Source organism: Paroedura picta, chromosome 4 (assembly GCF_049243985.1).
Source record: "Paroedura picta isolate Pp20150507F chromosome 4, Ppicta_v3.0, whole genome shotgun sequence".
Classification (NCBI taxonomy): Eukaryota; Metazoa; Chordata; class Lepidosauria; order Squamata; family Gekkonidae; genus Paroedura; species Paroedura picta.
Window position 1 is genome coordinate 139,046,030 of NC_135372.1, and position 71,761 is coordinate 139,117,790.

Consider the following 71,761-nt stretch of genomic DNA (forward strand, 5'->3'; position numbering starts at 1 on the left):
GGCCATTGTGTGTGGGGGGGGACAGGTCATCGTGACCATATATAGTCATATCACCCAATAAATTTTTAACACATTAAAAACAATTTTTTAAAAATGAATTAACTCCTACTAATTCAGGAAAACCTTCCAGGATCGTCAAGAAGCCTCAGGGTTGAGAAGGTCTGCTCTAGGAGTTTCCCCTTGTTTCTGTGGTAAAGGCCATCGACATTAAGGAAGGCTGCCTAGAGTATCACCCTTCCCACCTCCTCGAGGCCCATCATTGGCCATTTGGGGAAGGGAAGAAATGGGTCGACGTCAGCATATATGGTCGTTGTTGTTAGGTGCTAAGTCGTGTCCGACCCATCACGATCCCATGGACAATGATCCTCCAGACCTTCCTGTCCTCTACCATTCCCCGGAGTCCATTTAAGTTTGCACCAACTGCTTCAGTGACTCCATCCAGCCGCCTCATTCTCTGTCGTCCCCTTCTTCTTTTGCCCTCGATCGCTCCCAGCATTAGGCTCTTCTCCAGGGAGTCCTTCCTTCTCATGAGGTGGCCAAAGTATTTGAGTTTCATCTTCAGGATCTGGCCTTCTAAGGAGCAGTCCGGGCTGATCTCCTCTAGGGCAGAGTCTGCACTTACTTTGTTTATTCCATTACCAATCCTGTTGAATTCAGATCGCTTTGAACTCGGGTCTTCCTCTTCCCCTCTCTCCCCATTGAAAGAGAAAAGTCTTCTGCACCTGGTTAGGGTAGTTCAGAAGGGGGGGGAGCCAAGTCTCTTTCTTTCTTTTCTTGAAGGGGGGGGTGGGTGGGAGAGGATCGAAAAAGGCAGAGAAGGGAGAAAAAATCCAGGACCGACAGAAGTTGAGAGAAAATAGGGGCTTCTCCTTTAAGGCAAGCTTGTCACATAACCAGGTGTGACCTATCAGAGGTTCTCTACCACGGAGCTTTCTTTCCCAGTCCGGATTTGAAAAATATTGAGCATTATAAGCACTCTAAGATATCGCAGAATAAAGGTAGGGTCACTCCGGATCAATCCTTCTTGCTGCAGAAGGAAAATTTAAATCGTCCCAAATCCAAACGGAAATCGAATTCTGTGTAGAGGGCAGGGACTGAATCGATCTGGGATTGGAATAAAAGCTCCGTGCAGTTTACACGTAGGACTGACCGATTTGTTCGCCTTGCAGTCCAAGAGACTCGCAAGAGTATCACCCGATAAATATTTAACAAATTTTGTATGTCTGTATGTCTGTATGTCTGTATGTATGTCTGTATGTCTGTCTGTCTGTCTGTCTGTCTGTCTGTCTGTCTGTCTGTCTGTCTGTCTGTCTGTATGTATGTATGTATGTATGTATGTATGTATGTATGACAGAATGGCTGCAGACCCCGAAGCCAGGACTCTCTTAACCAGCCCTAATGAGGAGAGCAGGTGGAGAGATCATCACTGAAGGCCCTTCATCCCCTCTCGCCAGAGAGGTGAGGCCTTATTTGCTTTTCAATGAAGTCCTGGCTCGCCCCAGACCGTTGCGTTATCGATAGATCCCAGGAGCGAGCTTTCGCCACAAGCCTGCTTGAATCTAATTCCGGAGAGAGAAGGTTTTGTCCTAGCCCTCTTGCCTGTGACTGATGTGTTCCGCGTAGACTTTGTTTCCCCCACCCAATCTTATTAAGAACCTATTACACAACCAACGGGGCCTTCGGAGTGTGTAAGGTTAGGGGAGTGCCAAGCTTTATTGCTGATGGAGGGGGCACAGCCAAAGGACGGGAGACAGAGATAGAAGGAGGAGAACCAAATGGACATCAATCAGACCGAAGGTCAGCGAGAAGAGTCCAAAGCCCGGGCCAAGAGTGATTCATTTTGCTGTCTTCTTTGGGAGAAGACACAGATCACAAGAGGGAGTCTTACGATAGCTTGGGATATTTGGAGGGGGGGGGGAGAGCCTGGGGATGGGGGTGCTTGGGGAGGGACTTCAGCAAGCATAAGGCCATATAGTCCAGCCCTCAGAGGAGCCATATCCTTCAGAGGAGCTGATCATAGAATCATAGAATCATAGAGTTGGAAGGGATCCCTTGGGTCATCTAGTCCAACCCCCTGCACGATGCGGGACACTCACAACCCTCTCGCTCGTCCACTGTCACCTGCCACCCCCTGATCCTTCACAGAATCAGCCTCTCTGTCAGATGTCTCTCCAGCCTTTGTTTAAAAATTTCCAAAGACAATAGCTTGGAGATCAGTTAGATCAGGCTTTCTCAACCAGGGTTTTGTGAAACCCTGGGGATTCTTGAAAGCATTAGGAAGGGTTTCCGGAATGGGTGGGAGTTGGCCATGCTGGCAGGGGCTCATGGGAATGGAAGCCCATGAACATCTGGGGAGCCACAGTGACCACCCCTGCTAGATGATCGTGCCTCAATCCCAGCCACACGGCATTATTTTGTTCTGTTAAGAGGCTGAGAGGTTGGATTGCATATTTTTACCTGTGTAAAATTGTACCTTTGGAGATTGTGGATGTTCCATACTGAGCAGGCTTCTCAGTCTCTAGCTGTGGACTAGAAATGTCCCAGAATTACAACTGGTCTTCAGATAACAAGGATCAATTCCCCTGGAGAAAATGGCCATTATGGAAGATGAAGGGTTGGTTTTCATACCCCACTTTTCACTGCCGAAAGGAGTCTCAGAGTAGTTTACTTCTCTTCTTCTCCCCACAGCAGATACCCTGACAATTTCCACAGAAGCAATATTGCTTGGATTTGCATTTTTAAAGGTCTGGCCTTTCTGTTTGTGTCTGCATTAAAACCCGCCTTTCCGGCACAGGCCTGAATCGGCCTCTCACTTACCACGCAGGTAAGAATTTCCCGGTTACAGTGATTTCATCTTGAGGGTGGAGTCCAATTAGTGCTGCCCCATGGAGAAATGCTTGCATTTGGGTTTTTCCCCATGGCCGCTGTTTTGAGTTGTTGTGCACACCCCTTTCCTGGATGCTATCCTTCTTTGAAATTCTATGGCCTTTGTCTTAAGCATCGCAGGGCTTCCTTTGAGGCTGTGGTACTCTACGTTCTCTTCTAAAATAAACTACTGAGTCTTTTTGCCCAAAGCTCTGAGTTTGCCTATTTGGGGAAGTTTTACCACGGTACAGCAACAGTATGTCTAGCAGGAGATGTTGGAGGTTTCATCTGGGGCTGGTGGTGTCAGAAAGTGCTCTCAAACCATTGCCAATTTATGGCAATCCCATAGGGTTGCCAAGGCAAACGTATCCAGATGTTTGTCAAAGGCTTTTGTGGCTGGAATTAAAAGTTTATTTTAGTTTTTCTGGGATTTGTGGCCTTGAAGTCTTTATCCCAATCATTTCATCTGCATTTGTGGATGGCATCTTCAGGGATCTATTTCCTCTCGTTTCCGCATTAGGAGATATACCTTGTTTTAGCCTCGCTTTGGATTCCGATTGTGTGCTGAGAGTTGACACTCCCCTTTCCGCATTTGGACTTTCCTTTCCCCGTGTTCTAGGCTGTAATTGGCCATATGTTTTCCGCCTTGGGGCTGGAAGGAGGTACCCTCCCATGATGCTTTGCTCCCTTCCCGTTCCCCCATTCCACTTGTTTCAGGCTGGCTATGCTCCTGAGATGCCCAGCAGATGGAAGAAAGGAGCACTAGGGCACCTTTCCCATCAGAGGGGGAGAAACACGAAGGTCCTCGTAACATTCAGCTCTTTCTTAGTGATCAGCTCATGATCCAAATGTTGCTGAGAACCTCCTGAGCAAGCCCACCAGTATAATGAAGGTCGGAATCAAAGGATCTGCACGCAATTGTAGGGGATTGGTTAATGGCTGGATTTAAAGTGATTGGATCCCTAGAGCAGTGGTCCCCAACCCGCGGCCCGCGGCCCGATGCTGGGCCCCAAAGACCTTGGCGCCGGGCCGCGGCTCCCTCTCCCCGCCCCCCCCGCAGTAAAAAACTTCCCAGGCCGCAAGCTTGCGGCCCGGGAAGCATCTTACTGCGGGAGGGGGGAGAGGGAACCAGGGCCGTGCATGCGCACATGCGCCATGCGCTGCCGAAATCGTGCATACGTGGCACTTTCGCGCATGTACGCATGCGCGAAAGTGCCGCACATGCGCGATTTCGATCACACATGGCGCATGTGCGCATGCGTGGCCCGGCCGTGCATGCGCAGTGGGTGCACAGCATGCGCGGGTGGCCAGTTGCCCTGCCGGTCCCCAGCCTCAAAAAGGTTGGGGACCACTGCCCTAGAGGGTCTAGCTGCGAGCTGCAGCAAATCCTATTTGCATCTACTATTTGAGGCTTGGAATTACGATCCGGCTCGGACCTCAAGCTGGGTCCTCGGCAGGCCCCCCCTCCACAAATCACACCATGTTCCTGACAAAGAGCATGGAATCCGTGTTCCCTCTGCTCAGCCATCCCATGGCCACTTCCCGTTCCCTCCCCCCAACAGAAGAGCCGCACCAAGTCTGTTATAGGCGATTATGAAACAGCACTCAATTATTGCCTCCGCTTTCAAGAAATTGATATGCGCAGCTGCACGGCCCGGCTTCCAGTTGTTAAAGACAGAGACTGTGGCACGCGGGAGAACAAGGGAAAAGATCTGCTGCGTAAGTAGTATTTCTCAGAAAACCAGAGTAATTGCGGCTGTTTGCGATGATTTATTGAGGTAACAAAGGTTAATAACAGTGTCACTCAGCCTCGTTTTCATGTCATTATGATGTACCAGCCACGGAGCACAACCACAGCTGGGGGAAAGGGGGCTCCTTCTCTGCCGCTTTATCTGAGTTGACTTGGGAAGGAAAGAGGGGCTTCCTTTGCCTGCTTTCCAAATGCCTGCAGGACTTTTGTTTTGGGGGAAAAGAAACCCCTCCACCAGTGGGGGGAAGAAACCCCTCCACCCTAGGACTGCAGCAATGTGCACAGGTGCCATGTACCTGTGGGACTCCCAGGGGGTTTTCTCAACTAAAAGGAAAGCATCTCTAGGTCGTGTGTGTGTGTGTGTTTGTCTGTGTGTGTAAACATTCATCTTAGGGCTCAGGAATTCCTCTGCAAGGCCAACAACAGGGCGTAGAGGCTGAGGTCTACACAAGAACATCAGAAGAATCCTTCTGGATCAGACCAGTGGTCCACCCAGTCCAGCATCCCATCTCATCCAGCATCCCATCCTCTGGAGGGCCAACAACAGGATAGAGAGGCTGAGGACTTCATAAGGACATCGGAAGAGCCCTGCTGGACCTACCAGTGGTCCATCTAGCCCGGCATCCGGCCTACCATGAAAAGAGCCCTGCTAATTCAGACTGATAGTTCATCTAGTCCAGCAGCTTGTCTCACAGATTGGCCAACCAGTTCTTCTGCACCCTCAGAGGAACTGGCTGGCCACTGTGGGAGACAGGAGGCTGGACCTAGTGGATCACTATTCTGATCCAGCACGGTTCTTCTGGTGTTCTTATGAAGGCCTTGGTTTTTATGCCCTGCTGTTGGCCCGCTAGAGGAGCTGGTTGGCAAGTACATGAGACAGGATGCTGGATTAGATCGACCACTGCTCTTGACGTTCTTTAAAAGGAGCATCAGGAAGGGGGGAAAGGTCACTTGGAGAGTGGATACTCCCTTAGTAGTACACGGGCGTCAGCTGTCCCCATAGTAACTGGAAGGTGGATTGTGGGAGACACAGAGGCAAGGTTTGCAAGGGAAGCTGGGAGTCCTAGCCCACCCAGTGCGCAATCTCTGCAAAGGTCAGGTGGTGGCAGCAATTCAGCACAGAGAGAAAAGCCCCTCTAGGTGTCTGGAAAATCACATGGGTGGCACTGCCAAGCAGAGGGTGGAATGGTGGAACAGTGGTGACAGGTTAGAGCAGGTCTGGGCCACTACAAACTAAACCACCCCCTCACACCCCAACAAAAAGAGTCCAGATACACAGCAGACAAGGGTGTGGATCAGGGGGTTTGGGGATATACCTGTCGTGCTCCTTTCCCTTCGTGCTGCATTGTGTTCCACAGATTAGATTGAGAAGAAGAGTTGTTTTTTTTTTATACCCCACTTTTCACTACCCAAAGGAGTCGCTAAGGAGTCACAAACACCTTCCCCTTCCTTCCCCCAAAGCAGAAGCCCTATGAGGGAGGTGGGACTGAGAGAGCTCTAAGAGAACTGCTCTGCAAGAACAGCTTGAAGAGACAAAATTGAGAGGCTGCAGAGGAGAGTGACGGAGATGATCTGAGAACCAAGCCCTGTGAGGAAAGGCTGAGGGACTTGGGAAAGTTCAGCCTGGAGAAGAGGAGGTTGAGAGGGGACAGGATTGCACTCTTGAAGTATCTGAATGGTGGTCACTTGGAGGAGGGAAGGGAGCAGTTCCTGTTGGCAGCAAAGGAGAGGACCCAGGGGAATGGGTATAAACCATGTGTAGAATGATATCAGCTAAATATGAGGGGGGGGGATTCCCATTCAAAGTAATTCAGCAGTAGAACGGACTCCCTAAGGAGGTGGTGACCTCCCCCCTCACTGCCAGTCTTCATTAAGTGGCTGGACAGATACTCATCACAAATGTTTTACGGCAGGTGTGGCCAAACTGTTGGTCCCCAGTTGTCTATGGACTACAATTACCATGATCCCCTGCCAGCATGGCCAATTGGCAGGGGCTCATGGTAATTGTCATCTCCTATCTTGGAGGCACCATTACTGGGTGGTCCCTGTTATATCCGGGGGGTCAGGAGGGACGCAGGCACTGGAAGTGATTTGAGCACTTTATGAGGACCCCAGCATGGTACAAGAAGAAAGCACGACTGAACCAAGAAACCCACAACTAAGCCCAAATGATACACACAAGCCTCACAATAGATCTTGTCAGCAGTGCATGCTATTGGTCAGTTTCACTTTAAGGTGATTGGCTCCAGCACATGGGATCTAGCTACGCCTTGATCAATTACAGTGCAGGCTTCTGATCCTGCCTTGGACCTCTAGCTTGCTCCTGGGCAGACACACATATGCGTGCACGCACGCACACACACACACACACACACACACACACACACACACACACACACACAAGCTCACATGGTCCAGGGGATAAATTAATTACTTATGCCCCATCTCCACTGCCTCCTTGTCATCTTGGATTTTTAAATTTCAATCCCAGTGCAAGGCGTCCCTCCTCTGAGCCCAAGGGGGACACCTCCCCTCCCCCACAGCCCGTCACGTGGACGGCCTTCCTGTTTTCCCTCCCAAGGTTAGGCTCTATTTATGTGTTTTAACCGTTTGCCCCCAAAGCGAGGAATTCATTAGCATACATTTCACATACATGAGGAACCAAGGGGGTGGGGGAGGGAGTAGGAGGCCCAGATGCTCCCGAAAATGCTGCCTGGATGGGGGAGGGGAAGAATCAACCCTGCTTGCAAGGACTGGGCCAGTCGCTTGCCGAAAAAATAATTTTCGGTGCTCTTGATTCTTTTGTTTCTTTCACACTGTTCCGCATCTTTTCTATGTTGAGTGTCATTTTTTTTTAAGGTTGATTCTACCTACACGACTGGAATGAAACCAGGCATCTGTTTTAATGGCATTCATTTTGTTGGAGAAAAATAATAAAAATAATAACGATAAATTGTTATTTGTGGCCTGCCCCTCCAAACACTCAGCGAGGGTAACATCAATAAAACGAACATACCATTTAAAACAATCGACCTACAAATCAGCTCCTCTAAAATACCCAGACAGGGGAATCTTCTAGAAGGGAGCCGACCTTCTAATTATCCTTGGCCTCCGAGCCATGAGGCCAACTGTTTGGTGGATGTTATTGTGGGCCTTGACCATCAACCTTGTGGAACAGTTCCGTTTTGCAGGCCCTGATTGAGATCCTGCAGGAAGTAGGACTCATTCTGCACTTGGAGGATAATGCACTTCCAGTGTCCTTTTGCAGCTGGCTTTTCCTGTGCAGAACAGGGAAATCTACTTCTAAGGTGCATTGAAGGTGCATTAACCCTTGGGTGCAGAATGGGCCCTGATCTCCCTTGGGAGCTTATTCTACCAGGCTGGGGGCAAGGCCAGAAAAGCCTTGAGACCCTGAGCAGATCCTCATCTGTGGATCGTAACCCTCTTGGGAGATTATAAGGAAAAAGGCAGTTTAATCTTGAGCAGGGAGAAACCTGGCCCAGGTTCTCCTGGTTCAAGATGAAACCACCGCCGTCACTTCCTCCAACTGGGATTTTTGAAAGGAAGCAGCAGCCTTGAAATTGAGTTACACCCCTCCTAGCGACATAGGATCCATATGCTAATTTGCTGCTTCGAGAAAGCAATTCTTTCCCGATACATTTTGCATCCTGAAGAGTTCGATTTAAGTCCAGTAACACCACGGATAAGCCAAAGATATTTGGGGTCTGAGCTGACAAAGGAAGCTGGAATTCTCCAAAGCTCACGCATCCGAAAACTTGTTGGTTTCAAAAGTCGTACTGGACTCAGATCTACCTCTTCTACAGGAGACCAACGTGGTTAACCTCCTGAAACTATTCTGCATCCTCACTCCCTTCCTTGCAACATCCCTCCCACCTTTTGACTAGGATATAAGGACATAAGGATCTTCATGCTTGCCTGCATCTGATGAAGACAGTTTGAGCCTTCAAAGCATATACCCTGGGAATCTTGTTGGTCCGTAAAGTGCTACTGGGCTTGAATCTTGCTCTTCCACTGCAAACCAATATGGCCTCCTGTAAGAAATTATCCTGGATGATGAGAGCCAGGTTGGTGTAGTGATTAAAGAGTGGTGGCCACTAATCTAGAGAAATGAGTTCGATTCCACCCCCTCCTCCTCCACATGCAGCTTTGTGACCTTGGGCTAGTGACAGTTCTTTCAGGGTTCCCTCAGCCCCAGCTACCTCACAGGGTGTCTGTGGTGGGGAGAGGAAGGGAAGGCATGTGAAGCACTCTGAGACTCTGAGTAGTGAAAAGAAGGATACAAAATCCCAGCTCTTCTCTTCTTCTCTCTCTGATCTTGAGAGTGGCAGATAGCTTAAAAATGGAAGTGTGGTAATGTAGTGGCTGGCCTACAGTCTGAGAAAGCCCGTCTTGACATGAAGCTTCACATTAAGCTAGTCACAGTTTCGTCGGCTAGCTTACTTTACAGAGTCACTGTGAGGATGAAAAGAGGAACAGAGTTTCATGAATGCTGATCTCCCTTGAGAAAGTGCGGGATAGATATGCATTAGACTGGGGGTCCCCAATGTGGTGTTCGAGGGCACCGTGGCACCTGCAAACACCTTTCCTGGCATTCATCAAGCATTTTTAGAAAGCAGGCAGGGCCTACGGTGGCTTTTGCACAGCAAGGATTCCGATTGGCCACTGGAGAACTGATTAGCTGTGCTGATTTTTCCAAAACGTCACTTTGGCAGCAGCTTCCACCAGAGCAAAAGGATCTTCACTGTACGCTTGAAGGGAAGCAGCCATTTTGTGACTGGCTCCAACTCCCATGGCAGCCATTTTGTGGTTGCAAACATCACATTATGTCAGTATTCCAGAGGTGCCCATAGGCTTGCACTACACTAAAAGGTGTTGCGGTTAAGAGCGGCAGCTTCAAATCTCATGAATCAGGCTTGATTCCCCGCTCCTCCACATGTAACCAGCTGGGTGACCTTGGATTAATCACAATTCTCAGAATTCTTTCTGCCCCATCTATCTCACAGGGTGTCTGTTGTGGGGAGAGGAAAGGGAAGGCGACTGGAAGCTGCTTTGAGACTGCTTCTGGTAGAGGAAAGCGGCATCTAAGAACCAACTCTTCTTCTTCTTCAGTACTATCAGGGCTCTCTCAGCGTTACCCCCTTCATAGGGTCTGTGCTGTGGAGAGAGGAAGGGAAGGCAATTTGAGACTCCTTCAGGTACAGAAATGCGGGGTATAAAACCCAGTTCTTCTTCTTCTTCTTCTTCTTCTTCTTCTTCTTCTTCTTCTTCTTCTTCTTCTTCTTCTTCTTCTTCTTCTTCTTCTTCTTCTTCTTCTCCTTCTCCTTCTCCTTCTCCTTCTCCTTCTCCTTCTCCTTCTTCTTGACAGTGTATGGTTCTGTCCCCCTCGCCTTTGATAAGTAACTGTTATCAATGTACATATATTGCTTCCAAAACTTATTTGACCGGAGGCCATTGTAGGACGGGCGAGATGCAAAGAAAATTGTCGCTTTCACACACACGCACTTTTCACCCGACAGATGATTTCTAATTTTTCGGCTGACGGTCATGTCCACCGGCACCAGCTTCCCTCCCTCAGTTCATTTAGCTTGACTACATAAGCTGATTAAGGAGGAGAACTGCTAAACCAGGGCTAGTCAAACTGCAGCCCTCCAGATGTCCATGGACTACAATTCCCATGAGCCCCTGCCAGCGTTCGCTGGCAGGGGCTCATGGGAATTGTAGTCCATGGACATCTGGAGGGCCGCAGTTTGACTGCCCCTGTGCTAAACCATCAGGGGCGGGATTTGGGAGTATGTGGCTGGGTTGGGCATCCATGGGAGAATGAGAAGGAGAGTGGAAAGCTCGAGATTCTGCCCCAGTTAATCTCGCAATTGTCACACGGCCTGCAGAGCACGGAGGGACTCCCCAGGATGGCAGAAGAAATCCCAAGATGACTCTATGTGGGGCAGGGTCAATGCAACCTTGACACACATATTTTGAAGTTCTGGAGGCCTCACTTCAAGAAGGACGTAGATACAATTGAAAGGGTACAGAGGAGAGCGATGAGGATGATCTGGGGCCAAGGGACCAAGCCTTATGAAGATAGGTTGAGGGACTTGGGAATGTTCAGCCTGGAGAAAAGGAGGTTGAGAGGGGACATGATAGCTCTCTTTAAGTATTTGAAAGGTTGTCACTTGGAGGAGGGCAGGATGCTGTTTCTGCTGGCTGCAGAGGAGAGGACACACAGTAATGGGTTTAAACTACAAGCACAACGATATAGGCTAGATATCAGGAAATAAATTTTCACAGTCAGAGTAGTTCAGCAGTGGAATAGGCTGCCTAAGGAGGTGGTGAGCTCTCCCTTCATTAGCACACTTAGCATCAAAGCAGCTGACATTCGCCTTCCCTTCCTCTCGTCACAATAGACACTTCGTGAGGCAGGTGGGGCCGAGAGAGCCCTGCTCTGTGAGAACATCACTCTCAGGGCTGTGAGAAGCCCAAGGTCACCCAGCTGGCTGCATGTGGGGGAGCGGGGAATCAAACACGGCTCTCCAGGTTAGAGGCCACCACTCTTAACTACTGGGCCATGCTGAAGTGTCATAATGTAGACATGGAATTACTGTTCCAATAAAAACCAGGACTTGAATTAGCTTTCTGGAAATCTGACAGTGCTGGGAGACCTGCACTGTTCACCCATCGCCCTGCTGCGGTCAGCAGGACAGTGGGGAGAAAATGGGAGGGCAGGGGGAGAGCCATTGTGACATGGTGCAAAAGCATCAAAGGATGCCGTTGCGTCAGTGTCACACTCTAGGATTCTTCCCCTCCTGACCCACTGATTCGGGGGATTTCCAGGAAGTGACATCATCACACTGATTATGTCTGCCCATCGCCATGTTCCTGCTCCCAACCTGCCTGCCTGTGGAGAGATTCAACCTGGCAACCCTACCTGGGACTCCTAAACTTCAATGAAGCTGATCTCAGCCTAGCACTCTGATATAAAAAGACCTGTAACCAGGCCAAACTATGCAACCTTTTCCTTATCCCTACAGTGAAATTAACAATTGCCCACGTGAATCGTCCCCGGATTTGATCTACCACCAGCGAAGGAGCCTCCTTGACAAACCTCAGATCAAAGCCGTCCAGTCCCTTCATTAGCACACTTAGCATCAAAGATTTTCCTGCCACCAAATTAACCATTTCTTCCAGGATGTTCGACAAAAGAAGGGATCCTAATGAGGTTAGTTAAAGAGGTTGCCCTGTTTCATTAGCTCAGCTGGGTTAGGGCTGCCAGTGAGGAGCGATGAAGAAGATTGCTTTTTTTAATTACTCTGTTAATTGATATAAAACAAAAAGGACACAGATTAGTTGCATGCAATTAGCAAATTAATTATTGGCAATTACAGACGTAATAACGGGGTAGCTTCGTGTTGAATTCTGTGGCCCACATTCCTCATATTTATGAGCTGGCTAATTTTTATATTTATACTTATAAGAAAAAAAAAACCCTCTCCTTACAGTTTGTTTGAACTCTATTTTTTTTGTGTTGTTGTATCATTTCAGCCGGCAAAATGCAATCCTTCGTCACTTGTAAACTGTCATTTCCTCATATCAACACATCTCTTTGGGGGGGGATAAAAATTAGAATCACAGATCTCAGTTACATTTTGCATAAGTCATTGAAATAAAAGAAGAGTGTTTCACCTCAACGAAACCGATTATAATCTTAGTGTCAATCTACACCAGATTCTATGGAACCTGGGTGTAGTCTGCACACGGCATTTTACCCAGTCCCAGTTTGAATGAATCTGTGCTGTCTACGCTGAATTTGATTTCCACTTTGATTTGGGGCGCTTTAAAGTTTCCCTCTGCAACAAGCACGATTGATTTGGAGTGACCCTACCTTTCCCCCGTGATATCCTGGAGTAGATATAAGCCTCGATATTTCAAAAACCGCCAAGAGTAAATGTGCAGCTCTCTGCTTTTTTGCAAATTAACTTCCTGCTTTGTGCCTCCAATGCTGTGGCAAAGCAGTCTTCGCTGAGTGGCCAAGGCATCAATTCAAAGTCTTCCTGGTTCCCATTTGAAAGGCTTCCTTTAAAGTGACTGTGCTCCAGAAGCCCTAACTTCTCTCAGCAGAGATTTGCCTCTTGGTTTCCCCCGCCCTCCTCTGCTGTCTCCAATCCTCTCCTGCTGTGCTTGGCTTTCCCCACCTCCTGTTCTGAGCTTCCTCAATCCCAAATCCAGTGATTTGGTCGGGGTGGGGCATGGAGTCTGCACAAAGCAGGGTTCGCGAAAGAGACGGACTTCAGGATGTTACAAAGTCATGGGGTCCCCCTTCCAATGGAATGATTTTTTTTTCTCCAGGAGAACTGATCTCCATCATCAAAAGAACAGCCAGGAGGACAGGAGGCTTAGAGGGGGCAAGTTGTCTCTCTTGAAGGATCTGAGAGGTTGCCACTTAGAGGAGGGCAGGGAAAGGTTCCTCTTGGCAGCAGGGCATAGGACCCACAGTAATGGGTCTAAAGAATATGGAGAACATCTAGATGTCGGGGGGGGGATTCACAGTCCGAGTAGATCAGCACTGGAATAGGCTGTCTAGGGAGGTGGTGAGCTCCCCGTTACTGGCAGTCTAGTTCAGCAGTGGAAGGGGTTGCCTAAGGAGGTTGGGAGCTCCCCCTCACTGGTGGTCTTCAAGCAATAGCTGGACAGATCCTTCTCCTGGATGCATTGAGCAGGGGCTGGGACTAGATGGCCTGTGTGGCTCCTTCCTACACTACAGTTCTATGATTCTAAGAACAGTTGTAATCCTAGAGGGTCTCCAGGCCTTGCTCCAATTTGCTGGCAACTTCAGGCCCCCATTTCCAACCTCTTCCTTTCTCTGTGTTTTTCTGCCTCCTTTTCATGGTCAGTTGATTTTCTTCCCAAATCTGTGCTTTGCTCGCAATATTTTTAACGAGAGGGAAAGACATCTTGTTTTTACTAAAAAAAAAAAAAAAAACCCTACACACACACACCTCTCTCACTGCAGCTGCTTCTCCTGATGGTGTTATCTTGCCGGCTGCCAGAGAAATGTTTTCTCCGTCCATTTTTAATATATTTTATTGATATCTTCCTGCTCCCAATCTGTCTATGGGCTTTTAAAGTCCCTTGAAAGAATGGCAAAGTAGTAACAAGTGGTGACATCAATATTTGGGGGTAGGGATTAGAGCCAAACTATAAAGCACAAATTTCTGCTAACATCTAACATCTGCAAATATTTAACGTTAAATAACACTTCTGGCTTCCCTCAAGTCCTGTTGCTCTGTAGGCGGCATTGTGCGAATCCCTGGGGAATGTAACCGTTCTGGCTGACAGGCTAGGGTCTAAAAGATTCAGGTTCGAATCCCCCATGATGCTATGGAACTTCCCTGGGTGTTCTTGGCCCTGTCCCCCATCTTCAGCCTAATCCACCTCACTGGGTTATTGTGAGGATAAAGTGCATGAAAGGAGAAAGATGTAAGCTGCTTTGGGGTCCCCATTAGGGGGACAGGACGGGGTATATGCCACAGGGTCACAGAGTTGGAAGGGGCCATACAGGCCATCTAGTCCAACCCCAGTGTCAGTGTGGTATAGCGTTTAAGAGTGTTGGCTTCTAATCTGGCAAGCCGAGTTTGATTCCCCGCTCCTCTACATGCAGCTAGCATCAGCAGCAGAAGAGTTGGTTCTTATATGCCACTTTTCTCTACCTGAAGGAGTCTCAAATTGGCTTACAATCGCCTTCCCTTTCCTCTCCCCACAACAGACACCCTGTAAGGTGGGTGAGGCTGAGAGAGCCCTGAGATGACTGAAGAAAAAGAATAATTGGTTCTTATATGCCACTTTTCTCTACCTGAAGGAGTCTCAAATTGGCTTACAGTCGCCTTCCCTTTCTTCTCCCCACGACACCCTGTGAGGGAGGTGAGGCTGAGCGAGCCCTGAGATGACTGAAGAAGAAGAGTTGGTCCTTATACGCCACTTTTCTCTATTTGAAGGAGTCTCAAAGCAGCTTACATTTGCCTTCCCTTTCCTCTCCCCACAACAGACACCCTGTGAGGGAGGTGGGGCTGAGGGACTCCTGATATTACTGCTCAGTCGGAACAGCTTTATCAGTGCTGTGGGTGAGCCCAAGTTCACCCAGCTGGCTGACCTTGGCCTAGTCACAGCCCTGATAGTGCTGTTCTCCCAGCCCTTATGGCTCACTCGTTGGCCATAAGGCGAATGCTACTCTGAACTTTTCACAAGGCCACTTGACTTCCCATTGTGAGGAGAAAACTTTGGGTGCACAATCCGCCATGTGTTTGCAAAGGATTTAAATTGAACTCAAACACTACGGCCACAATCTCTGCTGATTAAAATTGTTTTAAAATGCAGCGAGCTCTTGAGTTCTTTCTCATAGATTAGAGAGCGATTAGAAATTTTAAAAAAATTCAAGAAGGTAACTGGCCAAAAAAAGAAAAAAAAACGAAATATGTGTCTATGCAAGTGCTAATAAATTTTTGTCAAACAGTATTAACTTAATACCTCCCCAACTTAAAGCAAGATAACGTCCATCATTGGTACTTAATGACACAACTTCTTGCAGCCTCCTAATCTTGGGTTGGTGCCTTTTCACAATCATATTAATGAAGGATTTTATTCCGGACTGTTATTTATTTATTTTTAATTGAGTGTGTGCGGGGTTGGAAGGAAAACTCCAAACTTAATTTTTTTCCTTCCTTCATCCCCTGCTGTGCTTTCCTTGAAAGTTTAATTTGGTGGCGATCCCTTCACAACCGTTCCAATTTAATGCTTTGTAGATCTTCTGTTACTCGCCTACCCACCAACGGTGCTGAATGGTAATTTTCGGCTTTATCCAGTGGCTTGCGGTAAATGTCAGATTTGCAGCCGGGAGACTTTGGGTTGATTGAAAGTGATTTATTGGCTTTGTATGCCTCTTACTGGGACAAGAGGATCGCTCAGTCTAAAAGATCCTGTGTGCAGTTCTGGAGGCCTCACTTCAAGAAGACGTAGATAAAATTGAAAGGGTACAGAGGAGAGCGACGAGGATGATCTGGGGCCAAGGGACCAAGCCCTATGAAGATAGGTTGAGGGACTTGGGAATGTTCAGCCTGGAGAAAAGGAGGTTGAGAGGGGACATGATAGCCCTCTTTAAGTATTTGAAAGGTTGTCACTTGGAGGAGGGCAGGATGCTGTTTCTGCTGGCTGCAGAGGAAAGGACACGCAGTAATGGGTTTAAACTTCAAGTACAACGATATAGGCTAGATATCAGGAAAAAATTTTTCACAGAGTAGTTCAGCAGTGGAATAGGCTGCCTAAGGAGGTGGTAAGCTCCCCCTCACTGGCAGTCTTCAAGCAAAGGTTGGATACACACTTTTCTTGGATGCTTTAGGATGCTTAGGGCTGATCCTGCGTTGAGCAGGGGGTTGGACTAGATGGCCTGAATGGCCCCTTCCCACTCTAGGATTCTATGAGTCTATGATTCAACGTGAGCACTAGCTATGGTGATTTTTCCAGGGATCTGGAAAGCAGACCTGACATGGCACCGAGTCAGTCAGTCATCACTTTACATTGGCAAAAATCATATACGAGTACAACTGAAAAGACACAGCTAAATGGGTAGTCAAACTGCGGCCCTCCAGATGTCCATGGACTACAATTCCCAGGAGTCCCTGCCAGCGAATGTTGGCAGGGGCTTCTGGGAATTGTAGTCCATGGACATCTGGAGGGCCGCAGTTTGACTACCCCGGAGCTAGATCATGGGCTTAAATAAATAGCAGAAGGAACCATAAAATGGTTGTACAAACCATTCCACAGGGCCTGCAAGATGGATCTCTTCCGGCAGGCCTTTGGTTGAGATCAGGCTGACGGAAGATCTCACTCCTCCTTCGGGGTTCTAGTTTGTAACATCACCCCTGGAGAATTTGGGACTTGGGTTGTCTTAATGGGTTCATAGAATCATAGAATCATAGAATCCTAGAGTTGGAAGGGGCCATACAGGCCATCTAGTCCAACCCCCTGCTCAACACAGGATCAGCATCCCCAAAGCATCCTAAAGCATAAAGGTTGGGGAGACTAAGGGGGGAGACGGGGGTTAGGATTCTGAGGGTTTCTAGATTGTCATTTTGCAGGATTGTCTGGTTTTTTAGCCATTGCGGGAAAACAGACCAGGAGCAGCGGCCTACAAATATAATTAATTAAATGAATAATAAATAAAATTATAAAAGAGAAGATTTGTTGTTGTTATGTGCGAAGTCGTGTCCGACCCATCGCGACCCCATGGACAATGATCCTCCAGGCCTTCCTGTCCTCTACCATTCCCCGGAGTCCATTTAAGTTTGCACCTACTGCTTCAGTGACTCCATCCATCCACCTCATTCTCTGTCGTCCCCTTCTTCTTTTGCCCTCGATCGCTCCCAGCATTAGGCTCTTCTCCAGGGAGTCCTTCCTTCTCATGAGGTGGCCAAAATATTTGAGTTTCATCTTCAGGATCTGGCCTTCTAAAGAGCAGTCAGGGCTGATCTCCTCTAGGACTGACTGGTTTGTTCGCCTTGCAGTCCAAGGGACTCGCAAGAGTCTTCTCCAGCACCAGAGTTCAAAAGCCTCAATTCTTTGACGCTCGGCCTTCCTTATGGTCCAACTTTCGCAGCCATACATTGCAACTGGGAAGACCATAGCCTTGACTAAACGCACTTTTGTTGGCAGGGTGATGTCTCTGCTTTTTAGGATGCTGTCTAGATTTGCCATAGCTTTCCTCCCCAGGAGCAAGCGTCTTTTAATTTCTTTGCTGCAGTCCCCATCTGCAGTGATCTTGGAGCCCAGGAAAATAAAATCTGTCACTATCTCCATTTCTTCCCCTTCTATTTGCCAGGAATTGAGAGGGCCGGATGCCATGATCTTTGTTTTCTTGATGTTGAGTTTCAAGCCAACTTTGGCACTCTCCTCCTTCACCCGCATCAACAGGCTCTTTAGTTCCTCTTCACTTTCTGCCATTAGAGTGGTATCATCTGCATATCTGAGGTTGTTGATATTTCTCCCTGCAATCTTGATCCCAATTTGTGACTCCTCTAATCCCGCATTTCTCATGATGTGCTCTGCATACAAGTTAAATAGGCAAGGCGACAGTATACAGCCTTGCCGAACTCCTTTCTCAATTTTGAACCAGTCAGTGATTCCATGTTCAGTTCTCACTGTTGCTTCTTGACCTGCATATAAATTTCTCAAGAGACAAATAAGATGCTCTGGTATTCCCATCTCTTTAAGAACTTGCCACAATTTGTTGTGCTCCACACAATCAAAGGCTTTAGCATAGTCAATGAAGCAGAAGTAGACGTTCTTCTGGTACTCCCTAGCTTTCTCCATGATCCAGCGTATGTTGGCAATTTGATCTCTAGTTCCTCTGCCTCTTCGAAATCCTGCCTGTACTTCTGGAAGTTCTCGGTCCACATATTGCTGGAGCCTAGCTTGTAGGATTTTGAGCATAACTTTGCTAGCATGAGAAATTAGTGCGATGGTGCGGTAGTTTGAACATTCTTTGGCATTGCCCTTCTTTGGGATTGGAATGTAAACTGACCTTTTCCAATCCTGTGGCCATTGTTGAGTTTTCCAAATTTGCTGGCATATTGAGTGTAGCACTTTTACTGCATCGTCCTTTAAGATTTTGAATAGTTCAACTGGAATGCTGTCACTACCACTAGCTTTATTGTTGCTTAGACTTCCTAAGGCCCATTTGACTTCACATTCCAGGATGTCTGGCTCCAGGTCAGTAACTACCCCATTGTGGTCATCACGGATGTTAAGCTCGCTCTTGTATAGTTCTTCTGTATAATTTTGCCACCTTTGTTTGATCTCTTCTGCTTCTGTGAGGTCCCTACCATTTTGGTCCCTTATCATACCCATCTTTGCATGAAACGTTCTCTTCATATCTCCAATTTTCTTGAAAAGATCTCTGGTCCTCCCCATTCTATTGTTTTCTTCTATTTGTTTGCACTGTTCATTTAAGAAGGCATTCTTATCTCTTCTAGCTTTTCTCTGGAATTCTGCATTCAATTGGGTGTATCTTTCTCTTTCTCCCTTGCCTTTCACTTCCCTTCTCTCCTTAGCTATTTGTAAAGCTTCCTCAGACAGCCATTTTGATTTCTTGCATTTCTTTTTCTTTGGGATGGTTTTAGTTGCTACCTCTTGTACAATGTTGCGAACCTCCGTCCATAGTTCTTCAGGCACTCTGTCTATCAGATCTAATTCCTTAAATCTATTTGTCACCTCCACTGTGTATTCGTCAGGGATATGATTTAGTTCATACCTGAGTGGCCTAGTGCTTTTCCCTACTTTCTTCAATTTAAGCCTAAATTTTGCAACAAGAAGCTCATGATCTGAACCACAATCAGCTCCTGGTCTTGTTTTTATTGACTGGATAGAACTTTTCCATCTTTGGCTGCAGAGCACATAGTCAATCTGATTTCTGTGTTGACCGTCTGGTGATGTCCATGTGTAGAGTCGTCTCTTGGGTTGCTGGAAAAGAGTGTTTGCTATGACCATTGTATTCTCTTGACAAAATTCTACCAGCCTGTGCCCTGCTTCATTTTGTACTCCAAGGCCAAACTTGCCTGTTATCCCGGTTATCTTTTGGCTTCCTACTTTAGCATTCCAATCCCCCATGATGATAAGCACATCATTTTTGGGCGTTGCTTCTAGAAGGTGTTGTAGGGCTTCATAGAACTGATCAACTTCATCCTCTTCAGCAGCAGTGGTTGGGGCGTAGACCTGGATCACTGTGATGTTGAATGGTTTGCCTTGGATTCGAACTGAGATCATTCTGTCATTTTGGGGATTGTATCCCAAGACTGCTTTTCCTACTCTCTTATTGATTATGAATGCTACTCCATTTCTTCTGCGAGATTCTTGTCCACAGTAGTATACCTGATGGTCATCTGAATTAAATTCACCCATTCCTGTCCATTTTAGTTCACTGATTCCTAAAATGTCGATGTTCAGTCTTCTCATTTCTTGTTTAACCACGTCCAGCTTGCCTTGATTCATGGATCTGACGTTCCAGGTTCCTATGGAATAAAAATCTTTACAGCATCGGACTGTCTTTTCGCCACCAGTTACTTCCACAACTGAGCGTCCTTTCGGCTTTGGCCCAGCCGCTTCATTCATTCTGGCGCTACTCGTACTAGCCGTCTGCTCATCCCCAGTAGCATATTGGACACCTTCCGACCTGAGGGGCTCATCTTCCAGCGTCATATCGTTATGCCTATTGGAACTGTCCATAGAGTTTTCATGGCAAAGATACTGGAGTGGTTTGCCATTGCCTTCTCCAGTGGATCACCTTTTGTCAGAGCTCTCAGCTATGACCTGTCCGTCTTGGGTGGCCCTGCACGGCATAGCTCATAGCTTCACTGAACTACGCAAGCCCCCTTGCCACAACAAGGCAGCGATCCTTGAAGGGGGAAAGAGAAGATAAATAACACTTTATAGGGACATCTTAGCTAAGACTTTAGTGACAAAATAAGACATTTGGATCTTTATCAGCGAGTAAAAAAATGTCAGGGTCAAAGAATTATTTACAAACAATTAGTGAAAGTCGGACTCTCCCAGGGGATGTGGAACATGTCCTCGGGGCACCTTGCTGCATGCTCCACTGACAGGCCGTTTTTGTTCTGCCTACCGGTGAGGTTCAACAACCCTCTCTAGCTGGCCTCTGAAACTCGGCCTAGAAAACAGAATTTCTCCCAGGTGGGCACATTAATACAAGCACCACACCTCCACCAGAACATCCAAGCCCATGGCGGAGCTGAAGAAGACCGATTCCAAGAACCATTTGGCAATCCAGACCGGCGCAAAAAATCCCAGAATGCATGCAGCATTTGCCTGAGTCGGCCCTGAGAAGCGGTCATGTGCACCGAGAAATGTTTTCTTTTTCAGTGCGCCGAAAGAGTCTGTCAATCACCCTCAGTTGCAGCTTTCTCTGCTGGCGTGAGGAGAAAGCAGCTTATTTCCATATCTTAATTAAAATTTCTATTAATCCCTTCTGAGGCTCCGTCGTAACTTCGGGACGCACGCGCCCATACACACACAAAATAATAACATGAATATTTCTGATAAACATTTGAGACTGATAATTCCAGAGGCTTTAGCATGTCTGGTATTATTGATGAACAAAATCAACACAGCCCTCTTACAGGACGAGGCGTTCGAAAGCAGAGCTGTGATCTTGGTTTGTGTGTTTGTGTGTGTTTGTGTTTGTGTGTGTGTGTGTAGACACTGCCCTAAAAGGAACTGGATGAGTAGTGGAGTAAGTTGTGCTGTAATAGCGACGATGGATCAAAGGCAATTGGAATTTTGCGTTGAATCTCATAGCATTTTATCTTCAGGGCAAAGAAATCTGTCATTTGTTTTCATGGCAGGGATTGCCCCGGTAGACGATTGACGGAGCGGGACTATTAGGAACTATTTTTCAGACAAGGTGTGGACAATAAGGTTACCAACCCAGCCCCTGGAGAAGGGGCTTCCCCACTGCCAGGCCTCACTGCCCCTCACTTCCAGTCAGCGGACCAGTGGGGGGGGGGCTTACTCAGAAAAAGAGTAAGGCCCATCTGATGTCACAACAAATGGTCTCTGTCGCTTCTGATGTGACCTCCCCTCCCACTACCATCCCCCACTAGTTTAATTTTCTCCATGGGAATTCATAGAATCATAGAGTTGGAAGGGACCTTCTGGGTCATCTAGTCCAACCCCCTGCACTATGCAGGACACTCACCACCCTATCGCTCATCCACTGTCACCTGCCACCCCCTTGAACCTTCACCGAATCAGCCTCTCCATCAGATGGCTCTCCAGCCTCTGTTTAAAAATCTACAAAGATGGAGAACCCACCACCTCCCGAGGAAGCCTGTTCCACTGAGAAACCACTCTAACTGCCGGGAACTTCTTCCGGATGTTTAGACAGAATTTCTTTTGCCTTAATTTCATCCCATTGGTTCTGGTCTGTCCCTCCAGGGCAAGAGAGAACCACTCTGCTCCATCCTCTATATGGCAGCCTTTCAAATACTTGAAGATGGTTATCAGATCCCCTCTCAGTCGTCTCCTCTCCAGGAGAGCCAGTTTGGTGTAGTGGTTAGGGAGTGCGGACTTCTAATCTGGCATGCTGGGTTCGATTCTGCGCTCCCCCACATGCACCCAGCTGGGTGACCTTGGGCTCACCATGGCACTGATAAAACTATTCTGACCGAGCATTAATATCAGGGCTCTCTCAGCCTCACCCACCTCACAGGGTGTCTGTTGTGGGGAGAGGAAAGGGAAGGCGACTGGAAGCCGCTTTGAGACTCCTTCGGGTAGAGAAAAGCGGTATATAAGAACCTTCTTCTTCTTCTTCTTCTTCTTCTTCTTTTTCTTCTTCTTCTTCTTCTTCTTCAGGCTGGAGCTGTTTGTTCTTCTATATGCCAAGTGTTTGACTTTGGCAAGAAAGTGTCTGTGAAATACTTTGGATGCTGCACGTGCTTCATAAATGTGGGTTATTATTAGGCACCGTATGCAGGAGAGCTTTCCTGTCTTTTCTGCAGAGAAATTGTGCTTCTCTGTTGTCTAGCTTCCTAAATACTCACTAATTCACAGTTGGACAGGAGAACAAGTAATTTCCGACAGTAGCCCTGCAGGGAAGACAGAAAATTACTCAAGTTTTAAGGTGATTTCAAAAGTCCTGCTGAGATGGTTTCAGGCCCCATTGGCTGATTCCCCAGGGGCATTTATATCAATCCATATTTGCCAGCCAGGCACAAATACTTTCATTTAAGAGTTGCCAACCACCAGGAGGGGCCTGGAGATCTGCCAGAATTATGATCTCTAGGTGACAAGGATCAATTCCCCTGGAGAAAAGGGCCCTTTTTGAAGATGGACTCTGTGGCATTATGCCCCACTTGGGTCCCCTACCTAAACCCCACCTTTCCCAGGGTCCACCCCCCCCCCCCGGTTCACCCCCAAAACCTTCAGGAAATTCCCAATCCAGTGCTGGCAAACAGACTTTGCTTGTATTTGACGAAGATCTAATGAAACTCTTGTTCTGCTGTACTGGGGAGTTGTCATGCCCCTGTGATATGCGTACATGAAGACACCAAATCAGACTCAGGTCTTTTCGTAGAGATGAGTAAAAAGTAGCCTCATTGGGCATTTAGGGGAGCAACAACAGGGACTTGCCATCACAGAGGAAATGTTGATAAAGATGCCTTACGGAGTTCTTCAGGAACAGTTATACCCTCAGCTCCATTTGCAGGGGATTTGCGTGCCAAAAGGCATTCCCATGGAAAGCACAATGTTAGCTAAACTCCAAAGTGCAACCATTCTTCAAACGTCTTAGCACCCAAAGAACCATGCAAGGTCGTTTTATACTCCTTACAACACTAAACAGTACCAGCCATGAAAGATAACAGGAATAACTTCAGAAGGCTGGAAGAACAAAGGGAATGGGAAAGGGAGGCTGGGAGATCACCCCTGGGAGAAGCAGGCCCCCTCCTGAGCCCATTGGATACATGACAGGAGTCATGAGACTAGGGCTACCAGTCTCCAGGTGGGACCTGGGGATCCCCCAGAATTACAGGTCATCTCCATACTACAGAGATCAGTTCCCCTGACCACTCCCGAAGTCTCCAGGTATTTCTCAATCCTGAGCAGGCAAGCCTAGAGCATCACTATAGATTAAGCAGCCACCTGGGTTTGTCTCTTTGTCTTGAAAACCCTATGGGGTCACTGTATGTCAGCTATGACTTGGGGAGGAGGGGAATTAAAAACTACAACAAGCAGCTGTCGGCAGAGGGTTACTCTTGAATATACCAAGACTGACCTTTTAAATGTTTCTAAGAAACTTTTTGCTGTTTCTTCCTGAAAACCAAAGTGGCATCCCAATCCTAAACCAGTTGGACTGCATCCAAATAAGGATAGATTCAAGTTGGTAGCCATGTTCGTCTGAAGTAGCACAACAAATCAAGAGTCTAGTAGCACCTTTAAGACCAACAAAGATTTGAATCATTTTTTGAATAAAGACTTGAATAAATATTTGATGGTCTTAAAGGTGCTATTGGACTCTGATTTTGTTGGATCCAAATAACTTACTGCTGTTCATTTGCAGTGTGGCCCACAGCGGTCCCGGTGAGAATTAAGCCCACGCTGAAGGAAATAATTACAAATATATTTTTTCCAGACCTTCAGCTGGCCGACCAAACATGTAAATATAAACAGATTCCAGTAGCACCTTTAAGACCAACAAAGATTTATTCAAGGCGTGAGCTTTTGAATGCAAGCACTCTTCCTCAGACTAAGAAAGCTCACGCCTTGAATAAATCTTTGTTGGTCTTAAAGGTGCTAAGGTAAAGGTAAAGGTATCCCCCGTGCAAGCACGGGGTCATGTCTGACCCTTGGGGTGATGTCCTCTAGAGTTTTCTTGGCAGACTCAATACGGGGTGGTTTGCCAGTGCCTTCCCCAGTCATTACCGTTTACCCCCCAGCAAGCTGGGTCCTCATTTTACCGACCTCGGAAGGATGGAAGGCTGAGTCAACCTTGAGCCGGCTGCTGGGATCGAACTTCCAGCCTCATGGGCAGAGCTTTCAGACAGCATGTCGCTGCCTTACCACTCTGCACCACAAGAGTCTCTGGACTCTGATTTTATTGTGCTAATTAAAAATTTTATTGTGCTACTATAAAATTTTATTTATTTTAAAGGTGCTACTGATTTTATTGTGCCACTTCAGACCAACACAGATACTCATTTGAATCTAGGTACATTTAAATTCAGAGTACTTATTTCCCCAACTTCAACCTGAACCGTACTATTGGTGACCAAGAACAAGAGGTTAAAAAAAAGGATTCCTCTAAATCAGGGGTAGTCAGACTGCGGCCCTCCAGATGTCCATGGACTACAATTCCCAGAAGCCCCTGCCAGCGAATGCATTCGCTGGCAGGGGGCTTCTGGGAATTGTAGTCCATGGACATCTGGAGGGCCGCAGTTTGACTACCCCTGCTCTAAATGAACCGAACGCTGAAAACAGGTGACTGCCAAGCTCACCAAAGATCCAAAGCTCTTAATCACCTTTGACTCACAGAAAATTGGACACGGAGGATGAGGTGATGCATGCAATGAGGGGGGCAGATTAGAGAGAAATTGGGAGGAAAAAAGCTCTTGATGTGAGCCCCCCCAAAAAACACAAGCTTTCTTTGCTCTTGAGGAGCCGTTTCGGTTTGAACCTTTCTTGGCAATGGGGGCGAGACTCCAGTTGTGTAACCTGAGCAATAAAGTAGCTCATCAGTAACTTCTCAGGGAAAGTTGTGATTACTCGAACTGACATTCTAATAGCCTCTAGACATGGACTCTACTGAGTGGAGGAGCCTGATAAGCTATTGAGCTATTAAGGGATGTAGAATCAATTAATGTAGCGAGATAAGAAAGTAATACCCTACCTAGGTAAATAGTACATGTCAGACAAGTCACTGTGAATTGAGGTGGGGGTTGGGGGGGGGAGTGTCGTCGACATGCCTATCTTTGTCAGTCTACATTCTCTCACGCAATGGAAGGATGAGTCTTCAGACTTTGGCTTCTTCTTCTCGGGAGCAAATTGAGGTGAGGAGGGTGCAATTTGCAGTAGAAAGGCTTGGAGGAGGGTAGTGCTTAACCTGGCTCATTCCCACTGGATTTCCTACCCACATTTCCTACACACACACACAGTGCAATTGTTCCTCGTCTTGTGCATCTCTGGAAACAGTACAAGAACAATGCAGTTCTGCTAGAAAGTAGAGGTGAACATTCTTGGCGTAATATTTCCTTATCGTGCCTGCAGGAATGATGTTGGCAGAATTCAAGCAACGGTCAGGAATTGAGGGCCTAGCAAGATTTTAAGAGGAACACAAGAAGAAGAGTTGGTTTTTATACCCCACTTTTCACAGCTCGAAGGCGTCTCACACACCGATTATGCACGGGGCAGAAAGGCTGGGATGGTGGTGACATGGCATCGGGGCTAATCCCTGCATACGCACAATCTTGCTGCCATCCCAGCCCCCCCCCCCCAAGCCCTGTCTTGAATCAAGGCCTTGGATGGCCTGCAGCAAGGAAATGTGAATTATTCTATGTTACCTGTCTTGCTGTTCATAAAGGAAGAGCTGGGCCTGGGAGGGACACAAAATGCCCTGTTCGTAATGCTGTGGAGCCAAATGGAGCATTTCTACACTCCCACTATCCTGCGAGGGGATGCCCATGCCTCCTCCCCCTCTCCCACTATGAGACACAGTTGAACCTTTCCCACCCTGGAGTTGTGGGTGCACAACTCTGGGGTGGACCCTGACGCCGGGGCATTTCCCCCCCTGTGTGTATGTGGGACACAGTGGGGCTTGCTGTGTGGTGGCCACACTGATGGTGGCCCAGTGTGGCCACCACCATGCATAATTGGTCACAGAGGCTTATAATCCCCTTCCCTTTCTTCTCCCCACAACAGACATCCTGTGAGGTAAGTTGGGCTGAGAGAACCCTGATGTTACTGCTTTGGGAGAACAGCTCTATCAGGACTGTGACTAGCTCAAGGTCACACAGCCGCCTGCACGTGGAGGAGCAGGGAATAAAACCCAGCTCACTGGATTAGAAGCCGCCGCTCTTAAGCGCCACACCATGAAATGGAGCTGCTTTCCCTTAATTTCCCTGTCATTTACCAAAGGTCAGAAGCAGCAAGCCTAGACTTTTGGAGAAATTAGGGCATCCTGCCTGGAACCTGCTACTCTGAGTGATAGCTGAATGTCACTTTGAGGTCTGGCAGAGCTTTTGTCGGAAATCCTCTGTCTCCCACCCGCCTTCATGCCTGTCGCCCCCACAATGATAGCAACTGTGTGGGATGCCAGGGCGTCAATAATAGGTATGCAGCTCAGAACGCAGCTCAAGGGATGCCTGCTGAGACTAATTTCAGAATCTAAACATCCCAGTGCTAAAACACAGGGGCTGTCGATTCAATTTACAAGGTGAATTCTAAACAATATACTAAGCGTGAGGTTCCACTGTTCATTTAAGGAGGATTAGGAACAGAATTTCCAATTTTCTACTCCCAACCAGTTCTGCTAGAGGAGCAGGGCGAAGTTTTGCTCTATCCCTCCCTCTCTTTCTCTTTATAAGAGATTGAACTGAATTTAGAATTAATTGGTTGCCTGTTTTTTCATTAACCTCCATGCTGCTGTTGGAAGACTATCATAAAAACCCGTTACAGATAGGCTCACAAAGAAGAGACATTGAAATAAGTATATCCCCCGTTACTTCTCACTTGTGGCAAAGGATTGACACATCAGCCACTATGTAACACAGAATTAGGTGCACTTTGATTTGCATCAGGTTGTGGCTTCTAAACAATCAGCTGGTGCAGTGAGTTCCAGAGAATATGCATGCAAGGTTACTAAATGCCAGAGAGTGGATAGAGAGGTTCCCATCTGGCAGTGTCCTACCTCTGAAGATGCCAACCACAAAATGCCAGGAACTAAAACCACCAGGCCACAGGCACACAGCCTGGAGAGCCCACAATGACCAGTTGACTCCAACCATTCAATTCAGTTCAGCCTCTGAATTTCTTGCCTTAAAATCCTGTATGGTCATCCTAAGTCAGCCGTGGCTTGATGGCACGTCCCTGGCCAAAATGATGACAAAAGCAAAAAGGCTGGGGGTGGGGGGTGGGGCTCACTGGTTTCCACTGAGATCTTTCATTGGCAAAAAGGAGAAACTGGTATAATTAAAGGCATCTTTCAACACTTTTAAAGCTTTCTGTGTCGATTTCTTCTTCCCAGCGATCCAAGACTAGCGAAAATCTCATATGGTTAGACTCATCCCGCTTAAAGTTTAATTGGCGGAAAATGTAAGCAAAAGTGAGGAAGAAACTGCCGAGGACCCAACATTCACGTTCTGCTAAGGTGGCTACTCGAGAGTAAATACAGCTTGTAGAATCTCTCAAACATGCCTGGCGTGAAACTGACTAATAAGGCATTATCACTAGATGTGCAGCACACATGAAAAAAAGAGAGGACATTTTGACACCATGACACTTTTTCTCACTGGTATGCAGAATATATATCATGTGATCCCCAGGAGAAAAATCAGAGAAAAAACAGATGCAGGCAGAGTGCATGTGCCACATTCAAAGCAAAGCCCTACTGACTCAACTTCGGGGGAAATCGCGCTCTCCATTCATTGGCTGCCACTTGACCGATATCATGCCAGCAACAATCTATCACTTCTGGGTCTCTATCAGAAGTTTTCGTAATGGTGCTGTTGCAGTCCCATTTTTTTTTTAAACATCCCCTTCAGAAAATACCCTCCCCTTAGGCATCAACAGGCTAGTGGGCAGCAAATAGGGAAAGCTGAAGGCAAAGAGTAGTTCTCTCCAGTTGTCTATCACTTAATAATAATAGTAATAACACAGGATGACATTTTAAATATGAATAACCGAAGCTAATTTGTCCCAAGCTCGCCAGGAAGCTCTGGGCACCCTGGGAAGGTGTGAGGAATGCATTCACTAAGTCACAGCATGGGCTCTATTACGAGGAGAAAATGCCCCCTGTTTACGTGGGAGGGCTTAAGGGCTTTTAACGTGGGCTTCTCACTGAGTGGCTGAAGACGTTTCTTAACTTTGGATGATTCCTATGCTGTTCTGTGCCTTACCAGCGGGGTGTGGTGGTGAAGAGTGGTGGATTCTAATCTGGAGAACTGGGTTGGATTCCTCACTCCTCCTCCCCATGCTGCCATCTTGGTTATCTTGGGCCAGTCACAGTTTTCTCAGATCTCTCTCAGCACCACCTGTTTCACAGGGTGTTTGCTGTGGGGAGTGGAAGGGAAGGCCACTTTGGATAGTAAATAGCAGAGTACAAAAAACAGATCCTTCTTCTTCTTAGAATCATAGAATCTGGACCCCATCAAGATATATTCATAGTTAGGATTTTTGGCACCAGTGTGCATTACTTTGCCCTTACCCTCCTCTGACCTTATTTGTCATGGTGCTGCCCACTCCCCCAATCTCGGCAGAATCCCCCTGAGACAGCTAGTCTGAGAGGGGCAGTTGCCACATCGCCAGCCTAAATGAATAAATCAATTCCCAGGCCACCCTGGTTCTCACCACCCTGAATGTGTCACCCACAAAGGTAGCCGTTTACCTGCTTACTCCCCACCCCAAATCCTTAGTGAACCGCTTAAAAAACGCTCCCAAATATTCAAGGTACATCAGCGCGTGAAATAAATTCATTATGGCCCAGCCCCAAAGCTCAGGGGAGATGCCCGCAAGTTTCTTTCTCTTATTTGTTTCAACACGCAGAGCTGGTCAGCTTGACGGTTCAGACAACGTCTGGGTGTAAGGCGAGAGGGGATAATAATTCCCCGAGCGTGTGTCACGGAAAGCCTTGGGGGATTTTTCAGCAAGTGGAAGCTCTTATCTAGGGGTAGTCAAACTGCGATCCTCCAGATGTCCATGGACTACAATTCCCAGAAGCCCCTGCCAGCGAATGCTGGCAGGGGCTTCTGGGAATTGTAGTCCATGGACATCTGGAGGGCCGCAGTTTGACTACCCCTGCTCTTATCTGCCTTTGGGTAACGGCATTATCCAGCTTTCGTTAACGCTTCTCCGGCAGAGTAGATGGCCTCCAACATATGATAACCTCTACTTAGGAAACATACTCCAGAAATGGTGCATAATAGAGCAGTTTAGGGGGGGGGGGAGCAAAGAGCAAAGTATGCTGGCTTTAGTCTCTGGTGAGGATTAAGGGCACAGCCGTACACTCTGTATGAGGGTTTATGCAGCTCTTTTTGCATTTCCATGCAATATATATACCCATGAAGATGTTTTTTTCCCAGCCCAATGACACATGGGCCTGTCTAATTAAGCCTAGGATATCAAAATGGGGGAGAAAATAAAGGACAGAGATTGGATGATGGACTGCTGAGGTGGCAGTGGCATTAAAAAAAATAGATTCATAGAATTGGAAGGGAAGAATTACTCTAGTGACCTAGATGGCCTGTATGGCCCCTTCCAACTCTATGTTTCTGTGATTCTATGATTCTACTCCGACTTCCTGTTCAAAGCATGATCAGCCTGAAGTATCCCTGAGAAGGTTAGATCTTATAAACCGCTTTTCTCTACTCAGAGCCTCAAAGCGGCTTACAAACGCCTTCCCTTTCCTCTCTCCACAACAGGTACCCTGTGAGGGAGGGGAGGCTGAGAGAGCCCTGAGATTCCTGAAGAAGAAGAAGAGTTGGTTCTTCTATGCTGCTTTTCTCTACCCGAAGGTGTCTCAAAGCGGCTTCCAGTCACCTTCCCCTTCCTTTCCCCGCAGCTGTGAGTTGGGTGAAGCTGAGAAAGCCCTGATATTACTGAAGAAGCAGAAGAGTTGCAGGTATGGTTCCGTTCACAAATCATTGGAAAAATATATTTGTGTTGTCACTTCCTGTGCTGTAGGGGCAGTGTCGTGATGGCACGTCTCATGGGAGTATCTGGGTGATGTCACTTAAGGAGACGTGTGACTTCCAGGGGCTTGGCAGGAAGGCATGGCCTTGCTGACGTCACTTCCGAGGTTCGTTGAAGCCTGAAGAATGTTTCAGAGGGTTCTTAATGGTCAAAGGGCAGCGAAAGGCTAGTCCCTTTATGCAACCGAAATCCTCATCCTTGTAAAAAACTGGTTCTGCATGTTCCTGCATGCTCACCAACCTGCAGTGTTCATTCCCCCTACTCCTTAATTACTCCTACAGGTCTAATTATTTGCATTTCACGCACGCTGCCATCTTAGGGTTCAGACGGTTGGAGGGAGATTGAGCTCGCCCTCATCCCTCATCTCTGTGCGAAGAGTGGGTAATTATCTTTGCGTTCCTGGAGGAATGTTACCATAAATATGGCTGTCGTTTCTCATTACTGCACAGCGAACAAAGGAAAGGAAGAGAACAAAAGAGTTTGCGATTATGCCATCCCACAGAGTGGTGCATGCGTTGGGGAGGGTCATTCTTGCAGTTCTTTGTCGGGGGGGGGGGGGGCAGAGAATGGACAGCCGTCCTGCAAATATTCAACAAGGACTCCTTGTGGCAATTCTTTTGAGTTACTGGTCCCGTCTTTAACGTTGCCTCGTTGGCAGAGTAAAAGCTGCCAATTTAAGAGCAGAGGGCTTCTCTTTCGGCAAGCTGGGGTTGATTCCCCATTCTTCAACATGGGCTCGTCACAGCCATGATAGTGCTGCTCTTACAGAGCAGTTCTGTCAGAGCTCTCTCAGCCCCACCTACCTTATTGGGTGTCTTTTGCGGGAAGAGGAAGGAAAGGCGATAGTAACCCACTTTAAGACTCCTTCAGGCAGTGAAAAATGGTATAAAAAACAACCTTTTTCCTAATTGGCCTGAATTGGCTGAGCTGGCAATATCCCGGGGGCAGCTGGAGATTTTCTGGGAGTACCATGAGCCCCTGCTAGCATGGCCAATTGGCAGGGGGAAATGTACAACTGGAAATGGAGTCACTGAACATCTGGAGAACCACAGTTTGGCTATTGGAACTGGGGTAGGCTGCAAATGCTGAGAACTTTGACGTGAACATGATCTTCAGGATCTGAGATTGGTTGGACTTCCTTGAAGTGAACCCCTGATTAGATTGCCTGAATGCAAAACCGAATCTTGCTTGATAACAAGCCACAATTACCAACTTAAATTGTCTCAATGACTGGTAAAGAAGCACATATCGCTTAGCATATATTGAAAAGGAGTGCATAGGCAGTCAACCTGTGGTCCTCCAGATGTCCATGGACTACATTTCCCATGAGCCCCTGCCAGAGAATGCTGGCAGGGGCCCATGGGAATTGTAGTCCATGGACATCTGGAGGACCACAGGTTGACTACCGGATATACTGAAAAGGAGTAGATATCACTTAAGATATATCGCTTAGAAGCATGTGTCACTCAAGTGACTGAATCAATGAAAATGACTCACTCATTGGATTTGGAATTGTTTGCAGTTTCTTGCTACGTTGCTTGCCTTTCCAGCTTTGTAGTCAGCGGCATCTCCGAATTCTGCATGAACAAAATGCAAAATTAGCTAGGATTAAAGGTGTACACTGAAGGGACACAAAGGCTGATTCCTCATGGATGGAAAAAGCTGAGAGGGCAGTCATAGGGAAGCTGCCAGGCAGGCCCCCTGCTGCGGATCAGGCCCTCAAATGGCCTGGGCTAAGGGAGCACGGATGCTTCTGTGTTCCCTTAGCCCAGTGTGGGGGTCAACAGGACCTGTCCCATGTGGACACGGTGTCCTATGGTGCCCTGTGGTGGCCCAGAAAGGGCAAGAAATGATCTTGACAGGCTGGAAAACTGGGCAAAAATGAACAAACTGAATGTTAATACTGAAAAATGTAAAGTTCTTTATTTAGGTAGGAAAAATCAAATGCATCACTATAGGATAGGTGAGACTTCATCTTGGCAGTAGTACATATGAAAAGGATCTGTGTATCTTAGTAGATCATACACTGATGTTAGCACCTTACTCCACTCTGGTTAGACCTCACTTGGAGTACCGAATTCAGTTTTGTGCATCACAACGGAAGAAAGATGTAAAGAAACTGGAGTGTGTCCAGAAGAGGGCAATAAAGATGGTGAGGGGTTTGAGACAAAGACATTTGAGGAAAGGTTGAGGGAGCTTCGTCTGTTTAGCCTGGAGAGGAGGCAACTGAGAGGGGATCTGATCACCATCTTCAAATACTTGAAGAGCTGTCACAGAGAAGATGAAGCAGAGTTGTTTTCTGTTGCCCCAGAGGGTCAGACCAGAACCAATGGGCTGAAATTAATTCAAAAGAATTTTTTGGCTAAACATCCGGAAGAAGTTCCTAACAATTCCTCACAGGCTTCCTCGGAGGTGGTAGGTTCTTTTCTTTGCAACTTTTAAAGCAGAGGCTAGTCATCTGACAGAAATGCTGATTTTATTAATTTAGGCACATTGTACATGGGTGGGCAGGTATTGTGAGTTCCTGCATTGTGCAGAGGGTTGGACTAGATGACTCTGGAGGTCCCTTCCACCTTTATGATTCTATGTCAAGAGTTGAACCTGGGACCTCCTGCAAGCCAAACCGATGCTCTGCCGCTGAGCCACAGCCCCTCACCAAGGCCTATTCTGCACGCAATAGATAAAACACTTTCAATGCGCTTTACAAGTAGATTTCCCTGTTCTGCACAGGGAAACCCAGCTGCCAAAACACATTGAAAGTGCATTATCCTCCTATGTGTGCGGAATAGGCCCGACTTGGAATTATATCATTCTGCTTGGAGTTGCGCTGTTGGAGTACCATGAAATTCCTTTGAATTGAGGGCCGCGAGTTCTCTAGCCAGGAAGTGCCAGGCTCGCCCAGACTATAATGTCACAAAGAAGAAAAGCAGGAGATTAAGAATTACGGCTGCCACGCCAGTGCTCTGTTCCTGCCTTCTGTCCCATATGGTGCATATGAAACCACCTGGTGTTTCACAGCTCCCATTAATAATCGGACTCAACAGGCAAGGCAACCTGGGTAAAATGGACGCTCTGTCACAGGCACAAACCAGATGGGGCTCTGCAATCCCGTAGGCAGGAGGCAGAGATGGACAGCCAGGCTTCCGTCCAAGGACACGGCGAAGCGAGAGCCATGCATACTGATCGGGACAGCCCAGTCAAAGCAGGCGATTGCGTTCCGAAGTGGTTCGGGATCCGGCAAACCTGACGATTCGGTGGGGCATGAAGGATGGGCCCCCGATCTCTCCCAGCTGTTTTCTTGCCCCTGTTATTGGGAAAACCAAGAAGGTCAAACAGTTGCAATGAGTAGGGGTTTTGTAGAGTGGTTTTGTTGGTCTGCTGTGGAAGAGTTAGATCGGGTTTCTCAAGCCGGGTTTTACAAAAACCTGGGGTTCCTTGACAGCCCTGGAAGGGTTTACCGAATAGGGGGGAGTTAATTATTTTTTAAATATATTTTATTAAATATGTTACACCTTTCCAGGGCAATATGACCATTTATGGTCATGTCAACCCTCCCCCCCCCCCAACCAAAGATGGGCCTGAAGGAGGGGGAAGGGAGAGGGGCCCCAGATGGGCAGGTACACAGTTTTGCTTCCTGACCATATTCTACACGATCACGCCACTTCTGGGGTTTCTTGAAGCCTGGAGAAGCCTTTTGCTCCCTCCCCCTGCCTTTACTACTGGCAGTTCTGCCTCATGGAGGCCAGAAAGAAGAGTAGAAGCTGAGAAGACATCCTGGACCCCACCCCCCTTTATACCATGTCACTTCAGAGCTCCCGCAGACCCCCCCTTCAAAACACCCACGGACTCCCAGGGGTCCACCAGCCACTGGTTGGGAATCCCTGAGTCAGCAGCTTGCATCCCTCGCTCACAACCATTTCTCTGGCCACACTGTTTCAAGAAAGTAAAATAAAACTGAAGGACATGGCCCTACGGCTGCCACCCAGTTTCCAGGAATTCCACTGGATCATAACGTAGGAATGTTCTGCATTGCCTCCTACATGTGAATCTAGTACCTTGAGCTCTGGAGATATCGCCCTTCCCCACTGTGCGGAATGCATTGTTTTAGAATCATAGAATTACAGAATCCTAGAGTTGGAACTGGCCACACATCTAGTCCAACTCCCTGCTCAACGCAGGATCAGCCCAAAGCATCCTAAAGCATCCAAGAAAAGTGTGCATCCAACCTTTGCTTGAAGACGGCCAGTGAGGGGGAGCTCACCACCTCCTTAGGCAGCCTATTCCACGGCTGAACTACTCTAACTGTTTTGCAATGCATCCTTTCCTTGAAGGGAATGAAGGAATGGGCCCCAGTTCATAAATCAGGCAGCCGAAGCTGCTGCTGTCGCCAACCTGGAATCTTTCATTCCTCCCCAGGTTCCCCTTGCCCAGGCTGAAGAAACATCTGTGCCATCCCAAGGAGACCCAGGCAGGCCATCACGGTATGCAACCAGGGCTGCAAGCCAGTTGGTGGAATGCCTCTGGTCTTTTTGGACTTCATGAGCCTGATAATGATTTTGCTCACTGCGTGGGGTCAAGGGGGGGGGGTCTGCATGTGGCTACCCAGAATGTTGTGTTCTGGTTTTGTTATTTAGAAGGGGGGAGAGAGATCTCTTGACTGCAATAGATAAGGAGCTTAACAAAATAAGAGAGAACCGGCTTGGTGAAGTGGTTAGGAACGAGCCAGGTTTGCCCGCTCCTTCACATGAAGCCAGCTGGGTGACCTTGGGCTAGTCACAGCCCTGTTAGAGCTGTTCTCCTGAGCGGTTCTGTCAGAACTCTCTCAGACCAACCTCCCTCACAGGGTGTCTGTTGTGGGGAAAGGAAAGGAAGGTGATTGTAAGCTGTTTTGAGACTCCTTCGGGTAGAGAAAAGCGGCATGTAAGAACCAATTCTTCTTCTTCAGTAATATCAGGGCTCTCTCAGCCTCACCTCCCTCACAGGGTTGTTGTGGAGAGAGGAAAGGGAAGGCGACTGTAAGCTGTTTTGAGACCTCCTTTTTGAGAAAAGAGGCCTATAAGAACCAACTCTTCCTCTTCTATGCTAAGGGGCTGTGTTAAAACAGATATCCTCCTGGGGCAGATGAAAAGTGACAGGGATGCCAGCCTCCAGGTGGGACCTGAGGATTCCCTGGAAATGCAGCTCATCTCCAGACTGCAGAGATCAGTTCTCCTGGAGAAAATAGAAGCTTTGGAGGGGGACCGTGTGGGGTCGTTGTAACCCATCAAGGTTCCTGTCTCCTACAGGTAAAGGTAAAGGTAAAGATAAAGGTATCCCCTGTGCAAGCACCGGGTCATGTCTGACCCTTGGGGTGACGCCCTCCAGTGTTTTCATGGCAGACTCAATACGAGGTGGTTTGCCAGTGCCTTCCCCAGTCATTACCGTTTACCCCCCAGCAAGCTGGGTACTCATTTTACCAACCTCAGAAGGATGGAAGGCTGAGTCGACCTTGAGCCAGCTGCTGGGAACGAACTCCCAGCCTCATAGGCAGACAGCTTCAGACAGCATTTCTGCTGCCTTACCACCCTGCGCCACAAGAGGCTCTGTCTCCTACAGGCTCCACCCCCCAAATCATTATGAGCCCCCCCCCTCCCCGGATCTGGCAACCTCCAACCTCCAAACCCCACCAGTGGCCAGAGGGGGCCTGGTCACCCTACATGTGACTGCATGTCTGGATCCCGCAAACTGGCATGGGTCACAGACGTGGGAGGGGAAGGTGGAGGGAGACCCATAGTAATTTTTTATTTCATCCCGGCCTCAACCATAGGCCTGGTGGAAGAGCTCTGTCAGGTCCCGGATCTCCACCAGGCAGGAGTAGGCTTGGTGCTTTGGCGTGCTTCGGTCACTTCGGTGATCATGGAAGCCCAAGGCGGCCAGTGCCGTGGCGTGGAGGGGAGGGGCAGCACTGGTGCCGACGCAGCAGCTGGTGCCCACACGCAGGCACAGAGCTCTGCGCCTGCATGCGGGTGCCAGCTGGTTCATCACTGCCATGCCGTCCCTCCCCTCTGCACCGTGGCGCTGACCTCCTCAGGATTCCGTGATCGCCGAAGTGGCCGAAGCAGCCAACCCTAGGCAGGAGCCAGATTTGACAAGGCCCTGGCTCTGGTCCCGATGTGTCCGGAGAGAGAAAAGCCATGCTTGCTCATTCACTTTTGGGGAGTAGCAGGACGATGCATTTTTTGCACATTTCTCACCATCTTGCTGGCGGTAAATAGGAGGCCGCTTTTTCTGCGCAGAAGGAATGTCTTTTGCGTGTGCCCAGACTTAATGTGGTAGCTAATTGTCGTAATTTTTGTCAGCAGGAACTGAAGCTGGTGGAGTCAACTTGTCTGAAAGGCATCATTGGCCCTTGCGAGTTTGGTGCATCGGCTGGTGAGGTGATTAGAGACCGGCTGGTTGAAAAGACAAATATGTCTCGCATCAGAGAACGGCGGCTTTTTGAACCAGGAGGTATTCTGCACGGAGCCAAATAAAACAGTTTAAAAAAACAACCAGTTTAGACCGCTTTATTATGTTACAATCGTTGCTCTGCATTGAATATAGTCTGTTTAAAAACTACGTTGCAATTCTCTCTGCATGGAACAATTCATAGCCCTGCCCCCTGTAGTTTTGCCAACTGGGCTTTGTTCTCTAATGCAGTCACTATTCTGCATAACTAAGGAGTTTCTCTGCATGGCTAATAGCCCATCTCAGGCAGGCAGGAGAGAAATGAATTGCTGAAAAGCCTCTTTCAGAAACAACGCTTAAAAGACGCTTAAAGCACCGAAGAGGCAGTTCACCAGGCAGAGCAAAATCAGTTTTGCGGAGTAAATTAACTCTTCTGTGCAGAGATCAGAAAAATAACGATGGATTTAGTGAGTTTTCATCAGCTTATCCATCATGCAGAAGAGGCCCAGGACTTTCTTTGGAGGTGGTAAGTTTTGGCCCGGGAGAGAAGGCTACAAAATGTGGGCTTGTTGCAGAAGGCTCTAATACAGACTCAAGATGCTGCAGAGGAATTGAAGGAGTCTATTGAAAGATTACGGCAGGGGTAGTCAAACTGTGGCCCTCCAGATGTCCATGGACTACAATTCCCACGAGCCCCTGCCAGCGAATGCTGGCAGGGGCTTGTGGGAATTGTAGTCCATGGACATCTGGAGGGCCGCAGTTTGACTACCCCTGGATTACGGGGTCAGTGAAATAGAATGTCAAGAAAAGTGGGCTTCTGTTGTGGTTCTATACAGCACCTGGCGAGTGATCCTAAGTTAGCATTTACTCTGCTCTGGTTCGGCCTCACTCGGAGTCCTGTGTTCAGTTTGGGGTGCCTCAGTTGAAGAAGGATGTAGACAAACTGGAGCATTTCCAGAGGAGGGCAGCAAAGATGGTGAGGGGTTTGGAGACAAAGACGTATGGGGTTAATGGAGCTTGGTGTGTTTAGCCTGGAGAGAATGTGACTGAGAGGTGATAGGATAGCCATCTTCTAGTACTTGTAAGACTGTCACATAGAGCAGGGGTAGTCAACCTGTGGTCCTCCAGATGTTCATCGACTACAATTCCCATGAGCCCCTGCCAGCATTTGCATGGGAATTGTAGTCCATGGACATCTGGAGGACCACAGGTTGCCTACCCCTGACATAGAAAATGGAGCTGAGTTGTTTTCTGTTGCCCCAGAGGGACAGACCAGAACCAATGGGATGAAATTAATTCACAAGAATTTCCGGCTAAACATCCGGAAGAAGTTCCTGACAGTGAGAGTGGTTCCTCAGTGGAACAGGCTTCCACCAGAGGTGGACAGAAATGCTGATGCTGTGAATTTAGGCAGATGGTGAGTGAGTGGGCAGAAGGATTGTGTTGGTGCTCAACTCTTGTGGCCCTTTCTTGCATGCCCAGGGAAATGCCAATCACCACTTTGGAGTCAGGTGGCAAATTTCCTCCAGGGCAGATGGGCTAGAGATTCTGGGTGGGTTTTTTTGGGGGGGGAGGGATCATCTGGGCATGGAATTGGGGTCACTATGGTGAGCAGGTAGTTGTGAATTTCCTTCATTAGACTAGATTGGGCTAGATGACCCTGGACGTCCTTTCCAACTCTACGATTCTACGATCTTATTTCATGGGCTTGCCATAAATCAGAAGTGGCTTGAGAGCACCTAACACACATGCTGTCTACCATGAGCAAAATGAGAAGAACCTATTTCTATCCAAGGATTCATTCTGTATTCGCCCCCGATTCTTTGAAGACCATCTTCAGCCTTCAAGCCTTCTGTTCGCACCTGTTCCAATGTGTGCTCATCATCACACTGAGCACTCCATGTGCGCGGGTTCTGCAGGTCAACCTTTCGTACCCAAGTTGCCACTGGACAAAGAGGCAGAAAAATGGAAGGAAACCTGTGGTCATTCGACCCACTTTTCCAAGCAGACGGTACAAAGGGTGTCCTGCTGGGATGTGAAAGGCAAACTCCAAATGGAACGGCAACACCTGGCCTGGGGCAGGGGGGGAGGGAGAAGAAGAGAAGCACGGCGAAGAAAATAAGTGTTCCTTCACTCCAGGTGCTGTGGGAGGAAAGGTGATCAGTGCGTGGTGACTGTTGCCAAGCAGAGCAAGGGAATGAAGCTTCAAAGCTGAGATAAGAAAGTGAGTCAGGCATTCCAACGACGGGGAAAGTTTCAAAGAAAGTTCTGCTGGCACGAAAGCTGGGGTGGGGAAACCGAATCTCCTGCCCACTTCCTGTTTCTTCAGGAAGAAGATTGGTGTGTGCTTTGGTGAAGCAAGGAGCAGCATCCTCCATTAAGGCTCTCTGCTGATGTGTGCGATGTAACCTGCCTGCAGCCTAGCCAAAGAGGCTTGAAATGTACTGCTTTTGTAACTGTCATTTATGCTTTTTTGCTTCAATGAGGAGACTGAAGCAGATAAATGTGATGTATTTCATGCATCTTCCTAGTAAAGATGGAAACCACAACTACAGTATTTGCTGGCGTATAAGACTACTTTTCCCCCCTGAAAAACATGCCTCCAAGTGGGGGGGTCGTCCTATACGCCGGGTGCACTTCAGTTGGGATAGACATAGCTGCCCATAGTGGCCCATAGTACTGTAATGTAATGTAACAAACTCTATATTTTGAGTGGAAATGTTGGGGGGTCATCTTATACGCCCAGTCGTCTTATACGCTGGCAAATACGGTACTTCAGAGGATAGGATTACCAGCTCCACCCATGGAGGTAGGCATCCCCCTGACCAGTGGGAGGACTTATTAGAAGAGAGACAGACAGAAAGATGGAGAGAGAGAGAGAGAGAGAGAGAGAGAGAGAGAGAGAGAGAGAGTGAGACAGAATGAGACAGCAGACCTTTGAAGATTGAGTGCCAGCCCTGGTCCTGCAGACTGAACGTCCCCACAGCATGGTGGGAAAAGCGCCAGCTGGTATTTCCTTTTGCCTTGGTTTACGGCTGTAGTGAAAATCAGGGGAGAGTCAGCCACATGGCCTGACCACATCCCCCCTCCAGCAGCCACAGCCCCGGAGGACTCATCCTGTCCCCACCATCACCACACCTTCCTGCCATGCTCCGTCTCAGGGGGAGGAGAGCAGGCCCAGAGGGGTCTCTGTTCGCACCCCTCCGGTCACTGAGGCTGGCGTCAGATTTGAAAGCAGATTTGAAACCACGACCAGATCGGCAATGCAGCATCAGGCACCAGCCCCCAGCAGCCTCCAAAACGCCCGGCCCTGGGAGGAGGAAGAAGGGGAGGGAGTGTTTGCTCTGCAAAGCAAGGAAACAGCAGTGGTGCGGTGGCCGCGGGCTCGGTGACCCCTGGGAAAACGGTTAATCGACCCCCAGGTTCAGAACCGCTGTCCTAGTGGTTCTGCTAATTAAAGCACAGTTTGTTATTGCCATGTGTGTCTGCGTGCGAAGCGTGCCTCATGGAGAAGCCCATAGGGCAGGGGTAGTCAAACTGCGGCCCTCCAGATGTCCACGGACTACAATTCCCAGGAGCCCCCTGCCAGCATTTGCTGGCAGGGGGCTCCTGGGAATTGTAGTCCGTGGACATCTGGAGGGCCGCAGTTTGACTACCCCTGCCATAGGGTTTTCAAGGTGAGATGTAAACAGAGGCAGTTAGGGCTCCAAAATCCAGATTGGGAGGGTGAGCGTTAGGCATGGGTGGGACGTCAGTCAGGTACAATGGCAGACAGTCCAGCTGTTTTCTCCGGGAAACTTAGAATTATTTTTTTAAATAAACACCTATGTGTGATATCCGTGGGCTCAGAGGTGGACACGGACAATGGTAGTGATTTGAGCTCTTTATTAGGACCCCAGCATGGCTCAAAGAGAACTGAGAAATGAAAAGTTTCTCAGTGGAACGGGCTTCCTCGGGAGGTGGTGGGAAAATTGGTCATCTATACAGGCTCCATGGGGTCCGCTCCCTATGTGTTGGGCTTGCAAGGGGTGGGAAGGGGAGGAGCCTCATGTGGGTGTGTCCACAGCTACCCTTCCCAACCCTGTTCGGCACGATTGCAGCACTTCTGAGGTTTCTCAAAGCCTGAAGAACGTTTCAGGGGATTCTCAAGGGTAAAAAAGATGAGAAAGGCTGCTGGAAGCCATCGGTGCTTCACTGCTCTTTTGCATATTTGACAGAGTTTTTTCTCAGTGGAACCGGCTTCCTCGGGAGGTGGTGGGTTCTCCATCTTTGGAGATTTTTAAGCAGAGGCTGGAGAGCCATCTGACGGAGAGGCTGATTCTGTGAAGGTTTAAGGGGGTGGCAGGTTACAGTGGATGAGCGATAAGGTTTGTGAGTGTCCTGCATAGTGCAGGGGGTTGGCCTAGATGACCCAGGAAATACTTTCCAACTCTATGATTCTAGGATTCTATATAGAGGATGGAGCAGAGTTTTCTCTCTTGCCCCGGAGGGACGGACGAGAACCAATGGGATGAAATTAATTCCAAGGAAATTCCGTCTAAATATCCGGAAGAAGTTCCTGACAGTCAGAACAGTTTCTCAGTGGAACAGGCTTCCTGGGGAGGTGGTGGGTTCTCCATCTTTGGAGATTTTTAAGCAGAGGCTGGAGAGCCATCTGACGGAGAGGCTGATTCTGTGAAGGTTCAAGGGGGTGGCAGGTGACAGTGGATGAGCGAGAGGGTTGTGAGTGTCCTTCATGGTGCTGGGGGTTGGACTAGATGACCCAGGAGGTCCCTCCCAACTCTATGATTCTATGATTCTAACCATCCCCCCCACACACACACACCTGTGCATGCTGTTTGGTCAGTTTCAGCTTCAATTGACCAGATCCGGCAGCTGGGATCTAGCTGCACATTGGTCAAATACGGTGCAGGCTCAGAACTTGCCTCAGACCTCCGACGTGGCCCTCAGCACATCTACAGGCACAGCAATAAGCCTTCTTTGTAGCCTGGGAATGAGTTGTAATGCCTGGGGATCTCCAGTCCTTGCCTGGAGGTTGGCAAAACTAGCACTTCACCATTGCCTTCCTCTCCGTGGCTACCCTGGTCTTCTATCCAGGGCCGATGCTGACAGCCAGTGCTGGATAGTGGTGAAGAGCAACCGACTCTGATCTGGGGGATCAGGTTGGTTTAGGGTTGCCAGGGCCATTGGGTGCTACTGGCAGGGGATGGGGAGGGGGGTGATGCTCGGTCTCTGGGGCAAAACTCTATGGTAGAATTTGCTGATAACCATAGAGTTTTGCCCCCAAACCAGAGCAACACCCCTTGATGACCCTGATGTGCTGACACAGGTGACATCAGGATGTTATGTTAAAATGGGGTGTTCCTCCAGTTCAGAGTAGATTTGGGGAGGGGACCAGCATCCCCAAAGTTGGACATCCCCAGCCAGACCAAGTGACTTGGCCACCCTAGACTTGGCCACTCTCTGCCTCATCAAGTCTGCTGGGTGATCTTGGCCCATTCACAGTTCTCTCCGAGCTTTCTCAGTCTCAGCTCCCTCAATAGGTGGCCCTTATGGGGAGAGAAATGGAAGCGGATTGTAAGCTGCTTTGGGACTTCTTAGGATAGACTCACAGGGGTGGCCAAACAGCGGCTCTCTAGCTGTCCACTGACTTCAATTCCCATGATTCCCTGCCAGTGCATGGTGGCAGGGGCCCATGGGAATTGTAGTACATGGGCATCTAGAGAGTCACAGTTTGGCCACCCCTCAGATCAAGACCAGTGGGATACAAAAAGAAAAAAAAACAGTTTTCCTTCTCCCACTTAGTTTCTGAGATCTGATGAGATCGGCCTACCCTGGGCCATTCCGATCAGGGCCGAGGCAATGAAATCGTCCTCCCTGATCAGGAAAAACCTGGAATGTCAGCGGAAGCATCCTTCTAGAGACACAGCTTGAAAAGTTCCTTCTTCTCTTCCGGGTTTGCCATTCCCTGGGCAACCCCGGCTTAAACAAGCAAAGATAACGAATGTGTTTCTCTGTGCCGCCGTGTCCTTGGTTGATTCCACAGCTGTTCAGCCATTCAGCTGTGAAAGGACAGGGCCCCTGGCAATACCGATCCCCCACTGCTGTCGTGCTGGGGTGTCACCAGATGGAGTCGATTGCGGTTATCGAAGCTGGGTGCACACTCTCCGATGGCTTGCCTAGCCTGGCATATGCAAATCGGTTCCAGGCATCTGGTTCTCTTTTGGTTTTGTGGTTTGTTTGTTTCCCCCCCTCTTTTGGAGGGATTGGCTTTAAACGGAAACCATCGTAAACTCAAACAAGCCCCACCCTGGACCCTGAGAGGTAGCATGGTACAGGGGTGAAGAACCAAATTTGATTTCCCTTTCTCCAGATGAAGCCACGTGGGTGACCTTGGGCAAGTCACAGTTCTCTCAGAGCTCACTCAATGTCACCTACATCACAGGGTGCCTGTTGTGGAGAGAGGAAGGGTCGGCAATTGTAAGCCGCTTTGGGATTCTTTCAGATAGTGAAAAGCAGGATACAAAAAAAAAACAGCCCTTCCTTCCTTCCTTCCTTCCTTCCTTCCTTCCTTCCTTCCTTCCTTCCTTCCTTCCTTCCTTCCTTCCTTCCTTCCTTCCTTCCTTCCTTCCTTCCTTCCTCCCTCCCTCCCTCCCCTCCCTCCCTCCCTCCCTCCTAGAACTAGCTTGGTTTTGTGGTTAGATTGGTGGACTGAAATCAGGAGAATTGGATTTGATTCCCCATTCCTTCTCCTCTATATGCAGCCAGCTGGGTGCTATTCATCCAGTCCAAGTTCTCTCAGAGCTCTCTCAGCCTCACCTACCTGACAGGGCATGTGTTGTGGGGAGAGAAAGGGGTAATCTGCTTTGAGAAGGAGCCTCAAATTGGCTTACTATCACCTAATCTTCCCACAACAGTCTCTCTATAATGTAGGTGAGAGAGTCCTGAGAGAACTGTGACTGGCCCAAGATCACCCAGCTGGCTGCATGTGGAGGAGGAGTGAGGAATCCAACCCGGTTCCCCAGATTAGAGGCTTCCGCTCTTCACCGTGACATTAAGGCGGCTCTCAATTTGTGCAAAAGCGGAAGGCGGTAGGGAACACAAAAAGACCCAACATGAGGCGGCCTGACTTTTTCGAGGAAGCTGCAGCTTGAGAGCACTTCACACATACACACACACATGCACACACACACACGCAAACACACACGCAAACACACACAAGCACATATGCACGTACATGTGCACAGCATATTTATGCACACGTAGATACACATGCACATATACACATGCACACATGCTCAGAAAGAGCGAGGGTTGTCCATGGCTGGTTCACAAATATATATTCATCACATGACTGTGTTTCTGTCTTCCTCCAATTTCTTTCTCTTCCACCCCTCCAAAAGTGTAAAGCAAGGCTGTGGATGCTGTTGGCTCAGCCTGCTTTCGATTGGGATGTGGCCCAGTTGAAGACCCCCACTTTGTGACTCACCAGTACAAGAACCAATGTCTTGAGGGCATCCAATATAGTCGATGGGCAGTAGATTGAGGAGGGACAAAAGGAAATACAAGACAATAGCTCCCAACCCGGTGGTAGCAACCCAAGGGGGAGGAGGCTAGGTGAACAGCATTCTGGGGGGGATCATGGAGCTGGGGGAATTGTGAGATTTGTTTTCATGCAAAGTTTGGGTTAGAACTGGGCGGGGTGTGAAGGACCCCACAGGAACCTTTGCCAGGTCCTCAGTACCCACTTCCCCACCTCTATGCAGCAGGCAAATTTCCTTAAAGCAGAGCAAAGGTGGACATTCGGGCCCCCAACCCTGCCTCCTCCTCCTCCTCCTCCTGCTCCTCCTCCTGCTCCTCCTCCTCCTCCTCCTCCTCCTCCTCCTCCTTCTCCTCTTCTTCTTCTTCTTCTTCTTCTTCTTCTTCTTCTTCTTCTTCTTCTCTTCCTCCTCCTCCTCCTCTTGTTCTTCTCCTCCTCCTCCTCCTCCTCCTCCTCTTCTTCTTCTCCTCCTCCTCCTCCTCCTCCTCTTCTCCTCCTCCTCCTCCTCCTCCTCTTCTTCTTCTTCTACTACTACTTCTTCTTCTTCTTCTCTTCCTCCTCCTCCTCCTCTTGTTCTCCTCCTCCTCCTCCTCCTCCTCCTCCTCCTCCTCCTCTTCTTCTTCTTCTTCTTCTTCTCCTCCTCCTCCTCCTCCTCTTCTTCTCCTCCTCCTCCTCCTCCTCCTCCTCCTCCTCCTCCTCCTCTTCTTCTTCTTCTTCTTCTTCTTCTTCTTCTTCTTCTTCTTCTTCTTCTTCTCTTCCTCCTCCTCCTCCTCTTGTTCTCCTCCTCCTCCTCCTCCTCCTCCTCCTCCTCTTCTTCTTCTTCTTCTTCATCTTCTTCTTCTTCTTCTTCTTCTTCTTCTTCTTCTTCTTCTTCTTCTTCTTCTTCTTCTTCTCCTCCTCCTCCTCCTCCTCCTCCTCCTCCTCCTCCTCCTCCTCCTCTCCAGTGGTTCCCTTTTCTCTTTGCAGCTCAAGATGTTCTCGCCAAATTGCGGTGTAAATATTTCTTCTGCTCTCAGTCTGCACGCGAAGCCGTGTTTGGACTCAAACGTGTCTGCTAACCCAGCTGTCAAATAACCTCTGCAAACAGCAGGGGCTTCCCGACAGACTGAAGCGAAGATATAGAAAGACGTGTCCCCCCCCCTCCCTTCCCCGTTCGGTGAGACAGGTTTCGTTTGTTGTCGAAAGAGCTGGCGATTTCTGTCAAATTAATAACATTCCCACGCAGGCGGGCGAAGGGAACCGGGTGTCACGAGGGCGCCTTTGCCGTCGTCGTGGTAATCCTGCAATTACAACCCATCCCGCCCCAGTATCACCAGCTCCGGATTTGCATAATTTTAAATTTGAGGAGGGGGGGGAGAGACGAACTCTCTAAATACTTTAATTTTGATCGAAGCCATTTCCACCGTTGACATGTGTCTACACCTGTAATTACGGCAATATATCGGCTGATAAATTGCCGTAATTTTTCCTCCATTTCATGTTCTTTCTAACATTTAATTGTCAGTTTTGGACTTCAGACAAGAGAGACAGGCGTGGAGGAGAATGCTGTTATGTTTCCCGAGTGCTGCTGGACTAAAAAAAAACAAAACAATGAGAGGCTACGCTGTATCCTTCGTCCAGTAATGTAAGTCTGATCATAATAATTCCAGGGGGCTAGCTGAATTGGACTGTTGTCACAAAATTAAATTATCAGGCGACATTGTGCAGGGCTAGGCCAGGCAAGCCCCATCTCATGAGCCGGGTTTGAATCTGCACTCCCCCACATGCAGCCAGCTGGGTGAACTTTGGGCTCACTACAGCCCTGATAAAGCTGTTCTGACTGAGCAGTGATATCAGGGCTCTCTCAGTCTTACCTACCCCACAGGGTGTCTGTTGTGGGGAGAGGAAAGGGAAGGAGATTGTAAGCCACTTTGAGACTCCTTCGGGTGGAGGAAAGCGGCATATAAGAACCAACTCTTCTTCTAAACAAAGTCAGTCCTAGTTAGTATTTGGCTAGAAGACCACCAAGGAAGGAACAGCCAGGCAAGGGCAGACCACCTCTGTTCATCTCTTGCCTTGAAAACCCTCTGGCAAGGGAGGCCAACTGTGGCTCTCCAGCTGTTCATGGACTGCAATTCCCATGAGCCCCGGCCAACTTCCATAAGAGAAGCCATGTTGGATCAGGCCAGAGGCCCACCCAGTCCAACACTCTGCATCACACAAAGGCCAAAAGCCAAGTGGCATCGGGAGGAATACCGCTGGGAGCAGAATTCACAAGAGTTCTGGGGGCAGAATTCAAAGTCCTCTAGAGCTGCACTTTTTTTAAGGAGAGGCGAATGGAGTGAAGAGGTAAGGGGGATATCTACTTAGTCACCTGGGAGTTGGGGTTTGGACCAGGGGCTTTTGCCAGCGAAATGCTCTTGAGCTGCTGCTGTGCCTTTTGACTGAATGACCTACCGGGATATTCACTTCTATTGATTTGCTTTCCTATTGGCCCGTATTCTCATAAATGATGAAAAAGTGTTCTAATAACGCTTTGTTCTATTAATATGCATGGGTTTGCTGTTAAATAGCTAAAAGCCACTTCCTGAAGCTGCAGTCACACTCCGTGGCTGATCTGTTGCTAACAGAGTTTGGTGACATTGAGATAGCCTCCTTAGGGAACAGCCAACGATGAGCAGAAATTGTAAGAGGGCTAAAGGAAGGAAGGCAGGAAGGCAGGAAGGCAGGAAGGCAGGAAGGAAGGAAGGAAGGAAGGCAGGAAGGAAGGATCTGCTTTTTGCAAATTAACTTGCTGCCTCATGCCTCCAATGCCATAGCAAGGCAGTCTTCCCTGATTGGCCAGGGCATCAGTTCAAAGGCTTCCTGGTTGCAAGGCTTGTCTTAAAGTGACTGCACTCCAGAAGTCCTAACTTCTCTCAGCAGAGATTTGCCTCTTGGATTTATTCCCCCTTCCCCTCTGTTTCTTCAATCCTCCCCCGTTCAAGAAAAGGAAAGAGACTCCCACTGTGTTTGACTCCCCTCCCCACTCTGAGCTTTCCCAACTGAGTGCAGAACACTTTCTGTTTCTTTTTTGTGGGGAGGGAGGGGATAGAGAAAGACCCGAGTTCACCTCAGCCAGTGCAAAAAAATTGAGGGCCAAGCAACATTGCCCATAGCTGCACTGTCACTTCCTGTTGTACCCGGAAGTGATGTCAGAATGCTCTAAGAATTCCACACATCTCAATGGATTTTACCATGGAGACTGCAGAATTCCTAGAATATCATGAGTCGACATTGTTCCCTGACCCCCAGTTTCACTCTTGCTTGCAGTCCGGGTGAAGATCTTTGCGCCCTACAGGCAAATGGCAACCCTACTTCCTGCCCTCCTGTTTTGCAGCTCAGGGGATCATCTTCCTGACCTCTTGGTTCCCCCAGGCTTCCTGAAAAGCAGCGCAACAAACCAGGCATACCAAATCTGGAACTCTTATGAGATTCCTCCCCCCCCCCAAAGAATTCAACCATCATTTCAGGTTGCCTGTTGGTTGCTAGGGCAACCAAAATGGTGGCTGAACTCTCAGGAGAGGAACTGGCCTGTGTGGTTTGCTAGACCACTTTTAAGAGAGTAAAGGAACTGAGGCACCAAGGAAGGCTTATCTTCTCCCCAGTTCTGGACAGGGGTGGCAGGGACAGAGAGGCCAGCAAACTACATAGCTGTGTTTAGCTCAGCCATGTGATAACAAACTGCAATGAAGGAAGGAAGGAAGGAAGGAAGGGAGGGAGAGAGGGAGGGAGGGAGGGAGGGAGGGAGGGAGGAAGGAAGGAAGGAAGGAAGGAAGGAAGGAAGGAAGGAAGGAAGGAAGGAAGGAAGGAAGGGAGGGAGGGAGGGAGGGAGGGAGGGAGGGAGGGAGGGAGGGAGGACGGACGGACGGACGGATGGATGGATGGATGGACAAATGAATAATTAATCTTTATTTTTCTTCCCGTAAAGCTCAGGATGGGTTCCACCAAAGTATAAATACAATATTAAAATCACTTAAAAAAAAGATTCAGTCTAATCCGTTTGCCATCTTAAGTGATTATGATGTTAGCCATTCCGTCTTGTCCAGCTCTCGGTGACCCTATGGCTCAACTGCCACCACGTTTTCCCACCTTGCACCACTTCTTTGAGTTGTACAATGTCCTGGCCAGTGTCCACTTTGACTGTATCTATGCATCACATTCTTTGTCACCCGGGTTTCCTTTTTCCGGTTCAGACGTTTGCCTCACCCGGACTCATTAGCACGTAACCTACTCACCGTGTGACCACGGTTCCCTTTTCCTCCTGGAGACCGGCCTCCCGACCCGTAATCCCAAATCTGCCTCTGCAGTCAGGGACAAAATGCTCGGCACAAATCGGGACGGATTGGAGAACCGCATCAAACAAAGTTTCCGGGGAGAACTGTTTTCCCTCCCACACCGGGGCCTCTGCCTCCTTCTGCTCCAATTCTGCAACGGTTTTAATGGGATAACCTCTGCCTCCGTTTCGAGATGGCAGAGCTGCAATGCGGCACCCCTCGGCAATGCCAAGGCAGCTGGCGAAAGCTGGCAGGCTCCCGAAAAGGTGGCAGAAGTGCCAGTTGCCGCGGAGGCTGTGTGCCGTGCCTCAGCCTGCTTCCCCGACGTTATCAGGACGGCTGGCATCACAGATTTGCCGGGACCGATGCCAGATACTACCCCCCCCCCTTTCTCCTTCCATTTTCATTTGTAGCTCCTTCTTTGGTTGCCTTGCCTTGCCTGCCAGCTGGCGCGTTTGTGGCCCAGCAGCGTTCGGCAGCTGGGGAGGAGGTTTCATCGGTATGTGGAGGTCGGGGAGACTCGTTGGCAGGTGGCAGAGCAGCTGGATCGGGTCCCGCACTCTCTGCTTCAGAGAGATGCCTGCAGAAGCCAGCTCCTTCCTTGCCAGTTCGGCCCGGGCGCACGGCCGCCCATCGGGAGGGTGCTGATCGGAAGCCGGGTAGCCCAAGGTCGCTGTATCCAAACTGTCAATCTCATTCTGAAAAGGCAACAGGCATGGCTAAAGCTTCAGAGGTAACGTGTGCCAGAAAAGAAAGGAGCAAACCGACCGGGAGCCTGGGATCCATTTGTTTGGTCCTGTAAATCAGTGTTTCCCAATCTATGGCTAGAACCCAGTGGTTGGTCCCAAGCCCCTGAAATTGGGTCATGGGCCATCCCTCCTTAATGGCCACCTCGGTCCTTTCTGTTGCTCTCTTTTGTGTTTTAGAAAGTATCTTTGGTGCAGCTGTTGTCCCCCTCTCCCCACCGCTGCACAGTTAAGCATGTCCTGAAGGTTGCTAGAGTGAGTTCCTGAGAATCTTAGGGGATGCTAGAGGGAGGAATGGAGAAGGTGTGGTGGTCGAAGGCTAGGTTGTAACTTCCACGTGCAAAGGCTGTGTGGTGGAATGCCACTTGCCTGAGGTTCATAGTGGGGGCAGCTGCGCCCTTTACGCTATGTTCATTGGTTTCTCAAGAACATTAGAACATAAGAGAAGCCATGTTGGATCAGACCAATGGCCTGTCCAGTCCAAAGCTCTGTGTCATATAGTGGACAAAATTCAGGTGCCATCAGGAGGTCTGCCAATGCAGTCAGAATCCCAGGAGCCTCCTACTGCTGCTCCTCCCCAGGCACCAGGAATACAGAACATCATGTCCCCAGGCATAAGAACAAAGGAGAATCCATGTTGGATCAGGTCAATGGTCCATCCAGTCCAACAGTCTCCTCCTTCTTCAGTAATATCAGGGCTCTCTGGGCCCCACCTCCCTCACAGGGTGTCTGTGGTGGGGAGAGAAAAGGGAAGGGGATTGGAAGCTACTTGGAGACTCCTTCAGGTAGAGAAAAGCGGCATCTAAGAACCAGCTCTTCTTCTTCTTCAGTCATATCAGGGCTCTCTCAGCCTCACCTCCCTCACAGGGTGTCTGTGGTGGGGAGAGGAAAGGGAAGGTGACTGGAAGCCCCTTTGAGGCTCCTTTGGATAGAGAAAAGCGGCATATAAGAACCAACTCTTCCTCTTCAGTAATATCAGGGCTCTCTCAGCCTCACCTCCCTCTCAGGGTGTCTGTTGTGGGGAGAGGAAAGTGAAGGCGAATGTAAGCCACTGTGACACTATGGTAGAGAAAAACAGGGTATGAAAACCAACTCTTCTTTTATCTCGCTGACTTTAGGGTTAGGAATCTTTTCCTGCAGGCCAAGGCAAAAGACATAACAAAGGTCACAATTTTCCTGGGGTTTCTCGGTTCAGTTCTGCCTCTTGTCCCACCATGCCGATCTCACTCTTTTCTGCTGCTCCAGACAGACAGACAAACGCTCTATCTCGATCTACCCCACAAGGCTGTTGTGTGGATGGCACCCTCCCCCCTGCCAAGCTGCTTGCCCTGCCGCGTCCCCTGTGAAAGGGTTCTTCGACCCCCAAAGGGGTTCCAGCCCCCAGGTTGAGAACAACTGCTCTATGCCATGGTACCATGCTGAAGTCCGTTCCCCACCCCCGCTTTCTAAACCCCGCCCTCCCCAGGCTCCGCCCCCGAAATCACCAAGAATTTCCCAACCCAGAACCGGCAACCCGCATTATCTCCGAATCCAGACTCCCAAACTCATTCTTCTGTCTCTCAATTGAGCCAGGCGAGAAAAATGAGGAAGGAGCCTCTCTCCCCTAAGACATCACGGAAGCCGCCGAGGGTCCCTGGATGTTCTTCTCTTCCGACATGAGTAATTGAAAGACCAACCACAGGTCTGTGGGCTCCTCGGCATTGCAGTTCAAACAACCTTTCGCTCCCGTTCTTCCTTTTCCAGCGACGGCAGATTAGATCAAGCCATTAAACAACTTCTAAAGGTTCTCCTGAGACTCCCCATCAATAATAATGAATACCTACTTCCTAAGCCAAAAATATCAACGCACTGTAATGTGTGGGCTTGTGTGTGTGTGTGCTTGGGGAAGTAATTCTGTTGTCTTTGGTCCGTGCCTCTTGCAAGCCAGTTGCATTTAGAAGTGGCCTCGTCGTCACTCCCCTGCGTCTGTCTGTCCAATTATTTGCCGTAGATTTAATGCAGGACGAGGGACATAGGGAGAGATGGAGTCTTTTGCTAGAGTTGTTGTTGTTGTTGTTGTTGTTGTTGTTGTTGTTGTTGTTACTGTTACTGTTACTGTTACTGTTACTGTTACTGTTACTGTTACTGTTACTGTTATTGTATTTATTACCTGCCACTCCCTGACGGCTCATGGCAGTTTACATAGATTAGGATAAAAACCCATAAAGCCCTAATTAAAAAACCCCGATAAAAATTACAATCAATAATCAAATCAAAAAGGAAGAAGAAGGTACAGCAGAAAAGAACATCACTATACTCAATACGCCAACAATTCGCATTGGAGTGGGAGGAGGAGAGTGTGGCTGTCCCTCCGTCTCAGAATTACCTGGAAGGGGGGCCATGTTGATCTCCCTGGCCATATTGGACTCAGCCATAGACCTGGCGGAAGAGCTCCATTTTGCAGGCCCTGCCAAACACTGAAAGCTCCCGCAGGGCCTGAAGCTCTTTCGGGAGCTTATTCCATCAGGTGGGGGCCAGGACCGAAAAAGTCCTGGCCCTAGGCGAGCCCAGCTGGACTTTCCTGGAGCTGGGAATGACCAAGAAGTTGGTACCTGCAGAGTGTAAAACCCTGTGCGAGGGGGGGGGCATAGGGCGACAGGCAGTCCCTCAGGTCCCTCAGTTGCCAGCTCTGATTTGGAAAATACCTGCAGATTTGGGCACAGAGGCTGGGGAGGGAGAGATTTGTAGAGGGGACGGATCTCAGCAGGGTCTAATGCCACGAAGCCCACCCTCCAAAGTGCTGGCAGAGTTAGAATCATAGAATTTGGGCAGGAAGCCTGGAAATCCTAGAATCATATAGTTGAAAGGGGCCTCCTGGGTCATCTAGTCCAACCCCCTGCACTATGCAGGACACTCACCACCCTCTCGCTCATCCACTGTCACCTGCCACCCCCTTGAACCTCCACAGAATCAGCCTCTCCGTCAGATGGCTCTCCAGCCTATAAATGCCATATTAACTGCATAGAAAAACTGTAAAACCATCATGAACTGCATAAGATAGCGGTGGACAAGAAATAGAAGCAAAAATAGAATAGAGAATTCGGGGACATCTCCATTGCTTATTACACAACACGTTTTGTATTTATTTTCCTTCATAGAATCATAGAATCACAGAATAAGAGAGTTGGAAGGGACCTGATGGGTCATCTAGTCCAACCCCCTGCACTATGCAGGACACTCACAACCCTCTTGCTCATCCACTGTCACCTGCCATCCCTTTGAGCCTCCACAGAATCAGCCTCTCCGTCAGATGGCTCTCCAGCCTCTGTTTAAAAACCTTCAAAGATGGAGAACCCACCACCTCCCGAGGAAGCCTGTTCCACTGAGAAAAAACTCTGTCAGATATGCAAAAGAACAGCGAAGAACCGATGGCTTCCAGCAGCCTTTCTCATCTTTTTTACCCTTGAGAATCCCCTGAAACGTTCTTCAGGCTTTGAGAAACCTCAGAAGTGCTGCAATCGTGCAGAACAGGGTTGGGAAGGGTAGCTGTGGACACAACCACATGGGACTCCTCCTCTTCCCACCCCCTGCAAGCCCAACACTGGCCATTTTGGGATGGGCAGCGGACCCAATGGAGCATGTATAGATGACCAATTTTCCCACAGCTGCACTGCTTGCCAGTTGAGTTCCAGGTCAGATTTAAGGTGTTGGTTCTAACCTTGAAGGCTTTACGTCATCTGGGACCTGCATACCTGAGGGACCACCTCTCCAAAGACATCCCCCCGGAGGGCTCTCTGTCCAGATAATTCCAACCAACTAGTGATCCCCGGCCCCAGAGAGGCACACTTGGTCTAGACCAGAGGCCCTGGCTCCAACCTGATGGACTGAGTTGCCATCAGAGGTGTGAGCCTTCACTGAACTTTCAAAGTTCTGGAGAGCTTCTAAGACAGCACTCTTCCACCAGGCATTTTGTTGAGGCCACGGATCACCATCACCACCGAAGTCGGCCCCCAACTGAACCCCTATCACCCTCCACTCTGTGACTGGACAGTGACTGGACATCTTAATGGCCTTGTTGGTAGGGGCATTGGAATTAGGTCATGAACTGGTTTAAATGTATTTTAGTTTTTAATCTTGATCAGGTTTTAATTCATTGATGTAAGCTGCCCCAAGACCATCTGGAGAGGGGAGGCACAGAAATCAAAATATAAATAGATGGATGGATGGATAAATCAATAAATTGATTTATTTATTTCACGTAATAGAATCATAGACTCCTAGAGTTGGATGGGACCCTACAGGCCATCTAGCCCCACCCCCTGCTCAATGCAGGATCAGCCTCAAGCATCCAGGAGAAGGATCTGTCCAGCCGCTGCTTGAAGACGGCCAGTGAGGGGGAGCTCCCCACCTCCTCAGGCAGCCCCTTCCACTGCTGAACTAGACTCCTAGAATCCTAGAGGGGGAAGGGGCCACAAAGGCCATCTAGTCCCACCCCCTGCTCAATGCAGGATCAGCCTCAAGCATCCAGGAGAAGGATCTGCCCAGCCTCTGCTTGAAGACGGCCAGTGAGGGGGAGCTCCCCACCTCCTCAGGCAGCCCATTCCACTGCTGAACTAGACTCCTAGAATCCTAGAGGGGGAAGGGGCCACAAAGGCCATCTAGTCCCACCCCCTGCTCAATGCAGAATCAGCCTCAAGCATCCAGGAGAAGGATCTGTCCAGCTGCTGTTTGAAGACGGCCAGTGAGGGGGAGCTCCCCACCTCCTGAGGCAGCCCATCCCACTGCTGAACTAGACTCCTAGAATCCTAGAGTGGGAAGGGGCCATGCAGGCCATCTAGGCCCACCACCTGCTCAATGCAGGATCAGCCTAGCTGCTGCTTGAAGATGGCCAGTGAGAGGGAGCTCCCCACCTCCTTAGGCAGCCCATTCCCCTGCTGAACTAGACTCATAGAATTTGAGAGTTCGATATAATTCTGGGTCTCAGCTTTCGTGTGCCTATTGTCCGAAGAAGTATACAGGCACACAAAACTCATACCCAAAATTAGACTCTGTTGTTTTTAAAGGAGCCCCTGGACTTAAACCTTGCTCTATATATCAGACAAATATTTCACCTAGCCTATGTAATGGGATCTCTTCTTCTTCTTCTTCTTCTTCTTCTTCTTCTTCTTCTTCTTCTTCTTCTTCTTCTTCTTCTTCTTCTTCTTCTTCTTCTTCTTCTTCTTCACTAAGATCTGCAGGATGTTTTGCATTTCCTCTTAATTAAAAAAAAAAAGAAATACACTTGCCAAAATATTACTAGGAAGATGGTTATCTTGGGCAGTCAGAGCTCCAATCATCTCTCACGGCCTAACATGTCCTGAAAAATTCTACAGCCCTTTTGTGAAGTGTAGCTTTGATTCTCCCTACTGTCCCTTGATGTGTGTTTGGTTATCTTTCACCAGTTCATTCTCTCACTAGAATCTCTCCCTCCCTCCCTCCCTCTTCCTCTTCCCATGTCCCCATTAAAGCGTTTTATGCATCTTCTGAAAGCCCTTCAGCACCATCTTTGTCAACTTGATAAACCCTGGTAGAAAACGCAACAAAAATATCTTCGCATTCCTTTTATAGATATAATTATATATATGTTATATACACATCCTTTCATGTATATCTAAGCTCTCCCCTCCGCCTTTATCTTGTATCTTTATGAAAATCACATCCCCTCGCCAGGAGCTGCGAAGAGCTAAATCAGCCATCCCGGATTCAAAGAAGCAAAAACTGTCAAGCGCACAAAGTAAGATTTTTCTGTTTGAGAAGTCACAACAGCACGGCGGAATAGCCGCATTGATGTCTCAGCGATTGGACAGAATAAGAAGAAAGGGGGGAAACAGGGCCGGGAAGGGGATGGGGGCAGGGAAGCCATCAGCGCAGAAAGGAACTCTTCAGAGATTCTCCTGTAGTTTCGGGAGAACGGAATCTAATATGCGCTGTACAACACACAATGCAATATACATGCACAAGCCCTGTGGGCTTTTCACATTATTGAACTGAACAAGTGTGTTTCCAGATATGAAAAGCTGGTTCTGCTGTAAGGTATAAAGGCAAGGTGTTTTTGTGCGTGGGGAGGATGGATGTCTTTTTTTCTTCTTTTTCTTTTTGAGTAATTAACCTCTTTACATAGGTTAAGACAAGCTGTTATATACATGGGAGGAACAGAGCTCTGTCTGAGTGACAATCTCAAATTTGATCAAAATGCTTAAGAGTAAGGGCAATTCCGCACCCGATAAATATAATGAAATGCTTACCTTATGAAGATGCAATTTTTTGGCATTTCGCATGATGCCAACCACCCATGTACATCCAGCAAACCTTTTCCCTACCGTAATACTATTTTTTTCAATGTGCAGAAATGCCTTAACCTTTAACAAAGTCCTTTCCACATATCCATGCAAAAATGAGAATCTATCGTCTGTTTGTCTGCCTGCCTGTCATCTATCTATTTTCATGATAGCTAGAATCTATTATCTATCATACATAGCATCTGTATTCTATTCATTTAAGTTTGCACTGACTACTTCAGTGACTCCATCCAGCCACCTCATTCTCTGTCGTCCCCTTCTTCTTTTGCCCTCAATCGCTCCCAGCATTAGGCTCTTCTCCAGGGAGTCTTTCATTCTCATGAGGTGACCAAAGTATTTGAGTTTCATCTTCAGGATCTGACCTTCTAAGGAGCAATCCAGGCTGATCTCCTCTAGGACTGACTGGTTTGTTTGTCTTGCAGTCCAAGGGACGCAAGAGTCTTCTCCAGCACCAGAGTTCAAGAGCTTCAATTCTTTGTCGCTCGGCCTTCCTTATGGTCCAACTTTCACAGCCATAGATTGCAACTGGGAAGACCATAGCTTTGACTAGATGCACTTTTGTTGGCAGGGTAATGTCTTTGCTTTTTAGGGTGCTGTCTAGATTAGCCATAGCTTTCCTCCCCAGGAGCAAGAATCTTTTATGCATCATAGAATGTATTTATTACAGAATCTATCATAGTATCTGTATCCATCATGGTAGTTAGAATCTCTCTACCTACCTACCTAACTTCTCACCCACCTACAATAGGTAGAGAGACAGACAGATAGATGCATCAGAATATAGGAAGTCCAGTGTTAATTCCAGATGTAACATTTAAAAAGAACCTAACAATGGTTCGAGAATCATAGGACCACAGAGTTGGAAGGAGCCATACAGGACATCTTGGTCAAAAAATTCCCCAAAGTTGTCACACAAAGCATTTCTCTCTAAAGTTTCCCCTCCCCAAAAATCAGGAACGAGATTTTTTTTTAAGTATCAGGACTCGTGATTCCATAAGGGCAATAAAAATCACTATACATATATGATTAGATGCATAGGCGTTTCAATGGAGAAGTATTGAACTAAAAAAAATGGTGGGCATTGCAGGCCCACTATTTAAAAGATTGAGAAAGGGGATTGGTTGCCATGAGTGATTGACAGGCAGAAGAGAGTTGCATGTAAAGTGTGTTGCTCTCTTCTGCCATTTCCAGCAGGCAGTGTGAAGTGTAACGAGCGTGAAAAAGTAGGAGATGGAAGCGAGACAGCAAGAAGGTAAGGAATGGCTGGAGCATTATAATATTTAATGCTACGCCATTCAGCCAGCATAACTCAATGTGCGGAATTGCCCTAGGATTCTATGGTTCTAACTTTGAGCTGCAAAGGCGTAAGGCCATTTAAGTGTGGATTTTATAAGGAATCACATTTCCAGGAGGGAATCTGGAAAGTTCACCATGAACGTGTCCAATGGTTGAACACCACCATGTTTGGAAGTCTTGATCACATGCAATTCCATTACACAACCTGTTTGCTTTGTGCCAAACAGCCACGAACGCCCACCCATCCGGTTTGTGTTGGTTTTCCGCAAAAATGGTGCATCCACAAAGGTGCCGCTGATTCAAGCGGCCCGGCCCCCATTGGCGTCACTGAGGACATCCTAGAAGATTGCCAAAGGGGGAAGGCTTTTGCTGGGACACAGCATGTTTGGAGGACAGATTTATACGATCCGTGAGAGCTCTAATTGTCTCTTTCAACAGCTGCGTACAGAGTGGAGCAGATGTGCAGCGATGATGGGGCTGGATGGCAGAACTGCTTGTGGGGCTCCCTAAATTCCTCAGGCCACGGAGAAGCTGCTCTTTTTCAGATGGCCTTTGGAGGGTTGTGATCCTTTGAGCAGCTGGCAAATGATGCTCCAGTTACGTGTGCCTCACCCATGCGTCCTACCCCTGCATGAAAGCGGATAGATTTCAACAGCTAGAAGAGTTTGAATGATTGATTCCTTGGCTGGTTGATTGCGTACGTCGGCAGCTCTTCCCTAATGGCCCAGGGCGGCTCCGAAGATTAAAATCCGTACAATGTAATATGAAATGTAAAATAAAATTGCCATGATTTAAAATAATGATGCCAATTCAGTCTAGAACCTCTCCTATTTCTACGGATGGGGAACGGCGAGTCATAAAACGCATTTGCAGTAGATTCAGATGGGGACACCAGCAGATATTAAAGGGAAGCTCCAGGCTTTAACAATAGGTGTGGCACAGGGGTGGTCAAACTGTGGCCCGACGTTCGCTGGCAGGGGATCATGGGAATTGTAGTCCATGGACATCTGGAGGGCCACAGTTTGACCACCCCTGCTCTGGCGGAACAGCACATGTCTGGTCAGCCCTCTGGAACACTTTAAGGTCCTGCGGGGCTCATCAAAAGGCCCTGACCCTGGTTCAGGCCCGTTTTGTTCCTTTAAAAGAAGAGCTGGTTTGTATACCCTGCTTTTCACTGCCTGAAGGAGTCTTAAAATGGTTACAATTGGCTTCCCTCCTCCCCATCACAGACACCCTGTGAGGAAGGTGAGGCTGAGAGAGCTCTGAGAGACACTGCTCTGTAAGAACAGTTTCGAACAGGACTGTGACTAGCCCAGTGTCACCTAGCTGACTGCATGTTGGCATCTTTATGGCCACTCACTGCAGAGAAGTCATCATGTACAGGAAAGCTGTTGACTATATGGAAGAAGCTGCTTCTCCAGCTAGACTTGATTGATTCCAGTTTTATAAGTTCAGCTCAGTGATACCCGTTGTGCCTATAAATGCCATATTAACTGCATAGAAAAACTGTAAAACCATCATGAACTGCATAAGAAAGGACAGAAGCGGTGGACAAGAAACAGAAGCAAAAATAGAATAGAGAATCCGGGGACATCTCCATTGCTTATTACACAACACTTTTTGTATTTATTTTCCTTCATAGAATCATAGAATCACAAAATAATAGAGTTGGAAGGGACCTGATGGGTCATCTAGTCCACCCCCCTGCACTATGCAGGACACTCACATCCCAATCACCTACTGTAACCTGCCACCCTTTGCCTTCACAGAATCAGCCTCTCCATCAGATGGCTCTCCAGCCTCTGTTTAAAAATTTCCAAAGATGGAGAACCCACCACCTCCCGAGGAAGTCTGTTCCACTGAGAAACCGCTCTGTCAGGAACTTCTTCCGGAGGTTTAGATGGAATTTCTTTTGAATTAAATTCATTCCATTGGTTCTGGTCCATCAATTCTGCACTCCTCCACATGCAGCCAGCTGGGTGGCCTTGGGCTCCCCACAGCACTGATGAAACTGTTCTGAGCGAGCAGGACTATCAGGGCTCTCTCAGCCTCACCTAACAGCACAGGGTGTCTGTTGTGGGGAGAGGAAAGGGAAGGCGACTGTAAGCCACTTTGAGCCTCCTTCGGGTAGAGGAAAGCAGCATATAAGAACCAACTTTTCTTCTTCAGTAATATCAGGGCTCTCTCAGCCTCCCCTCCTTCACAGGGTATCTGTTGTGGGGAGAGGAAGGGAAGGTGATTGTAAGCCGCTTTGAGACTCCTTTGGGTTGAGAAAAGCAACAGAAAAAACAAACTCTTGTTTTGTTTACATCCTCCCTCTCACTAGAGAAGATGAAGCAGCTTTAGAATGACTTTAATTAAGACAATCCATTTATGATTTTAATGTTTAGATTTTGTATTTGATTGTTTATATATATATTGTTGCCCACCTTGAGCCCTTGGGGAAGGGTGAGCCATAGATAAAATTGTTATTGTTGTTATCTCCTCTTGGGATCCACCCTCAAACTACCTGGAATATCCCAGCCCAGAATTGGCAACTGGGAGAACCAGCAAGCAGTGGTAAGATTCTTGGGCCTTCTTCCCACCTCCGTTCTCCTAGTTAGACAGGTACAGACGGTTTGTGACAGTCAAGGGCAAAGTTGCAAATCCTTCCCTTCTAATCCAATCCATGCCTGCTTGTCTGATGTTCCTTACAGAACTGGGGGCCATTTCACACGAGTTTAATGTATCAGAAAGCTTTCATATTGTAAACGCTACTAATTTGCAGTTCCGCAAGACGTCGCACACAATCTGCAACACTCCTGCAACAGTTCTGCGAAAAGCGATTTGTTGTAGCGCTTCTAGGGAAATCAGGAAAAGTTGATTCACCCTTCGAAAAGCGCTACACTCTTGTAAACAATCTGCAACACTAGCGAACAATCTGCAACATTGCGGTTCCAACAAAGTCCCTCCCCCTGGTTCTCTCCTCCGTACTTCCGACTAAGCGATCACCATTTTTTTTTCTCAGAGCGAGCAGAAAGCAACGAACCAGCGAGGTTTGATTCACCCAGCGAGGCTTGTCCGGCTACAGTTCCTCCACAGAAGTGCTTTAAAGCTCCCCTAAGTCCCCAAGCACAACACAGTTCCGTTTGCAAGTTCCATTTATTTTCGTCCAAAAATCGCGCCCGTGCGGGGGGGGGGGTCACTCTGGGGCGCATGGTAACGATGAATCGCCAGCTAACACACCAGCTAGATGGGTCTCTCCATTGCAACGAATCAACGCATATTCGTTGCAACGTGTGTGTGTGTTTTTAAACCTGTGCTTAAAGGGAAAGGGGCTTTTCGGGAGCATGATAACAACCACCCATTGGCTGTTCGTTTGATGGACGGCCAGGGGCGGGACTAAGCACAGAAAAAATCGCTTTCTTTCTAGCGATTCCTGCGAGACCGGAAACCTGTGGGAAACGAATGAAACGCTACTGGATTCCACTACAAATGCAGGTATGCGTAACGCCGAGATTCCACTATTTAAAATAGCGTTTCCACTTTGTGGAACCAATTGGCAACATTGGTCCTTGTGCGGAAACACCCTGGGTTTCCAGAGTTCTGTCTGATGTTACATCTAACCTTTTTGTTACTGCAGCAGAGGAGCTACAAATGAGTTATTTTGCAGATCCCGCCACCCCCACCCCCCGCAGGTCTTTTGCATCCTTCATGGGATTTAAAAAAATAAGACAACTAAATTAGCAGTCATGCAGGAAATGTATCAGTTTGTTCCAGAATAACTTCAAAAATCGATGTGGAGAGCTCTGGTGGGGGTGAAAACCCCGCTTATAGTGACCCCATAAGGTTTCCAAGGCAAGAGATATTCAGGGGTTCTTTGCAATTGCTTGATTTTTGGTACCTAAACTGGGGCTTCCTTGGTGGTCTCCCACCCAATAGTATCCAAGGCCAATTCAATCAATCCATTGGTCTTTCTACTGATATTTCGTTAATATAGCAGAGTTTTGCCCAGTCATGGAAGCATGATGCTGCGTGAGATAAATAAATATATGGCAAAAAAAGAGAGGTGGATTTACATTTATTCAGTTCACATTCAGCTTGCAGTCGAAATGAGAAAGAGAGACAGAGACAGAGACAGAGAGAGAGAGAGAGAGAGAGAGAGAGAGAGAGAGAGAGAGAGAGAGAGAGAGAGAGAGAGAGAGAGACCTAATCTAAAGAGAACTTTTTGGATCACAAAGGACCAGCTAATCTGGCATTATGTGCATGGGAGCAAGAGGGCGTATCTATGGGAGAGACCTGCAGAGAGAGTGGGAGAACAAAGTGAGACTGGAGGCATCTGAGAACAGCTCCCAGGTTAAGACAAAGCAAGGCATCCCATTGAATGAGAGAACACCTGTACACCCTTGATGTAGCACCTCTCAATGTCCTTGTGTGCTGAGTTGCTCACTCCAATACCATCAGGGTCAGTTTTGCCTGCTCAGAATGGCAGCTGCTCTCCAGGCTCTGAGGCTAAGAGCCAGCATGGTATAGTAGTTAAGAGCGAACGCTTCTAGTCTGATGAACTGGGATTGATTCTCCGGTCCTCCCCATGCAGCCAGATGGGAGACCTTGGGCTAATCACAGTCCTGAAAGGGTTGTTCTTACAAAGCAGTACTGTCAGGGCTCTCTCAGCCCCACCTCCCTCACAGGGTGTCTGTTGTGGGGAGAGGAAAGGGAAGGCGATTGTAAGCTGCTTTGAAAGTCCTTTGGGCAGTGAAAAGCAGGATATAAAAAAACAACTCTTCTTCTTCTCCTTTCACATCACCTACTACCAGTTCTTCTTAATGGGAGATGTCAGGGATTGAACATAGAGAATGGGGTTGGACTAGATGACCCATGAGATCCCTTCCAACTCTATTCTTCTATGATTCTTTGATTCCATGAACCTAGGAAGTTATGTGTGCCAAGCATACAGAGCTGCAGCCCTCCTCACACATTTCAAGTAATAACCTATGCAGCACTGTGCATTTCCTTCTACACCTTTCTGCACAAAGTGTGTTACAAATCAGTGTGGTTGGCAATAAAGTAATAGCTTTATTTTAAAAAACCCCAAACCCTAAGATTCTTCTAAAATTGTAATATTTTCATCCACTTGAAAATGAAGAAGAAAGAAAGCTACAAATGGAGGGTCACTCACACTGCCCTTGGGGTGGGGACAACTATTCTCCTGTCATTTAGTCCAATGGGACAGGTTGGAGAAGCTGGCCAACCTTGTTTGAAATTAAACCAGTGGCTCCCTTGCTGTAGCAGATTGGCGGCAGAATGTTTCCAGACGATTGTCAATTTTGCTGTTGGGGTGGGGGGGTAGGACAAAAGGTGAAACTTGACGCAGCGACTCCCTTCCTGCCACTTTGCCGCAGATTAACCTGATTGAGGGCATTCGGAACCTCATCAGCTTGCTCAGATAGAAGAAATATGGGGGCGGGGGGAAGTTATCCCGTCTTACAGATGTGAAAGCCACCGACGTGAAGAGCAAGGATTAATGGAAAATGTGAGATTCCGGCAAGTGAAAGGACCCTGCCCCACTTGCTCTCTTAATAGTTGCCTCATTTATAAGATGGTATCCTAAAGCAGGGGTAGTCAACCTGTGGTCCTCCAAATGTCCATGGACTACAATTCCCATGAGCCCCTGCCAGCGTTTGCTGGCAGGGGCTCATGGGAATTGTAGTCCATGGACATCTGGAGGACCACAGGTTGACTACCCCTAGCCTAAAGCCTCTCCCTTAATGATCCCCAAATCTGTAGCTGCAGATCATGAAAAACCCAGAAAATTTCAATCATTAGCTCCATCTACCGCAGCAAAGGACAGGGAACCCACGGGTGGGCAAACTGTGGTTTTCCACATGTCCATGGACTACAATTCCCATGAGCCCCTGGCAGGATGTTGCTGGAAGGGGCTCATGGGAATTGTAGCTCATGGGCATTTGGAGAGCCACAGTTTGCCCACCCCTGGTATAGACCCATCTCATTAGATCTTGGGAGCTAAGCAGGATCAGTACTGGGATGGATGGATAGGAGGCCACCAAGGAAAGCTCTGTAGAGGAAGGCAATGGCCAACTGCCTCTTCTTACCTGCCTTGAAAGCCCCTTGCTGGGGTGACCATAAGTCTTGGATGGGAGACCACCAAGGAAGGCTCTGCAGAGGAAGGCAATGGCCAACTGCCTCTTCTCACTTGTCTTGAAAGTCCCTTGCTGGGGCGACCATAAGTCTTGGATGGGAGACCACCAAGGAAGACTCTGTAGAGGGAGGTAATGGCTAACCACCTTTTCTCACTGGCCTTGAAAGCCCCTTGATGCTTACACTTCCCAAAAAGCCTTATGCCCCAGCACCTCCAACTTCCTGTTGATCTCTGGCTCCAGGGAAGCTCACTTGACTTCAGCCAGGGCCAGAACATTCTCCATCCTGTCCCCCATATGGTAGGACGAGCTTCTGGAGGAGATCAGAGCCCTAGTGAAGCTTAAGCAGCTCCACAGTGCCAGCAAAAGGGAGCTCCACCAGGCATTTGGTTGAGGTTGACCTGAACTACCACTTCCCATGGGCCCTACCCCAGAGCCTCCGTTCTATGGCACCCACTACAATTCTGCTCAACCCACTGGGCCATCAGTATGTGTTAACTTAATGTTCTCCATATTATTCTATTGTTCTACTATGTTGCTTGCCGTTCTCATTGTATTATTGTTACATTAAGTTATCTGTATCATTTCTGTTTCATGTGAACCACCCTGAGCCTTTTATTTGGGAGGGTGGTATATAAATATAACAAACAAACAATCAAACAAATAAGAAAAGAGATCAACTTGTGCATGACATGGAACAGGCTTTTTCCAGGGTTGGATACTGGTTCCCAAGATATAAAAGAAACGAATGTAAAGGCTGATCCTGCGTTGAGCAGGGGGTTGGACTAGATGGCCTGTATGGCCCCTTCCGATTTTATGATTCTATGAAAGGGGAGGGGCATCTGCTAGGGAGGAGTGGCCTGCAAGCCACCTGAAGAGATTTCACCACCTACTTGAGTCCCAACCCACATGCTATAAAACACTAGCCTAGGGCCTTATTGGTCTTTCCTTCCCCGAATGACTACAACTCCCATGAGGCAGTGCAATAGTGCATGTGTGCAGATTATCTCTGATTGAAAAGTTTGCCCAACTTCCTAGTAAGTGTAGCGTTGCCAAGACTACTGGTCTGATGACGGCCCCCCACTTTGTGGATGTACCCCCCCCGCAACTCACCCTGAACTCTGAGGGATGTGAGGAATTTTTATTTTTAATGCAACATGACATTGTCATATGGAATGATGGCATACCAGGGTTGGCGGGGGGACGGGACACTCTGGTTCTTGGGCAAAACTCTATGGTTTGAAGCAAATTCTACCATAGAGTTTGGCCCAAAAGCCAGAGTGTTGTCCCCCACCATCTCAGAAATGCCAGTGTCATGTCTGGGTGAGGCCAGCATGTCCCAAAACTGTACAGTGCCCCCCACACTTGCCAGCAGCACAGATGGACCTTTAAACCCCAACTGACAAACAATTGGTTGGGAAAATCAAGTTTATCCTCAGGTTGGTCCCCAAGATTGAGACAAACAGAACAGAAGGCATACCAGCAGTGTTCCCATCCCATTCCCTTTGTAATTAAAGTTCCATTTTGTCTCCCAGAAAACAAATTCCCAGAAATGCATTTTGCAGCTTTCTGGAAAGTTTCGATCTGAAACTGGAGTGGGGGGGGGGGGGAGGAGAGTTTTAACTTTACCAGTGGAACAGCTGTACCTCTTGCTTCCCCAGAGGAAGTTTTCCAATCACGGCCATTTCCACTAACGGCCACGGTGGAAACGAATTTGAAGATGGGGTTTTGACTCAGCTCTCTATATTGTCAATATAGATAAAACCAATATTTGGTGGTGGGTGGGCGGGGGTTGTGGGGGAGGAATGCACCAATGAAGCAACCTTTTGAGGCAAAATGAAAAGCAGCTCATTCCTGTACCTCGGAGAGTCTTGTAATCTCGGGATGTCCCTGCAGGCAAACCGCAAACAACTAATACAGATTTTTTATTTTTTAAAGAAAACCCTTCAAGCTCCCATTTTGCGACTGTCTATCAGGACGGGGAGAGAATTATTGGGGCAGAGGAGGGTTAATTATTCAGGAACAACAGATGAAATGAATACAGACGAATCAGTTCAAAGAGCTCGCTGGAGACAAGCCCCAAAAGACACGAACAAAGATTCCCGGGGTTGAAATCAAGCCGCAAAGCATTCCCTTTTCTGACAATGCTGTCAGCATCGCCGGGAGTTCAGATTCTAGGAACTTGACAAGTTAATTAAGTATGAAAGGATACTGGGTTTAGTCCAACCCCCGTGAGTCAACAATCGCCGACTGCTTCATCATCCCGGCTTTCTGAAGTTCCATCTCATCAGATTAGATCTGGGGTAGTCAAACTGCGGCCCTCCAGATGTCCATGGACTACAATTCCCAGGAGCCCCCCTGCCAGCATTCGCTGGCAGGGGCTCCTGGGAATTGTAGTCCATGGACATCTGGAGAGCCGCAGTTTGACTACCCCTGGATTAGATAACGATTCAAGACCTCGATGAGTTGGAATTGTGACATGGAAGAGGCCACACTGTTGGGCCACTTTAATAAATAAATAAATAAATGGGTAAGCCTTTGAATACTCTCATTTTTTGGACCATCTATATCTGCCTTTGTTACCACTGACAAACCCTTTCCCCATCTTTTTTACCATTGAGAAACTCCCGGAATATTTGTCAGGCTTTACAAAATGCCAGAAGTGGCGAGATCGTGCAGAATACGGTTGGGAAGCAGAGCTGTGGATATGCCCAACGAGGGCCCCTCCCCTTCCCACCCGCCCCAGGCCTATTATTGGCTATTGGGCTAATGGACAGGTCAAGAGCCAGCTTGGTGTAGTGGTTAGGAGTGCGGACTTCTAATCTGGCATGTCAGGTTCGATTCTGCGCTCCCCCACATGCAGCCATATGGGTGACCTTGGGCTCGCCACAGCACTGATAAAGCTGTTCTGACCGAGCAGGAATATCAGGGCTCTCTCAGCCTCACCCACCTCACAGGGTGTCTGTTGTGGGGAGAGGAAAGGGAAGGTGAATGTAAGCTGCTTTGAGACTCCTTCAGGTAGAGAAAAGCAGCATATAAGAACCAAGTATTCTTCTTCCTCTTCCTCTTCCTCTTCCTCTTCCTCTTCCTCTTCCTCTTCCTCTTCCTCTTCCTCTTCCTCTTCCTCTTCCTCTTCCTCTTCTTCTTCTTCTTCTTCTTCTTCTTCTTCTTCTTCTTCTTCTTCTTCTTCAGTAATCTCAGGGCTCTTTCAGCCTCCCCTCCCTCACAGGGTGTCTGTGGTGGGGAGAGGAAAGGGAGAGGCCACCCAGTAATGGTTTTAAACTACAAGTATAACGATATAGGCTAGATATAAGGAAAAAAAATTTCACAGTCAGAGTAGTTCAGCAGTGGAATAGGCTGCCTAAGGAGGTGGTGAGCTCCCCCTCACTGGCAGTCTTCAAGCAAAGGTTGGATACACACTTTTCTTGGATGCTTTAGGATGCTTAGGGCTGATCCTGCGTTGAGCAGGGGGTTGGACTAGATGGCCTGTATGGCCCCTTCCAACTCTATGATTCTGTGATTCTATGAGTCCACCCTCTCAAGCAGCCAGTTTCTCCAGGGGCATGGATCTCTGTTTCCTGGAGATTAGCTATAATTCCATGAGATCTCCAGGTCCCACCTAGGGACTGGCATCCCTCTATGGGGGGAATGGAGACAGAAAGAAACTTTGAACTCTGTAAGATGAACGAGAAAGGGACAGGGAAGGCACAGAAGCTGCAAACACCAGCTGGGGAATCCGGACTGTCCATAACACTTAAGGGCTTAACGGAAGACTCTGGCTCGGCTGAGCGGCTTTTCTTCTCCTCGTGATGCAAAGAGACAAGCAAAATGAAATCGTAAGGACTTTTAGGGACACAAGGACTGGCCGGCAAGTGACTGAGGGCAAACCTGGCCTAGTTGGGAGGGATTTCTCGGGAGATGATTAACAGGAAAGCACAGCGTCTCAATGTCCGATTTCCCTGCATTTTTTGGCAGGGCACCAAAGAGGTGGGTGCGTTCTTGTCTTGTCCTCATCCCTGACAATCTCTAGAGTCCACCTTTGTTGGTCTTTCTCCGTGTCTCTAATTCAAGGGTCTCAGTGCTTGTGGGATTTTGCTGACACCGTGTCCACGGAGGGACAGTGGGCGGGGCTTTCACCCAACAAGAATTCTGATTGGTCACTGGTGGTTTGATTGGCTGTGCGGATTTTTTTTTTAATGTTGCTTTGGTTGCAGCTGCCACCACAGCACAAGGGTGTGACCCAAGGTCAAGTGTGCAGGGTTGCCAACTCCCGTTTGGGAAAAATCTGGAGAGTTGGTGGAGCAGAGCTTGTGGAAAGCAGGGTTTGGAAAGAAGAAGAAGAAGAAGAAGAAGAAGAAGAAGAAGAAGAAGAAGAAGAAGAAGAAGAAGAAGAAGAAGAGGAAGAAGAAGAGTTGGTTCTTATATGCCGCTTTTCTCTACACGAAGGAGTCTCAAAGTGGCTTACAATCACCTTCCCTTTCCTCTCCCCACAACAGACACCCTGTGAGGGAGGTGAGGCTGAAAGAGCCCTAATATTACTGAAGAAGAAGAAGAGTTGGTTCTTATATGCCGCTTTTCTCTACACGAAGGAGTCTCAAAGTGGCTTACAATCACCTTCCCTTTCCTCTCCCCACCACAGACACCCTGTGAAGTAGGTGGGGCTGAGAGAGCTCAGAGAGAGAACAGCTCTAAGAGGACTGTGACTAGCCCAAGGTCACCCAGCTGGCTGTGTGTGGAGGAGGAATAGGGAATCAAACACGGTTCTCTGGATCTAGAGTCCCCTACTCTTTAACCACCACCCTACACTGGCTCTCCAGTGGAACCTCGATGTATAATGCTAATAGATTCCACCTTCCAGAGTGGCCATTTTCCCCAGGGAAACTGATTTGTGTGGCCTGGAATTCAGTTGTAATAATAGGAGGTCTCCTGCTACCATCAGGAAGTTGAAAAACAGGACGAGGGAGAGCGTTTTTCTTATTTTTCAACTTACACTGTTTGGCCTTCTTGTTTGTTACCACCAGGGAGCAGGCAGCCTAAAGCTGTGGCAGCCATTTTGTGAATGGTCCAGTTCTTGCAACAGCCACTTGGTGGCAGCCATTTTGTGGCCCTTCCAACCACGCTGTGTCAGAATTCGAAAGGTGTCGGCAGGCTTGAAAAGGTTGAGGACTTTTGGGTTAGCCACTCTCATCCTAACCGAATTACCTCACAGGGTTATGGTAACGATAAAATGGAGGACAAGTGAACTATGCCTGCTTTGCCTGCTGCTCAGCACTCCTTAGAGCAGGGGTAGTCAAACTGCAGCCCTCCAGATGTCCATGGACTTCAATTCCCAGGAGCCCCTGCCAGCGAATGCTGGCAGGGGCTCCTGGGAATTGTAGTCCATGGACATCTGGAGGGCCGCAGTTTGACTACCCCTGCCTTAGAGATAAGATGGGATAAAAATAGGATTGAACTTGTGCTGGGATACATTATATGCCTAGATCACATTCACTCAGTGGTTCCTGCTCATTTCTTTTAAATAATGTCTTCAGCATGAAAAAAAATACCCATTCAATTTGTTTGTGGAGGATTTCACACATACAGCATTAGGGTAGTGGGATATTATAGAATCATAGAGCTGGGATGTGCCAGATTGGGCACTGAGGCCAACCCCCTGCTCTTTCAATTATAGCACCTGGGGTTTTGGTGCCAAAGGGTGCCTAGGAGGGGAGCATAGGGGCAGCAATGTAGCTCTGCGGACTTTAGTTTTGGCAAAGACGTTCATGTAGCTGTTTTGTGAACCCTTCAATAAAGAGATTTCTTCAACCAAGAGTTTGTTTATTGGGGAAATCTAATGGGAACCTGACAAGGACTCACAAGAACCGGTTTAAATTATGGGTAGAAAGATGCCGGCTGGAGATTTTAGAAAGTTCCTCCTCACTGGCGGTCTTCAAGGAGCAGCTGGATGGACTCTTGTCAGGAATGCTTTGGGCTGATCCTACATTGAGCAGGGAGTTGGTCTAGCTGGCCTCTTCAGCCCCTTCCGCCGGGGCAAAAACTACCATATAACAGCGCAGTCCTGTAAAAAGATAATTCCTTTTTTAAAAGCCTTCCTTTTAAGGTGATATTTTTCTAGGGTTTGCTACCAAAATGAGGGGAAGGGGGAGGGCAGGGGGAAGCTCCAGAGCCAAGGAGTAAGGCTCCAAATGGGCTAGTAGATCTTTAATGATCGATATGATCATTAAACTGCACAATAAACACAATTAGCATATGTTTTTCAACAGTTTATTAGCTGAGGCTTCCCATAAAAATCCTAAAGACACAAAGCTCCGGGGTTTGTAGGGATAAAAGCTTCCGATCTGCAAGAGTCGTAAAATCTCTGGCGTGGAAGGAATGGGTGCCTTTAAACTGATTGCATCAGCAGGCCTCCAGTGAGAATGCACCGAAACCAGCCCTCTTTGGCACATGGCCGCTGCAGCAGTGTTGCAATGCAGGGAAGTGAAATCATTGTTAGAGGCGGCTGGGATAGGGAATGCGGTCAAGCCCAGGGCCTTAACCCTTTGCAGGAAGAACAGTGGCAGCCTACTGATCCATACATACACACGCCTGCCCTGTAGCGAAACACAAATTCAGCGCAGTAGGGCCCCGTACATTGCTGGGTATTGCTCTACTAAAAAGAAATTGCTTCCTGGAACAGAACAGAATAGCCAATGGCGTTTGCTGCCCGCCCGAGCTTCTAGACATGAAGAACAGCAGGGCACAGAGGCTGAGGCCTTCATGAGAACATCAGAAGAGCCCTGCTGCATCATACCAATGGTCCATCTAGGCCAGCATCCTGTCTCACACAGTGGCCAACCAGTTCCAGGGCAGAGAGGCTGAGGCCTTCATGAGAACATCAGAAGAGCCCTGCTGGATCAGACCAGGGGTCTATCTAGTCCAGCATCCTGTCTCACACAGTGGCCAATCAATTCCTCTGGAAGGCCAACAACAGGGCACAGAGGCCGATGCCTTCATACAAACATCAAAGAGCTGGATCAGTCTAGTTTGACATATATTTATTAAGAGTCACCGAGGAAGACTGTGGTTGAAAACTAGCATTATATGCCTAGGGCTCATTCTGGCTCTGGATATTTGGTTTCAGTAAATAGATTCACCATCGCCAGCTTGTCCGTTTCTTTTCCTGGATCTCTGGCTGGTGGGTCTTGTGTGACAGTCTCCTGCTGGCAGTGGCCAGAGCATGGGTCGCTCCCACATCCCCCATGTGGTGCCTAGGAGTTCATTTTTGAATATGATCTTTAAATTGGTTAAAACATGTATCGAGTGATATGACCACATATGGTCCCATTCACTTGCCCTACCTCCCAAAATGGCCAGAGATGCTGTTGAGAGGGGGAGGGGCCCTGGGTGGGCGTGGCCACAGCTCTACTTCCAGACCATCTTCTGCATGATTGCGCCACTTCTGGGGTTTCTCGAAACCTGAAGAATGTTTCAGGGGTTTCTCAATGGCAAAAAAAATTGAGAAAGGCTGCTCTGGGGGCAACAGAACACAACTCTGCCCCATCCTCTATGTCAGGGGTAGTCAACCTGTGATCCTCCAGATGTCCATGGACTACAATTCCCATGAGCCCCTGCCAGCAAATGCTGGCAGGGGCTCATGGGAATTGTAGTCCATGAGCAACTGGAGGACCACAGGTTGACTACCCCTGCTCTATGTGACAGCCCTTCAAGGACTTCAAGATGGTTATCATATCAACCCTTAGTCCTCATACGTCTTGGTCTCCAGACCTCTCACCTTTTTCATTGCCTTCCTCTGGGCATGCTCCGTCAGTTCCTCCACTTCTGAAATCACCGTGTCCTTTCTTTGCTTGTTTATGCGCAATTCATTGTATGTTAGATTGATTAGGAGGCTGCCTGGATCATAGACCGAGCTCCAAGCTGGGGTTTGAATAGGAGTTCTTTGAGCACGCATTGAAAGGGAGTCGTGCTATGCCAGAATGCCGGCTTTGAAACAAACGCGCACGAGAAACACGTGCCGCCGTTTTGAATTCCGCAGAGGAAATAAAGTACGGGAACGTAGCCGGTGTTTGAATACATTCGTGCGGGGAAATTGGAATGTCAGGACCTTCAATTAGATCTGAAGACGGCGGAACATTTCCATAAAAATGAAAGAGCATCCTTCAAATCATGCATTTCGGGTTTTGCTCTGCGCCGGGCCTAATCTGAACAAATTCAATCACAGCTTAGTGCCGGTGGAAAATTTCACTCTCTTTGCTGAATGCCGGCATCTCCCTCGGCATAATAGCGGCTTTGTGGAAGGTAGTGGTGCGCAAACAATCCAGGTGTCTGAGTCAGCAGAAAAGGGAGCCGAGTAGGAAGAAAAAGGTGGTGCGTGGATAAATGCAGTAATTGCCCAGGTAGGCCTTGCTGGCAGAAGGGTGAGGGTTGCCAAACTCCAGGGGATGGCTGGAGAGCTCCCCGAGTGACAGCTGGCTACAGAGATCAGTTCCCCTGGAGAAAAAGGCTGCATTGGTGGGTGGAATAGCTCATGGTATTATTTTCCTTTCCTTCTCAGAGCTGCTAGGATTGAATGAGCTCAAGCTGCCATGTAGAGGATGGAGCAGAGTTGTTCTTTCTTGCCCCAGAAGCAATGGGATGAAATTAATGCAAAAGAAATTCCGTCTAAACCGCCCAGAAGAAGTTCCTGACCGTTAGAGCGGTTTCTCAGTGGAACAGGCTTCCTCGGGAGGTGGTGGGTTCTCCATCTTTGGAGGTTTTTATACAGAGGCTGGAGAGCCATCTGACGGAGAGGCAGATTCTGTGAAGGCTCAAGGGGGTGGCAGGTGACAGTGGATGAGCGATTGGGATGTGAGTGTCCTGCATAGTGCAGGGGGTTGGACTAGATGACCCAGGAGGCCCCTTCCAACTCTAGGA

General features: G+C 48.3%; 1 long non-coding RNA gene across 1 annotated transcript; it reads left to right on the forward strand.

Annotated features, from left to right (window-relative positions):
• The first annotated feature begins 4,416 nt into the window (after positions 1 to 4,416).
• LOC143836896 (uncharacterized) lies at positions 4,417 to 36,558 on the forward strand. Its single transcript, XR_013230824.1, has 4 exons — positions 4,417 to 4,584; positions 29,824 to 30,023; positions 34,511 to 34,575; positions 36,436 to 36,558. It is a non-coding gene; the product is annotated as an uncharacterized LOC143836896 (long non-coding RNA).
• Positions 36,559 to 71,761: the final 35,203 nt, after the last annotated feature.